Below are 72,089 nucleotides of genomic sequence, written 5' to 3'. Positions count from 1 at the left end.
TAGCATAGTAATTGGCACATTGTAGACACTTAATAAATGTTTCTTAACTATTGATGTTTTATCTTAGAGAAGAGGAGATGCGGTGGAGATGGGAGATTGAGAGTTATTATCGATTATTTGAATGACTTTCAGGGGAAAGGGAATTAAGACTTCTTCTGCTTGGGCCATATCAATGAATGTGAGTTGCAAAGGCACAGATTCCAGCTTATTGTTAGTATTAATTTAAAACAACAACAACAACAACTTTCCTATTAGTTAGAGTCATTCCAAAATGGAATGGGTTGTTTCAGGAGGTGGTAAGAGCAAGCTCTCTTTTAGTGGAGGTCTTCAAATGAAGGCTGGATGGCCACCTTTTGAGCCTATTGTAGAGGTGGTGGGGGAGGTCCTTGGTCCTTCATGCAAGGAATAGAGTAGATAAAGTCTTGGATTTCTTCCAATTCTGTCATTCTGTGAATAAGTGATTTAACAAATAATTAAAAAGTAAGATTGTGCCTAACAGAGTATTATCTATGGTAGGGATTCAAGAAGTATTTGCTAAATGAAGCATTGCCTTTTGGGGTTTTGCAAATCAATAGCATTCTTTCTTTAATTTCAGCTTTGGATTTTTAGTTTAGCCCAGCACATGCTCTAACTAGATGATGGCTTGATGCCAACAAAGCATGGCAGAGTCAGTATTGTCATGCTGTAATACTGCCAAAGGTGATGGTGGTGGTGAAAGTTATGGTGTTTATGATGAGAGTGATTATGGTGATAGTATAGGTGATTGATGATAGGACAGTGGTTATGATGGATTAGTCACTGATGGTGATAGTGTTGGCGGTGGGAGGGCAGTTAGTGAGAAAATGGTGATGGTGAGAGGATGCTGATGGGACATTGTTGATGATGGAAGGGTGGTGAAGGTGATATTGTTTGGGATAATGGTAGTTGTCAAAATGATGATAAAGATGATAATAGTGGTGAAGAAAATGATAATAGACATGGTGATCTTTATGAATGTGATACTGTTAGGGATAATAGTGGTGATGAGGATAGATCACATTTCTTAATCATTTTAATGTTTATAAAATATATTCCTTGCAACAACCCAGTAACTGAGGAAATACAAGTATGATCTTCATTTTATAAGAAAGAAAACTGAGGCTCTGAGACATTAATCAAACTGATCTTACAGCTAGCATGTGTCCCACGCAGAATTGGAACTCATGTCTCTTGGCTCCAAGTCCCCTACTTGTGCTACTCTTGAAAAAACATTTCATTGATGTGTTACATTTTTATATTACATGCATCTGTGGATTACTCTCACTTCATTAGAGGTCTCTTATAACAAAGTAAAACAGAGAATAACTTCATCTAAAAGTGCTTGAAACATTTCACTTCTGTAGAAAATGAACAGAAATCTATTTTCTCTCCTTTTTAAGGCTACATCATCTAGGTCTACATGCATATATAGCATATAGACATACAGAACCATATGTATTATATGTACATATATCCAACATACATAAACACATAGATAGCTATTTGTATATATGTGTGTGTATTTTTCTTTCTTTCTGTATGCTAATCCATCACATCTCTGTAATGGATAGCATTGTTCATCATCAGTCCTTTATGAATAGTCAGTCATTGTACTCATAACAGTTCTTACAGCTTTCAAATTTATTTGTTTTCACAATGTTGATATTGTATAAATTGTTCCTTGGTTCTGCTCATTTTACTCTTCGTTGCTTTAGAAAAGCTCTCAAAATTGTTCATTTTTCTAATATTGACATATTCCTTCTGGTTTTGCTTACTTCACTCTGCATCAGTTTGTATAAATCTTTCCAGCTCAACGAAATGATCTATTTCCCTATTTCTTATAGCACATTCTTAATCCATTACATTTGCATACTACAATTTGTTCAGTCATTCCTCTATTGTTTGACATCCTTTTAGTTTTTGTGGTCTTTTTTTTGCCACCACAAAAAGAGCTGCTGTAAGTATTTGTTTTTTATATATAAAGGATGTTCTCCATTTTCTTTGCTCTTCTTTGGGTAGAATCCTATGAGTTGTAGAACTGGGCACATCCTCTTTTGTATGTGTGTGTGTGTGTGTATGGGGGGGGGGGGGAGTGTATAATTTCACATTGCTTTCCAGGATGGTTACACCCATTCACAGGTCCACCAACAGTACATCAGTATGCCTGTTTTCCCACAGCTCCTCCAGCATTTATTATTTTTTCTTTTTCCTTCTTTGCTATCAGCATATGCTACTTTTTCCCTACTACATTTGAGTGAGGATGCTTTTGCTTCTGACATAAAACACACCTCCTATGTGGAGCTCCATCACACTTGTGATGGATCTCTGCATAGAAACACATTGACACCAAGATATCTTTTTGTGAATTTATGTTGGATATTTCTAACACAGTGTAGCTCAGCATGATATATTTGCTAGACCCCTACAATCTGGAATGCAGACAGCCACTTGTCTTTGTAGATACATTTTTTTTTAAAGGATGTTGCTTTATAAAGCAATCCCATTTCCTTTTTCACTTTAGGGTCGCCTCTCCCTGAGAAGTATTGCAGCACAGTGGGAAAATGCTGGATTTGAAAGTAGAGGACCTGGGTTCAAATGCCAGCTTTGCTTCTTGCTATCTGTGACATGTTGGGCAAATCATTTCACCTCTTGCCTCATTTTCCCCATCTGTAAAACTGATGATGTCAGACTGGTTGGCTCCATATTTTTTGTATAGTTCTAAATTTATGATCCTATCAATTTATATGGCTCTCAAAACCTTTTCCAATTCATCTAATATTTATTATATAACTATATAGTATATCACAAGTGAGGTGGTGCCGTGGATAGAGTGCAGGGCATAAAGTAAGGGAGGCTCATTGGTCAGAGTTCAAATCTGGCTTCAGATACTTACTAGCTGTGTGACCCTGGACAAGTCACTTTACTCTGTTTGCCTGTTTCCTTATCTGTAAAATGAACCGGAGAAGTGGAATGACAAACCACTTATCTTTGCCAAGAAAACCCAAAATAGGTTCAAATGTGACATACTAAAATAACTGAACAACAACAACAAATATAGTATAAGCAAAACATTGGGGATGCAAAGACAGAAATATGTCTCTGTCCTTGAGGATCTTACGTTATTCTGAAGAAAACCACATTTAAAGTAAATGCCAATTGCATGTAAAGTAAATAAGAAGTAATTTCAAAAGGAAAAGCCTAGTCATATCTGGGAGAATTGGTATAGAAAGTGGAATCTGAGGGCTATTTTGTAGGAGGATGCCAAGATCAGGAGTTTTTATCATGGCTAGACTAGGCAGTTATTAACATAATGTGATTTGAAAGATATGGGATTTTATTGACCTTAATACCTCCTTTCCCCCATCTTAACTTGCTGAAGTATCTAACTTTCTTGCCATTGGTTGGATTTTGCTGTCTAAGTGTCTGGTTATTGCTGTGTTTTGTTTTCTGCAGTATTCTCTTTTATTAAAATTCTCATTAATTAAAATATTACTATATAGTTGATTTCATCAATGTATCTACTTATTTACTCATTAATACGCCAAAAACTTAAGATTTCAGAATTAGAAGGGACCTTGGAGCTCATCTAGGTTAACCCTTCCATTTTATATAGAAAAGGAAACAGAGGCCCACAAGAGGGTAGTGATTTCTTCTCATTACTATAGTAATTTTCCACCTGATGGTAGGTTTCAGAGGGGTTTACAGACCATAAAAATATAGATTTATAGCTGGAAGGGACCTTAGAAGTCATTTGGTTTAATTATCTCATTTTACAATTGAAGAAACTGAGTACCCAAAAGATGAAGTGACTTGCCCAAGGTCACACAGGTAGAACCAGCATTTGAACTCAGGTCTTATGACTACAAATCATGGACTCTTTCTTCTGCTTTTATGGGGGTATAGAAGGAAGGAAGAAAGGTTCAGAATCTCAGTCCATATTTGTGAAAGTTCTCAGCTGATGCAGTGAGTTAGGGCTCTACAAAGCCTGGGATATCGAAGAAGTTGTCATGACTAATAAAAATAAGCATTTACTAAGTGACCATTATATGCCAGGCACTGATCTTGGTGCTGAGAGCAAAGATAAATAAAATGACCTGTGCCTTCAAGGAGTTTACACCTTTTTTTGGGTTTGGATGGATGTAGCTAGTATCCTTTGCATCTGCCAAGCTGCTACATCCCCAGAGTTGTGTTTGAGGGAAAGCAGACCCCCTTTCTTCAGTGGGACAGTAGAAAAAACACTGATGCTCCAAGGCTTATAATCTTTGTGACCTTTGGTGTTTCAGTTACTTATATATTCACTCGATATTTCTAAGACCTGCTCTTGGAGGATCCTGGGCAAGACAAGCTACAGCATCTTCTTTTTTAGAACTAGGCAGTTTTCAGAAAATATAAGCGTTAAATCACAAAGATAACAATGACAATAACCAAAATAACTACTTTGAGTGGTTTTTTTTCCCAGGGATGTTAAGCACAGAATGAGGAGAACTTGGTAAAATCAGCTAGGAATTGGCATGCATCATGACACATTATCTAGTTTTCTTGTCATTCCTGGTCCCTTGCATCTCCCATTGATCATTCCCTTCCTGACAAGGTACAAGCCCAAGCAAAAATAACATGCATGAGTGCTGTTTTGTATGATGACATGTTACCTTTCTCAGAAACACAAGTCCTATTGATTTGTACAATGTAAAAAAAGGTCTCCAAAAATCAATATGATTCCCCCCACCAAAGTGCTATTTCTTCGTCTTTGAAACCAAAAATTCACTGGAGGGCTTGCCAGAGAAAAGCCTCCTTCCCCTTCTCTCATCTTCAACAAGCCTAAGAAAATGAATTGCCCCTTGGAGCTTGGAATTACTTGTGTATTTCAAGTGTCCTGCAGTAACATCTGACAGCTGAAAAACTGTTTATCTTATGCCTGAGCTGGTCATGAGGAGAGAGGTCTGGGGGAAACTGATTTCAACAGAAGGTTCAGTGAAAAGAGCCCTGACAATGCCTTTAGAATCAGAGGACTTGACTTCTAATTCTGCTTTTCACTTCTTAACTGTGTAATCTTGGGTAAGTCATTTAATGCCACTTGGATTTAGCTGTTAAATGAAAAGAATGGACTAAGTGATCTCGATACCTTTTTTTCTCAAGCATCTTTGAGTTCTACAAGACACTTTTGACCTCTCAGTTCCCCTTCACTCCCAATCCCTCCAAAATATGAGTGTTGTGTCAAACACTTTCTCTTTGGTCTTCCAATTGTAGGTGACACAGACCAAGTCCTTGTCATCATTAGGGCCACCAAAAATGTCCTCAACATCTCAGTAAAATTCACTAGTACTAAAAATTCCTTGGCTTATTTTGAGGAGACTGAGACCCACTTGGAGAATCACTGTGGACTATTGAGGAAAGTGAATTAGTCATTCACAGCAATAGGGAACAATTCAATTAGAAATAGTGGCATTTCAGGGGTAGTTTTGGAAGGGACCTCTGAGGTCATCTAATCCAACTCCCTTTATTTTACAGAAAAGATACAGAAAAGCATGAGGTCCAGAAATCAAAAAACAAACAAACAAACAAACAAAAAACCCCCAAACAAAACTGAAGTCCAGAAAAGAGAAGAGAAAGGGAGAATTTGAACTCAGGTCCCATGACTGTACATTCAGTTCTCCTTTCCACTGTGCAGTAGTATATCATTTCTTTTACAATCTAAATGTTTTCAAAATAAAGAGAAAATGAAATGAAAGCTTTGGGGAAAACAAGGTTAAAATTGAGAGGAAGGCTGGAATAGGGGGATAAAGTGAAAGCTTCAGTATGAGAAAGTCAAGGGTTCAAGCTTTGCCTCTGATATCGAGGATGTCTCAAAAGTCTTAGTGCAGTTTTAAGCAACAACAACAAATGACAATGGGGTGGAGTCAAGATAGGAGAGCTCTCCAGGACTCAGCTGAACTCTTGAAATATGCCCCTCCAAAAAACTTTTAAAAATACCTCAAATCAAATTTTGGAGTGATAGAGCCAACAAAAGGTCAGAGGGAGACTTTTTTCCAGCATAGGACAATTTAGAAGGTCTGAAGGAGAGGTCTGTAACACTGGGGTGGGTGCAAGTCCAGGAGGAACACCAATGCTGGTCCTTGGAGATGACCAGAGAAGCAAGACTAGCAGCTTCAAGAGTTCTTAGCCCAGAAATGGTAAGGGGGTTAAACAGCTGGTCAAAAAGAGATTACAAGGGTAGCCCTGGATACATACAGAGCTAACTGGAACTTCTATTGTCCATATGCAGTTTTGGGTCATAGTTCCAAGGGTAGAGAAGAGGACTTGTGATTTATCTTAAGGAAGCAGGGACTCTGGTCACAGGTCCTGGGCCATGAGAAGCACTATCTTTTGGAGTTTCAGGGGAATAGAGGCCCTTCTTGGGCAAAGACTAGAGTATAGACAAGGAAAACAGTGACCCCATCTCTCCCAGGATCACACCACCATGGAAACACCAAAAACTTGCAGACCCTCAGAGCTAGCTTTGAAAATGGAAGCACAATAAAGCCTGAAGCTTAGGAAAGTGCCTCCCCATTCAACTCAAGGTGAACAAAGCCCAACTTTAATATAAAGCTCAAAGTCAAAGAATAGGCTGGAAAAATGAATGAACAAAACCACCACTAGCAAAAATCTTGACCATAAAAGTTACTATGGTGGCAGGGAAAACCAAAATATAAACTTAGAAGAACATAACAATGTAAATATAGCAACAAACAAAGCCTCAATGAAAAATCCTAATTGAACCCAAGGATGAAGAATTCTTAAAGAATTAAGAAATAGATAAGAATGGTAGAGGAAAAATTGGAAAAAAAAATGAGAACAATGCAAGAAAATTATGAGAAGACAATTCACTGCTTCATAAAAGACATACCCATGCCCACATCCATCTCCCCCAGACCCAGAAGAAAACCACTTTCAAAAACAGAATTAGCCTAATAGTAAGACTTACAAAAAAATCATTGAAGAAAAGAATTCCTTTAATAGCAGAGTAGGCCAAATGGAAAAAAAAGGTACAAAACCTCAATGAAGAAAAGAAATTCTTAAAAATTAGAATTGGGTACCTGGAAGTTAATGACTTCATGGGACTTTGAGAAACAATAGAAGAAAGTCCAAAGAATGAAAAAAAAAATAGAAAAAAACCCTATGAAATATCTCATCAGAAAACAATTGAAATGGAAAATAAATCTAGAAGAGACAACTTGAGAATTGTTGGACTACCTAAAAGCCATGATAAAAAAGAACCTAGACATTATCTTCTAAGAAATTATCAAGGAAAATTACCCCAGTGTCTTAGATTGTGAGAGGGTAAAAAAGAAATTGAAAGAATCCACCAATCACCTCCTGAAAGAGATCCCAAAATGAAAACTCCCAGGAATATTATAGCCAAATTCCAGAACTCCCAAGTCAAGGAGAAAATATTTCAAACAGCCAGAAAGATGGAAGCATAATTAGGATCACACAAACTTAGCAGCTTTCATGTTAAAGGAGCAGAAGACTTGGAATATGGTCTTACAAAAGGCAAAGGAGTGAGGCCAAGAATTACTTACTGAGCAAAACTGAGTATAATCCTTCTGGAGGAAAATGAACATTTAATGAAATAGAAGACTTTTAATCATTCCTGATGAAAGGACCAGAACTGAAAAGAAAATTTAACATTCAAACAGAAGACTCAAGAGAAACATAGAAAGGTCAACATGAAAAAAATAACCTTAAGGGACTCAATGGAGTTGAACTGTTTACATTTCTATATGAGAAGATGATTTCTGTAACTCCTAAGAACTTTATCATTATTAAGACAATGACAGTCTTCATAAACAGACAGCATGGGAGTGACTAGATTACATTGACATGATCTCCAAGAAAAGCATGTATGAGTGAGAGAGAGGGATGCACTAAGAGAATGGGGAAGGGAAACATGAAATAGGGAAAATTATCTCACATAAAGGAAGCATGCAAGGAAGAGCTTTTATAGTGGAGAGGAAAATGGGAGAGTGGTGGGCAATGCTTGAATCTCACTCTGATTGGAATTGGTTCAAAGAGGGAAGAACACACACACTCACCCATACACACACATACACCATATACACTCAGTTGACTATAGACACAAATTTTACCCAACAGGGAAACAGTAAGGGAAGAGAATAAGAGATATGGGACAGGAATAGTAAAGAAGAGGGCAGATTGGGGAGGCAGTGGTCAGAAACAAGGTAGAATTTTGAGAAGGGAGAGGATAAAAACAGGAAAATGTGATGGAGACAAATGCACAGTGAGTGATCATAACTGAATGTAAATGGGATGAGCTAACCCATAGAAGAGAAGTTGATAGCAGAATGGATTGGAGATGAGAATCCAAAAAAATGATGTGTTAGAGAGACACATTTGGAACAGGAAGACTTATACAGAATTGAAATGAAGGGTTGGGGCAGAGACTATTATGCTTCAGCTAAAGTGAAGAGGGCAGGGGTAGCAATCATGACCTCAGACAAAGCAAAAGCAAAAATAGACCTAATTGAAAGAGATAATCAGAGTAACTATATTTTGTTAAAAAGATTCCCTAGAGAATGAAATAGCATCAAAAATTTTATAGCAAATTTGTCTGATAAAGGCTTCATTTCTCAAAAATATACTTCGTATTGAACTGAGTCAAATTTATAAAAATAGAGCCATTATCCAGCTGATAAATGGTCAAAGGATAGAAAAAAGCAGTTTTTAGAAGAAAGTATCAAAGCTATTTAGTTATATAAAAATGCTCTAAATCACTTTTGATAAAAAAATGCGAATTAAAACAACTCTGAGGTGCCATGTCACAGCTATTAGAAATGACAAATGCTGGAGGGGATGTAAGAAAATAGGTACATTAATGAATTATTTGTGGAGTAATGCACTGGTTCAATCATTCTGGAGAACAACCTAAAACTATGCCCAAAAGTTTATAAAACTATTCATACCCTTTGATCCAGCAATGCCATTGCTGTATCCCAAAGAGATCAAAGAAAAAGGACCTATATGTACAAAGATATTTATAGCAATTCTGCATCAAAGAATTAGAAATCGAGGAGATGCTCATCAGTTAGGGAATGGCTGAACAATCTAGGGCATGCGATTGTGATGGCATACTATTGTACTATAAGAAATGACATTTTGTTGCTTAAAGAAAAAAATGTGTGACAAGACCTATATAAACTGAAGCAAAGTGAAGTGAAAAGAACCAGCAGGACAGTGTTTTAAGTAACAGCAATATTGTAAGGGTGAAAGATAGTGAAAGACTTGACTACTCTGATCAGTTCAACGATCCAAGACAGTTCCAAAGGTCTTATGATAAAAATATGCTCTTCACTTCCAGAGAGAGAAGTGATGAACTGACACAAATTGAAGTATAATTTTCTTACTTTTTTTTTTGCTCTTTTTTTGCAATATGGTTAATATGGAAATATGCTTTACATGATTTCAAATATGTAATCAACATATTGTTTACCTTCTTGGTAAGTAGAGGAGGGCTGGGAGAGAAGAAGAGAATCTGCATCTCAAAATTTAAAAAGAAAAGGATGTTAACAATATATTTAAAAAAACCCTAAAACTAAAGGGCATGCTGTCAAGACTGGACAGTATTAATATGTACGGGTGTTGTTATGTAGACTCCTTGATTTGCTTGTGGAGAAAGAGAACATCACATTTACAATGCATATTGCATCTTGGGGGAGGGAAGCTTTGAACATTAGCATTGCAATTAAAATTGGACTTTGAAGCCCTGCATCTCTGGGCTCAGCTACAGAATTTTGGAACACAAGAGTTTATCAGACTATCTAGATCTGATGAAGTGAGACTTTCCCTTGGAAAACACTAGTGTGGGGTTAGGCCCTCTTCCCACAGCTTGAGTGAATTTCTGTAGACGCTTAGAAGGCTATTCACTCAAAAAGATGATTCATGGTTTCCATTTTTTCTTTACATTCTCAATGCCTTGCAATAATGATGATTATAACTCACATTTATATAGCACTTCAAGGTTTACAAAGCACTTGAAATGTTTTAATTCATGTGTCCCTCACAACAGTTCTGTGAGATGCTATTGTTATATTTTATAGATAAGGAAACTGAGACAGACATTAAGTTTGACTTGCCCAGGGTCATACAGTTCGTAAGAACTCATTTACCTGACTCCAAGTCCTGTACTCTATCCATTTACAGCCTTTATAAAGCACATAGTAGGTACTTTGTAAATTCTAACTCGATTGAATTCTTTGTGTATGCCATCTTCTACAGAATGTAAGAATTGGAAAGAAGAGAAATTGTAGTTGTTTATTAGAGACTGGGCTCTGCCTGGGTGGGGATAACTTGTCCAGGGTTCCACAGCTAGAAAATATCTGAAGTTGGATTTGGACTCCAGTTTTTCTTACTTAAAGACCAGCACTCTAAACACTGCACCAACTGGGTACCTATAGAATAAGACAGAAAATGTAAGAAAAGACTGATCTCTCTTGAGATAATCATTTTATACATCCCTAATTGATTCACTGTCCCACTCACCAAAGTGCCTTTTCATTCCACCTCAAGTCTCCCATGACTCTCCTATCTCCATCTGCTCATCTGAGAACCTTGCCTCATATTTCACCAAAAAATTTGAGGTCATTCATGGATATCCTTCTTTTCTTTCCTCATCTCAGATGCTTTCTACCACTATCTCCTCCTTCACTTTGTTTCACATTAAGAAGTGATCCTTCTCCCTGACAAAGTTAAACTATCCACAGGTTCCATCCTATCTTCTCTAGAAGACTCACCACTTCATCACCCCTACTCTCTCACTAATCTTCAAATCCTCCTTACCTACTTTCTTCTTCCCTACTACCCCAAAATATGCCTATGTCTCCTCCATTAAAAAAAAAAATCTTACTTGATCCATCCATCCCCGCTAACTATAACCCCACACCTCACTTCCTTTTGGAGGCTAAAGTTTCCTTCCTTACAAAATGTACCTCCATTTCCTTCTCTGTCCATTTCCTCTTAACTCTCTGGCTTCCAGCTTCATCATTCAACTGAAAATGTTGTGTCCAAAGTTACCACTGATCTCTTAATTGCCAAATCTAATGGTTATTTGGAATCCTATTTCTTCTTGACCTATGCAGACTTTGATACTGTCAATCACTCTCTTTTCCTGGACACTCTCTTCTCTTTAGGTTTTGGTGACATGACTATCCTGAATCTCCTCTTAACTATCTTACTACTCCTTAGTCTCCTTTACTAGATTTTCATACAAGTCATGCACACTAATAATTCATGTACCCTAAAGTTCTGTCCTGGGTCCTTTTCTCCCTCTATTTCACTTGGTGAGTTTATAAGCTCATCATCATTTTTATGCTGATGATTCTCAGATCTACTTACCTAACCCTAATCTGCATCCTAACCTCCAATCTTACATCTCCAGCTGCCTATTGGACATCTTGAAATGAATATCTTAAAATCAACATATTCAAACCTGAACGCATCTTTCCCCCCAAGTCTTCCTTACTTCCTATTTTTTCTATTACTATTAAGAGCACCTAGTCACCTAGGCTTAAAATCTAGGTGTTGTCCTTGACACCTTACACTTTCTTTTATCTGCCCTCTCTATATTTAATCTGTAGGCAAGGCATGTCAATTTGTCTTTTTTGTAACATCTCTCACATATACTTCCTGCTCTCCTTTGTCACTCTCACTATTCTGGTATATGTCCTTATTACCTCTTATCTGGACTATTGCAATAGCCTTTTGGTTGGTTTTCCTGAATCATGTCTCTCTCTACTCTAGTCCACCTTCCATTCAGTAGTCAAATCGATTTTCCCAAAATGAAGATCTGACCATGTCACTTACTCCCCCCACTCACATTCAATATACCTCAGCAGCTCTCCATCATTTCTGTTTGGCACTCAAAGCCTCTCGCAACCAAGCCCCCTCTGACTTCACAGTATACTTACACTTTACTCTTCCTTTTCCCTACATTTCCTCCCTTTCCCCTGTGTCCTCATCCCTGGCCCCCTTGCTATTATTCTCACAAGACACTCCATCTTCTGAAACTGGGAATTTTCATTCACTTATTTCCCATATCTGCAATGCTCTTTCTCTGCATTTCATTCTCCTACCCATTCTGGTTTCCTTCAGGTCCCAGCTAAAATCTTACCTTCTACAAGAAGCCTTTCCTTATTCCCCTTAGTGTCAGTACTTTCCCTCTTTTGATTATCTCTAATTTATTCTGTCTATAGTATGCTTGTACCCAGTTATTTCCATCTTGTTTCCTCCATTGGACTATGAGCTGTCTTGAGAAAAGGCACTGTGACTTTGTCTTTTTTTGTATCCCCAGAGTTTAGCATAGGGTCTGGCATATAGCTTGTGTTTAATGGTCTTTGATTGATTAATTTTGAGGCTGACTCCTCCAGTACCAAATTTTGCCTATTTATTTTCATTCCAGAGTCCTTCTTCTGGGAAGACAGCCTTCTGGGTAACAGGTGACAATGGTATTTTTTTTTTTTAGATTCCTCATTTGAGAAAAAAAAGGAAGAAATCAAACAGGCAAATGCCTGTAGAATTATGGGAGGCCTGAAAAGCAACCTAGAACAAAAGCATTTCTTTTTACTTGTTTGTTGTCTTTTTAATCCATTTGGTTCTAATTTATTAAAGGTTAAAGGGTTGGGTGATTATTTTATCCCTTCTTTTGTGGCAGATTTATTTGTTTTTGTGGACAAGTTTTGAAGTTGATAAGGGGAAGCTTTGTATAGTAAATGGAGACATACTTTCAAGTCAAGAAGACCTCTTTTACCAAAGCTCAGTGTCTCCCGTTTACTTCTCTGGATACATGGATTTCCTATGTGCCTTTCTTCTCCCATCAATGAACTCAGAATCTAGGTCTAAGTGTGCCTATATGTGCCTGGAAACATTTTCCTTATTGTTTATCTTATCATTCTGTTTTCATTTTTTGAAAATAAGCTCTGGGTTCTAATCCATCATCTGACACTGGATATTTGGCCAAGGGCAGCTCAACTCTTGTAAGCCTTTAGGCATTGGCAGAGTGCTGGATATGAGGTCAGAAGTTATTTTTGCTTGGTCAACCATATCTGACTCTTAATGATCTCATTTGGCATTTTCTTGACAAAGATACTAGAGTTGTTTTCCATTTCCTTTTCCAGCTGATTTTATAGATGAGGAAACTGAGGCAAATAGGATTAAGTGACTTGCCCAGGGTTACACAACTAGGAAGTGTCCAAGGTCATATTTGAACTCAGATTCTCCTGCCACCAGGGTAAGCACCTAGCTGATTCCTATACTGGAATGGTCTGCCATTTTCTTCTCCAGCTCATTTTACAGAGAAGAAAATTGAGGTAAACAGGATAAAGTGACTTTTCCTGGGTCACACAGCTAGTAAGTATCTGAGGTCAGATTTGAACTCAGGAAGATGAGTCTTTCTGACTATAGGTTCCACCCTCTATCCACTGTGTCACCCAGCTGTCCTGTAGTCAGATGATCCAGGTTCCAATATCTGATACTTGTATTATCTTTCATCAAATCCAACCCTCTTTCTAATCTATTCCACTCTCTTCTGTAGTGAATCTCTGATCCTTGGGATGGTGTGGTCCAAGATGTCTAAAGCATCCTTTTGTTTAAGGTTCTGAACTTATCTGGGGATTGCATTTTCACTAACAAATCCTGAACAGGGGCTGGAGAGGGGTCCTGGCAATGATTGAAGAACCTTGCATTTGAACTATTGTAGCTACAGAAAGTTGTGGATTTGAGTAATGTAAGTAGTCACCATGGAATGCTATTTTAGGGTAACAAGAAGTTTTTTAGTCTCCTCCAAGGAGGGAGAAAAACAACAACACATCTACTACTTACTTGCTGACCTGAAATTCTACTCCATGGCTATCCTTTCAACCTTAACGTAGAAGCTTCCATCTGCTTCTTTAGCATTGAGTTAGGCAATTCAGAGAGGAGGCCTCAGAGTAATTCTTTAAGAAGGACTTTGGTCCTGTCCAGAGAAAGTCATAGAAAATCATAAACTTTTTCTTTCACCCTGAGCAGCCAGTTGGCAAAGAAGGGAGAGCATGAGGCCTAGAGTCAGGAAGCTGAGTTCAAATTTAACCTCAGATATGTGTTACCTGGGCAAGTCACTTGACCTCTCTACCTCAGTTTCCTGAACTGTCAGCAACTTGCCTAAGAACATAGGGCAAGTTGAGATAATAATAGTATTTACTTTAAATGAGAAAATATTTATAAGGGAAAAGGAAGAAACATTTATTAAATATCTATTTTGTGCCAGTCACTGTGCTAAGCTTTATAGATATTCTTACAATGTCCCTGTGAGGTATGTACCAACGCCTGGCACATGGTAGGCACTTAATAAATGCTTATTTTCTTTCTTCTTGGGCCCTATGTGGCACTTAGCCAAATTACCAATTTATTACAAAGTAAACATTTCTGATCAGAAAATGACCAATTACAGGAATGTTAGTCTTTCCCATAAATTTGCTTAAATGTTTCAATGGATTTGTAGACTCATCAATAAGCAAACTCATGGTGGGAATTCCCACTATGTCTTCTCCTTTTGTGTATTTCTTGGCCCTATCTTTCCCTAAAAACTCCATAGTGACCAATCAATGAGTACGGAATGATGACCATAATATTTTGTAATTCCCACTAGAATGTATGCCACTTAGAGGTAGGGTTCATTTTATCTTTATATTTGCATCCCCAATGTTTAGTATAGTGCTTGGCATGTGTGCAATAAGCTTAATAAAAGTTTTTTGAATTTTATTGTATTTGGGGATTCTACAGCAAAACCAAGGTTATCCATTTGTCATACCTTGCTCTCACTACACAATTGAGCCATCTCCTAGTCTGACCCTACGTACCCTTAATGATGTCTCCTTTACCCTTCTTTTGTGTAAGCCCTCATTGGTAAGACACAGCAACTTATCTTCACTCATTCTGGGTCCTTCCATTGTTTTAGAATCTACCTGAAATCTTGACTCTTTAGAAATGGTGGGGGCCTGTGGTTCACAAAATACTGGTGTTAAAATGAATTCAACACCAATTCCCATAAATGTGTTGGGAAAATATGCCAAGTTGATGAATACATTTTGTGCTTGCTGGAGAGAATCTAGGAATGAATATGAGGAGCTAAAAATATTTCTCATTAGTTTGGGGTGATGGCTCAAACGTAACCCTTTCCAAGTGAACTTGCTGCAGAAAATAGATAACACCAAGTAAACTGATATAAAAATCAGCTGTCAGAGGATTCTGGGGCTCCTCTTGGAGCAGGTAAGAGGACAGATTCTTTGTTGCCAACTGCCCTGGGTTCATTTTCATTGGGGTTGCAAATGTTTTATGCTGAAAAAGAAACCCTTTGGCATGTGGAGATCCGTTATGTAAGTTTGATGGTAATGCAAACAGATGTGCAAAGCTTGGGTTTGTAGCCAAAGTTGGCAGGTGTATTGTGCCTTTATCTTCTGTAGCAGTGGGTAGATAGGTGAAGGGGAGGTCAGCAGTTGGGGGTAACCTCCCACTCATCTTCCTTTCAGAAATAACTGTGAGGAGTAAATTAATCAACCAACAAAAATTTATTAAGAGTCCACTATATCCCAGGAACTAGGTTAGGCTAGTGATCCTCCTGAATCACTACCTTTCTTCCTGAATCACTGAGTAGAGAGGCTTGTGTATCTCAATGAAACTATGAGCTGTACTGTACAGAGCTACCCAAGATGGACAGGTCATATTGGAGAGTTCAGACAAAATGTGATCCACTGGAGAAGAAAATGGCCAAGCAGTATCTTTGCCAAGAATGTCTATCCCCATGGAAAGTATTAAAATGATAAAAGATAAGAGAGATGAGCCCCTTAGGTCAGAAGGTGTCCCACAAGTTACTGGAGTAGAACAGAGGACAATTACAAGTAGCTCTACAAAGAATGATGTGGCTGGTCCAAAACTGAAAAAAGGTCAGCTGCAATATATCTGGTGATGAAAGGAAATTCCACTACTGCATAGGAATCTGGAATGTATGCTATATGAACCAAGGTAAGCGGGATGTGGTCAATCAGAAGATGGAAAGTTTGCATATCAATATCTTGGGTGTCACTGAGCTTAAATGGATGGGGATTTGAATCATGTGATCACTACATACATTACTGTGAGTAAGAATCCCTGTGAAAAAATGGAGTAGCCCTCACAGTCAATAAAAGGATGAGAAAAGCAGTATTGAGGTACAATCTTAAAAATGACTGAATGGTACCTGTTTGAATCCAAGTCAAACCTGTTCAACATCACACAATATCACAGCAACACAAGTTTGTGCTCCACCCATGATTCTGAAGAGGCCAAAGTTGTTGAATTTTTTGAAGACCTACAACATTGTCTAGAGAAAACACCAAAAAAAAGGGCATCACATTCATCATAGGTGATTCAAATGGTAAGGTAGGTAATCAAAAGATAATTGGAATAATAGGTGAATTTGGCCTGGGAGTACAAAATAAAGCAGAGTAGAGACAAATAAGAGTTTTGTCAATTTAACTCATTTTCCCACAACCCCAAAAAATGACTCTACACATGGACATCACCAAATGGTCAATATAGAAATCAGATTGATTCTATACTTTACAGCCAAAAGCAGAGAAGTCCTAGCCTGGAGCTGACTGGTAGAGAAGCCCTAGACAATCAGTTAAAACTAGACCTGGTAGGGGAAACCATCAGACTCTATAAGTATGATCTAAATAACATCCTTTATAAATATGAAGTGGAAGTTATGAATAGACTTAAGGGATTAGATCTGGTAGAACTATGGACAGAGGTTCACAATATTGTACAGCAGACAGCATCTAAAAAGCATTCTAAAGAGAAAGAAAAGCAAGAAAACACAATGGCTGTCTGATGAGGTTTTACAAATCAATAATGAAAGGAAAGACAAAGGAGTAGTGAAAAGATATACCCAACTGGATGTAGAATTCCAAAGAATTACAAGGAGAGAAAGCTTTCTTAGGTGAGCAATGAAACAGAAACAGAAACAGAAAACAATAGAATGGGAAAGACAAGAGAACTCAAGAAAATTAGATATTTTTTAATACATTCAAGGGAATGTTTTATGCAAAAAATTGTCATGATAAATGACAAAATGGTAGGGACTTAATAGAAGCAGAAGAGATTAAGAAGAGGAGGCAAGAATGTACAGAACTGTACATGAAAGATCTTAACATCAGTGATGACTGCAATGGTGTAATTACTAAGAGTCATACATCCTGGAGAATAAAGTCAAGTAGACCTTAAGAAGCATTGCTAATAAGAAGGTTAGTGGAGGTGATGGAATTCCAGCTGAGCTATTTAAAAACCTAAAAAATGGTACTGTACTCAATATGCCATCAAAGTTGGAAAACTCAACTGTAGCCAATGTTTTGGAGAAGAAAAGTATATGTCTCAGTCCTAAAGAAGGATAATGCTAAAAATTATTCAAATAATTACTTAACAGTTGTATTCATTTCACATGTCTGCTAGGTTATGCTTAAGATTCTGCAAGCTAGGTTTCAGAAATATATGAACCCAGAATTACCAGAAGAGCATACTGGTTTTTGAAGAGGTAAAGGAACTAGAGACCAAATTGCCAACATTTGATGGATTATGGAGAAATCAAGGGATTTCCAGAAACATCCCCCTAAAAAAACAATCAAGGAAAACCCCATTTACTGCTTCATTTATTACACTAAAGCCACTGACTGTGTGACCACAGCTGTATGTGTCAAATCCTCAAGAAGATGGAAGTAGCAGATCATCTTATTTGTCTCTTGAGGAGCCTATACATGAGTGAAGAAGCAATAGAAAGAAACGAACATGTGCAACTAGTTGACTTAAGATTGGAAAAGGACTATGATAAGGCTGTATATTGTTACCTTACTTATTTGACTTATATGTAGAGTACATTATGTGAAATATCATCCTGACTGAATCAAAAGCTGGAAGTAAGGTTGCTCAGAGAAATACCAACAATCTCAGCTATGTAGACAATAACCTTCTGATGGCAAAAAGTGAAGAAGAATTGAGACGCCTCTTGATGATGAAAGAGAAGATAGCAAAAACTGTCTTGAAGCTTAACATTAAAAAAAAGAAAAGATAATGCAACTGGTCCCATCACTTCCTGGCAAATAGAAGGAAAAGAAATGGAAGCAGATTTTATATTCTTGGGCTCAAAAGTCACTGTAGATGGTGACTGCAGCTATGAAATTTAAAGATGCTTGCCCTTTGGAAGGAAAGCAATGGCAAAATTGGACAATATACTAAAAAGCAGAGACATCATCTTGCTGATAAAGATCTCTCTCATCCTTTTGGTTTTTCCAGTAGTAATGTATGGGATATGAGAGTTGGATTGCAAAGAAAGTTGAACATGATAAAATTGATGCTTTTGAATTGCAGAGCGAGAGAAGACTTTTGAGAGTTTTTGGGGGAGATAGCAAAGAGACCAAATCAGTCAATACTTACAGAAATTAATTCAGGCTATTAATCAGAAGGGAAAATATTGAAGCTTAAATACTTAGGTCACCTAATGAGAAGATGAGATTCGCTAGAAAAGACTGATGTTGGGTAAGACTACAGGCTAAAAAGGAGAAGGAGACATGAGAAGAAGAGATAGGTAGTGTCACAGAAACAACAAACATGACCTTGGATAGACTTTGGGAGATAATGGAAGACAGAAAGGCTTGATATGCTATGGTCCATGGGGTCACATCAAATTGCTCATGATTGAATGACTGAAAAACAAAAGCAAGGTTTGTCTGTAGAAAAATGGAAAAAAAAACTGTAGGATCAGTTGTTAGGAGAGAAGGGTCTGCTCTGACATGGTTACTCTTCTTTCACTGTATAGTCTTGGGCAAACCCTGTGGTCTTATTTTATTTATCTGTACATGCAGATGATGAGACTTTCCTTCCTTTCCACAGTACTAAGGATCATAGGATCATGGATTTAGAGTTCAAAGGGACTTCAAAGGTCATCTACTCCAATTTTATATGTGATGCCTCATTTTATATGTGATAATAGTTGGCCTCCAAGAAGTTAAGGGACTTGTTCAGGAGCACTCAATAAATACCGAGAAGAAGGATTTGAAGCTAGATCCCCAACTTCAAATCCACCATCTCTAATCCCTTTTTTTTCTACCACCAAAATACCCAGCTGATAATGAATTCAACTCCTTTCAGAAGGATATGCATTTGAGGAGGGCACTTCTGAAACAAACAAAAAATACTTATGGACATCAAAAATACATTTAGAGCTGTAGGGATTCCAGAAGTCATCTAGCCCTCAGGAAACTGAGACCCCAAAATGTCCAGGGACTTGCTTAAGTCAGGAGGCAGGATTCAAACACAGGTCAATCTGGTTGTAAACTCAGTATCATACCTGAAAAGGAATAAATGAAGCCCTAACAATGAAATTTCAGGTGGTGACAGATAAACTAAGGGACAGATTTGGGGGCACACTTCTGATCATACCATGGTTGGTGGCCACCTACTCTCTGCTGTCTAATTTTGTTCTCAAGATCAAACTTATAATTGTTATTGCAGCTGAGCATTTAGCATTGGAGAAGGATTTAATCAACAAGTCTAGAGATTTTATATTCAGATATTATGTACAAGGAAGGAAACGAACATTTGTTAAGCATGTGTGCATGACACTATGCTTTATAAGCACTTTACAAATATTTCCTTTTATCCTCATAATAACTCTAGGAGGTAGGTGCTATTATTATTTCTATGTTATTGTTGAGGAAACTGAGGCAGACAAGGGTTCCAAGGTAACAGCTAACGTATGAAGTTAGATTTGATTTTAGTTTCTAACTCTGGGTCCGATACTCTGTCTACTGCACTATCAAGCTGTTTGTACTAACTATTGGGGAGACAAACAAAAACAAAACAGGTTTCTCTCATCCAGGAGTTCACATTCTAACAGGGAAGAAGATTTGCAAACAATTAACTATATCTAAAACATTTACAGGCTAAATTAAATATAAGCTCTGGAGGAAGATGCTTGGGGTTGGAAAGTGTTGGGAGAATCAGGAGAAGGAATGCCAAGTTTGGTTGTCATCTCCTTTTGGGATCCTTCTCAGCAGACGATACTTCTATCTAGATCAAGGGGTTGAGGTAGACCTGAGGTATGGCTCTTGATCTTAAAAAAAGTAATAATTTTTTTTCAGTGTAGTTGTTTTCCTTTGTAGCTTACATATTATTTTATTTTATGTATCTAAAAATATTATTCTGAGAAAGGGTCCATAGACTTCAACAGCCTGTCCTAGGGGTGCAGGATACAAAAAGAGTCAAGAACCCCTGAGATGTATCACTCTGTTTGGCAGCAAGGTGATGCAGTGGATAGAATGCTAGCCTTGGTATCAGGAAGACCTGAGTTCAAACCCTGTTATTACCTCTATAACCATGGACAAGTTATTTAACTCCTCATCATTTCTTAAAGTGAGGGTTTACTCAATGGATTCCAAGATGCCTTTCAGCTCTAAATCTATGGTTTTATGGAATCGTCCAAATTTGAGTACAAACCTTTCATTCAGGGCCTTTCTATTCCTCCTAGGAGGGTGCCAGGTTAGCTAGAAACAGCTGCCTAAGCTCTAATGGGGTTAGTACTGGTTAAAGATTTTGAGAGTCATGCAGAGCAGAGTAGGGCAGGTGTACCCGGCTTCACACTGATGGTTCTCCTGCATGCAGATTGAATTATCTGGCTCTCTCCAAGGTATTGAGAGGTTAAAGGGGTGAAGAACTGGGAGTTTTCATTCAGATCATTATGTACTTAGAAGTGTGTGAGGAATATGGGAATTGAAGGCCAGTGGGAGGAATGTCTAGCAAGAGTGGGAAGGGAAGGGAGCCAGCAAAGTGGGCAAGCTGCCTGCTGATGCGAATGGCTGCCTGGGTGTCCAGTAAATTGTGGTTCAATGTTTCTCTCTTCTTGAATGGTTCTGAAATGTCAATGTGGTGATTCAGTAAAGCCCATCTTGGGACAGCAGGTGTCTCCCCCTCCTCAGACAGAGCAGCAGGGCTAAACATTGTTGAGAAGTGTCTGTGGGCTTTGGAGTCCAGGCTTTGGTCCAGTGTGCATCTGGCTGATTGAGTACTGTGAAGAGGGAAATGGGAGGCAGGAGATGGAAGGGGTAGGACTCTTGTTTGGTATTCAGGAACATTTAATTCTCCTTGCATTGTCCAAGTCACATTCACACACCCTGTGAGTGTAACTTAGGCAGTAGTGGCTAATTTTCCACATTAACTGATTTTTATGAAAATGGCAAACTCAACATCTGTGAGGAGAGACTTGGGCCAAGCCAGGGATTAGAGAAAAGAAATTGACAATATTCAGCATCAACCTTTCATCCAGGCTTGAGAATGAATTGTCAGAGCCTGAGCCTTTGATAATTACTACCCAAATGACCTTAGGCAAATCACTACATTTCCTTGGACCTGTTTTCATCCGTAAAATGAGGAAGTTGGGGTGGATGGCTCCAGAGGTCCTTTCTAGCTCCAGATCTGTGACCCTATGAGCTACATGTACCTCCTTTTTTCACTTGAAGGAGTCCACACATAGACACTGAAGGTTCCCAGGATCAATGGGAATTAATGAGATGAAGTCACCAAAAAGACTAGGGAGCCAGTGGCTTAATGAAAAGTTAGCCACATCTCCAGGTATGATTTGTAAGATATGTGAATGAATTCAACCTAAAAAGACAAAGATGGAAACAGAGCCAGACTCTAGGCAGACAAGCACACCGATACTTCATGGTCTGTCTACAGAGGCGATGGACTCTGTTTCTTTGGAGGTATTCAAAGAAAGGTTGACTGAATGACTACTTAGATATATTAGAGTAGGAATTCCTTTTACAGGTTGGAATAATGACCATTGAGGTATTATTTCAACTCTTATATTCTGTGATTCATCAAACTATATTGTGTTTGATTATTTGTTTAAATGACACCTGCCTCTTTTCCTCCCCTAGAACATGACATTCCATCTCTGACTTCAGGGTATTTTCACTGAGTGTCCCCCCCTATCTGTAATTTCTCTTTCCTAATCCATGCCTCCTGGCTTCCTTTAAGTCTCAATTAAAATCACACCTAGAATCATTCCCAACCCCCTTTAATTCTAATGCCTTCCCTCTGTGTTTGCCTCCAATTCATCTTGTATCCACCTTTTTTGTACATAGTTATTTGCACAATACCAAATATGCATATTAATTTGTATATATTTATTTTCATGTTGTCTCTCCCACTAGATTATGAACTCCTTAAAAGCAGAAACTTTTTCCTTTTCCTTTTTCTCTAATTTAATTATAAACTTAAGAAGTAAAACAAATATTTTTGTAACATAGTAGAAGACAAAAAATAATAGTACATGTAATTGTAAAAATATTATGTACATCTTGCTATTCTTAAAAATATATAATAAAGTTATCATGTAACTTTCCTTGTTTTAATTTTTTTCTTTCCTCCTTTCTTTCCTCCCTTTAGAGATGTGTCCATCATTAGACACAAATATGTATGCATATGTATATGTATACACACACACATATATATACACATAGACATATATGTATGTGTATATACATTATATGTTTTACATATATATATGCAAAACCATTTTAAACATACTTCTATTCATCAGTTCTTTTTGTAGATGCAGATAGTGTCTTCCTTCATAGCTCCTTTGTAGTTGTTAGGTATTTATAACAGTCAAAATGACTTAGTTGCTCAAAGTTCTTGAAACAATATGGCTGTTACTTTATGCAACTTTCTCTTGCTTCTGCTCATTATTTTGTGCAAGTCTCTATGTTTTCTAAAATCATCAAGCTTATCATTTCATACAGCACAGTAATATTCCATCATGATCATAAACCACAACTTGTTCAGTCATTCCCCAGGTGATTCCCTGCAATTTCAAGTTCTTCTTTTGTATCCCCAGTGTTTAACTCTGTGCCTGACTAATAAAAGCATGTTGACTTAACATTTACTTAACATTAACTGGAAACTCCTGTTTCCAATAAAACATTAGCTTTTTGAAGTCAAGGATCACTTTTGGTTTTATCTTTGGATTACCAGCATTTAGCACAATGTATTGTATGTAAGAGTTGTCTTACGAATGCTTGTTGAATCAAAGTGAATTGAATGTGAATTCTAGGATCCTAGACCTTCAAGGACCCTTTGTATATCATCTGGACCATTCCCCTGACCTTATTCAGGTCTGTTTTCCAATTAGGGTCTCATTTCCCTGGGTCTTGTAGGAAACTTTCCCTTATTTTATTTTTCCTGGAAAGAGATAGAGCAGAGATTGCTTGGGGGTAAATCTGGACATGCCACCTTGATCAATAAGGGATTAGTTTTGGTGGTGCCATTGCCAGTCATCTTCACCTTTGTCTTGCCACTGGACTTCAGAGAGTGAGGCTGACTTTTGAGCAGCTCTGTCCCACTCATATTTAATTCATGCATAAGTCAAGACATCACCCTTCTGATGTCATTGCTCCTCCTCCAGAATGAAAGACAAACAACAACAACTTTTAGTATCTTTCATTTTGACTGGCAATGGTCCCACCCAAAATAATCCCTTATTGATCAAGGTGGTATTTCCAGATTCACTCCCATGCAATCTCTCCTCCATCCCTTCCCAGGGAAAAATGAAAACAAAAACAAACAAACAAAAAAAACAAGGGCAAACTGCCTTCAAGACCTAGGGAAATGAAACTGTAATTGGGAAACAGACCTGACTAAGATCAGGGGAGTGGTCCAATTATCTACTAAGGGATTGGGATGTAGTTCTTGCGATGGAATGGACTTTCTCAAGAAATAGGCAGTTAATGATATAGGGGCTAAGAGGGCTGGATCTGGAGTCAGGAAAACCTGAGTTCAGAATCTCTCTCAGATAGTTCCTAGTGGTGTGATTCTGGGTAAATAATTTTTACCTCTCTTGGACTTAATTTCCTCATCAGTAAGATGAAGTCAATAATAACTAGCATTTATTCAGCATCTACTATGTTCCAAGCACTGTACAAGGCACTTTACAAATCTGGTCTCATTTGATCCTTACAACAACCATGGGAGGTAAGTACTGTCATTAAAGCCAATAATTTTACATTTGAGGGAACTGAGTTTAAGTAACATGCCTAAAATTATCTCTCACATAAAAGAGGCAAAAAGAAAAGCTTTTTCAATGTAAGGGAAGAGGGGAGAAGTGAGAGGGAAAAAGTGAACCTTACTCTCATCACATTTGGTTTAAGGAGAGAATAACATGCACACTCAATTTGGTATGAAAATCTGTCTTACGCTACAGGAAAGTAGGGGAGAAGGGGATAAGCGAGATGAGGGGGGATAATAGAAGGGAGGGCAAATGGGAGGAGGGAGTATTTAGAAGTAAACAATTTTGAACAGGGATAGGGTCAAAAGAGAGATTAGAATAAATGGGGACCAGGATAGGAGGGAGGAAAATATAGTTAGTCTTTCACAATATGACTGTTATGGAAGTGTTTTGCACACATGTATACACATGTATAACCTATATTGAATTGCTTGCCTTATCAATGGGTATAGGTGAGGAGAGAGAGAAAGGAAGAGAAGTTGGAGCTCAAAGTTTTAAAAATGAATGTTAAAAATTGTTTTTACATGCAACTGGGAAATAAGATATGTAAGTAATGGAGTATAGAAATCTATCTTGCCCTACAAGAAAATAGAGGAGATGGGGATAAGGGAAGGGCAGACTGGGGAAGAAATCAGAATGCATGCTGCCTTGGGGTGGATGCGGGAGAGAGATGGGGAGAAAATTTGGAGCTCAAAATCTTGTGGAAATGAGTATTGAAAACTAAAAATAAATAAATAAATATTTTAAAAATGACATGCTCAAATATAAGTGGGATTTGAACTAAAGTTGCCCTGACTTCATTCCCAGGGCTCTATACACTATGTTACGTAACTGCTTGGTTAATGATAGCTCCCACATCTTGGTTGTGAGGGTCAGGAGAAATACTTGCAAACCACTTTGGAATAGTTAAAGCACTATAGTGGCTATTGTCCTTGATCTCATCCTCATTATTATTCAACTTCATTAGAAGTCTCTAAGCAGATGCTAAATAATCACTTGCTAGGGATTAAGGATGGGGGTGAGCAGAGGAAGTTTCCTATGTAGGATACCTGTTGAACCACGCAGCCTCTGGGTTTCCTTCAACTCTGAGGTCATAGGATGAACATAGTATGATAGGTCTGGGGCTAACAACGTCATTCAGTCCAACCCTGTTATTTTATCTAAGAAAAAACTGAGGTTCAGGGAAATGAAGTAATTTATCCACGGTCACACATGTATATGAACAGGAATTTGAGCCCAGACCTCACAAATTCCAAATCAGGGTTTTGCCTACACTGTATACCACATAGATGCCTCTATTCAGACTAGAGCTAGAAAGCCTTGTGCTTTGGGTCCTAAAGAGAGGCAAATTCAAACCAGGGAAATCTGGTAGATGCCCAGAAGGGACTGTAAATTTTTGGGTGAAATATGAATTCAGGAGGTGCCACAATTGAAAGAAAGTTGGGGCAGGGGGATGTAAGTGAGCCTTCTCTAGGTTTCAGTGTGCTGAATCAGCCCTGTTGGGAGAGTTTGACAGATGTTTCCTTTCCCCCATAGCTCCATCACCACAAGCTGCTTTCTCCTTTCCTACAGCGTAAGGGAGGCAGGTGGGACCAAGGATGCTCTGGGATGGAGCAAATCATTCCTCCAGCTGTGTGTGACTTGAGGCCTCTACTGCAAGCAGGATCCCTAACAGTTTCGATGAGGATTCATTTGTCAAAGGAAGTGAACAGCCTGTCTCACAGCCAGGATGATCATTGGAAGGCAGGGGGTGAGAAATTGTTTCTCTATGGCATCAAGTAGACCTTGGTCAGTGACCATAAACTTCATCTCTTGGTTTCAAGTCAGCTCAGTAAATGCTCTAATCATCTGCCTTTCAAGCCAAACTGTGGTGTTGGTACAAAAAAGTATATGACACAATCCCTGTGTTCAAGGAGATTTGATTGGGGATATGCATAGGAGGTAATTAAGAAAATACAATAAAAAAGTGAATAATAGTCAGAGTCTGCATATGGAATGGCAATGTGACAGTGCATAGAAAGGTTCTGAGTCTGAATAACTTGGGTTCAAACCCCACCTCTTTCTAGTGACATCTTTGTGACTGTCCAAGGTACTTACCCTTTTAGTAACCCAGATGACTCTCTAAATGACAGACCATTGGCAGACCTGTAACAGTGGAGGGAGTTGCTATACCTGGAGTTTCCCATATGGATGAAATCAGAAAACTGGATAATCTTCCCTCCCTGGTAATCTCCTGCCTCAATCCCACCTACCCCTCCCCTCCAAAGAAACAATTTGAACAACAAACATATCATAAGGAAAACCACATGTAAACAAGACTCCCCATACCATTTTTTTAAAAGTTATGACAAATTTTCATACCAATCATAAGGTGATAGATCTAGAGGGTAGCTAGGTAGTGCAGTGGATAGAGCACTGGGCTTGGAGTCAGGAAGATATGGGTTAAGATCCAACCTCAGGTATTTACTTTGTGACCCTAGGCAAGTCATATAAGTATTGACTGCCTCACTTTCCTCATCTGTGAATTAGGGATAATAACATCTCCCAATGTTCTTGTGAGGATTAAATGAGATAAAATTTGTAAGGGGCTTTGCAATCTGTAAAGCACTCTGTACATACTTCTTATTTTCATTACATTTGGAAGGACTTTTTGAGGCCATCTGTCTTTCCTGTCACAGATTTAGAGACCCAGAGAGGAAGGAATCTATTTGGAGTTAATGTTTGAGAAATAACATGGTTAGTAGAGAAAGGACTGGATTTGGAACCAGAACAACCTGACTTTTCATCCTGCCTCAGATACTTTGCTAAAGACTATGAGAAAGTCATTCTCAGATCCAATTTACTCAATTGTAAAAATAAGAATAGCAACAGTGCTTGCATCAGAGGAAATTTTCAAGGGGTGGATAGATCTTGTTGTTCAGCCTTCATATTTGAAGAGGATCAAAGACATCCTGATGTGATGGGTGATGTCTGGACTTCTTTGTGAATTGGATTTAAATGAGACAGAGGTGTGCTGAGTTGTGTGTCTCACTCTTTCATCCAGAGCTGTCAAAGTCTGTAACAGGAGAAAAGTCAAGATGACTGGTGATGGTCCAGGATGCAGTGAGTGACCTTGGCATTTTTTATGTCTGACCAAACTTCGAGCTTGCTTCAGCTACCTTTGTGACCATTGGAACAAACTGTTCTCATCCTCTCATTACACCCAGGAAAGTCTTTGTATGTTTGGGATAGACATTTTCCTAACTCACTAATAGGTTTGAGGGTTGGTTACTCTCAACCTGACTTAGCCTCTCTGCTGAGATGGTTTACTGGGATATAGCCACCACAAATGCTACAGCTTCTTGGAGCCACAGGTGAGAGTAGACACCAAAGGCAGATGAGCAGCCCTGAACGGGTTCAGTAAGCCCTCACACCGGAGGTGTTAGTCTTCCCTGAGCATCTGTGGGGATTCCTCTTTCGATCAACCAATCAATCAACAAAAACACTTACTAAGCACCTACTATGTACCAGGTACTGTGCTAAGTAACAGAGATACAAAGAAAGAACAGAAAAGGTCCCTATCCTTAAAGTGCTTACATTCTAATGGAGGAAGATGATATGCACATAATTTGTAATATACAAGACATGTACAAAGTAAATACAAACAAACCTTAGAGGAGAAAGCACTAGTAGCTGGAGGGGCCAGGAAAGACCTCTTTTAGCAGATAATATTTGAGTTGAATCTTCATGGGAGCTAGAGATGAGGAGAGGTAGGGTGGTGCAGAGACAGCCAATGCCAAGGCATGGAGATGAGTAGAACCTGAGAGAAATAGCAAGGAAGCTCACCAGTCTGCCTCACTCCACGTAGGGAGGGAGGACTCTGTTAGAAGACTAAAAGGAGAGGAAAAGTCTGCCTAGTTTGAGTCAGCTGCCCCAGCTGGAATAGGGCTCCATTTAGTTAATTACTTAGAGAAGCCACAGGGCAGAGTGGAGGAGGGCAGGTGTATTCATTGCTAATGCTGATGGGTTTCCTGGCTCTGAAGAGTTTTAAATGACAGAGAGATTGGGATTCAATTAGATGACTTTTGATATCCCTTCTAACTTAGAGATTCTATGAAATCACATCATCAAAGGATCCTAAGATCACATATTTGGAGTTGTACACAACCTTAACAATCATCTGAGGTCTCCATTACGGTGCTCATGCTCCAGTCATCATCTTTATCTTCTTTCTCCCACAATCTTGGACTCTGCCCTTAGGTCCATTTAGCTATAACTTTAGCCTTACTAGGTCTCTAGACCATGCTAGTTCCTCTAGCTCCTAACTTTCCATTTCCTTTTTGCATGCTTGTTGGAATGAACGTTCATTGAGGGTTTGTCTTATTTGCTCGTATTTACATTTTTCAATCCTTAAAATCACACACAAGGCAAGATAATTGCCCTGTGATGTCATTGGTCCTCTTTGGAAATGAAAGACAAACAATTCCATGCCCCCAAAATAATAATCACTTAATAATTTATCCATCCATCCATCCATCCATCTGTCCATCCATCCATCGATCCATCCATCCATCGATCCATCCATCCATCCATCCATCGATCCATCCATCCATCGATCGATCGATCGATCGATCGATCCATCCATCCATCCATCCATCCATCTATCTACATACTTACCTATCTATCTATCTATCTATCTATCTATCTATCTATCTATCTATCTATCTATCTACTTACCTATCTTTTTATCTGTCTATCTATTCAATGTATATCTTCTATCCATCCATCTATATATCTCTTCAATCTCTCTATCTATTCTTCAAGTTTCACTTAGGATCCATAATGGCTGGGTGACCTTAAACTGATGATTTGCCTATAGCCTGGTTTCCTCTAGATAAGAGACAGATATAGCTGTGTGTATTTCTATTGGTTGATCCTATTCAAATTTCCCTGAATAGAAGGAACCCTATTTCAGTTTCTGCATGCAGTGGAGAATAACCTCAAATATTTGTATGAATGGCATTATTAAGCACCCTTCTACATCCCATTTTCTTTTCCCCCCACCACTAGCCTTTACTTCTCCAGATCAAATAATCCCAATTCTGAAAGCATTAGATAAGAGACTCAAAGGATCACAGCATCTTCACCAGGTAATCATCTATCTCTACACTTCTTCTTAGAGATGTGGAAAGTGAAATGAACAGACATTCCAGGGTCCCATAAATATTCAGCCAATTGACTAACAGGTACACTAATTAAACACCTACTATGTGCCACTGTGCTAAGTGTTGAGGATGCAAAGAGAGGCAAAAGACAATCCTTTCTTTCAAGGAACTTATAATCTAATGAAGGACACACAATGCAGACAATTACCTACACAAATAAGATTTATACAGGATCAGTTGGAGGTAGTTTAAGAGGGAAGGCATAAGATTTAGGAGAACTGGGAAAATATAGTTTTAGAGATTGGCATGGGGAACTGAAAGCTTAAGTAGTCTCCCCAGTGTCACATAGACCATGTAGATTAGAATCAGGATTTTAACTCAGGTCTTCCTAATTCTAAGATCAGCCCTCTGTCCACCTTGTCATGTTATTTTTATCAAGGAGATTGATTTATAAAATGCTAAATGGAGCAAGGGGGCAGCTAGGTACTGCAGTAGATAGGCCACTAGGCTTGGAGTCAGGATGACATGAGTTCAAATATGGCCTCCAGACACTTCTTAGCTATGTGACCCTGGGCAAGTCACTTCACCCTGTTGCCTTAGTTTTATGTTCTGTAAAACAATCTTGAAAAGGAAATGGCAAACCACTCCAGTATCTTTGCCAAGAAAACTTCAAATGGGAGCTGTCAGACACAACTGAGAAACAGCTGAACAAAACTGAAGCAATCATTTCTACTTTTTTTTTCTAGTTAGTTTTTTCTTCTATTTCAGCTTCTTTCCTCAGATTTCCAAGTGTAGAGACTGAGACTGTGTCTCTAGAGGATAGAATGGGTCTCTAAGGCACAGGCTCTCTCCCTTGTCTACTTTTCCACCATCCCATTCCCTCATTCTAGAGTTTCTGTGAAGTGAAAGAGGAGATCTGAGTGGTCTAGTCTGGGCCTTTGATTACAACTTTGGTCATAATGAAAGTATCTGCTGAGTGTCCACTAAGGTGGTAGATATAGAGTTAGATAGAATGGTAAAGGGCACCTAGTCCAATCCCCATTTTACATGGAAAGGAGGGGAACCAACATTTATATAATGCCTGCTATGTGCCAGGTACCATGCTAAACACTTTTTACAAGTTGAGAAGTAAGTACTATGATTATCCCCATTTTATAGTTGAGGAAACTGAGGTAAATAAAAGTTAAGTTTCTTGCCCAGGTTCATATAGCTAGTAAGTATCTGAGTTCATATTGAGAACTCAGGTCTTCCTGATTCCAGGTCTGATGCTCTATCTATCTGTTTTGCCACCAACCATCTTACAGATGAAAAAAAAATGAGGTTAAGTGATTTGCCCAAGGTTATACTTGTAGAACATATCAGAGTCAAGATTAGAACACATGTCATTTAGCTCCAGACTCAGTGCTCTTTTCATTGTACCACCCTACCTCCCATTGTACTTCCCATTGCTGGCATGGATCATATTAGCTTATGGCAGGTAGAGCAGGGAAGGGAAAGTGAGACTTACATCATCAGGCCTAGGGACCTGCTCCAGTGAGCTTGATGGAAAGGCAGGAAAGAGGTCATAAAACTAGCTAGTATCTAGAGGAACTGGAAGAGGAAGAGGGAAGGGAAGAGCTTTCTTCCAGATAATTTATGCATCTCTATGTTGCAATCCATCCTTATGAATATGAATACTAGTGAATGTTGTATGTCTTAGATAATTGCTTGCAATGTTGTCTTTTTTTTTAAATGAAAATTAAGTGCTTTAGTTGCACTAAGTAGGGGCTTTGCTGACATATTTAATTGCAGCAATGGGGAGCTGATAACCTCCTTAAAAAGAATCAAATCCTGGGAGGCTTAAACGTGGTTCCATTTAAAAGTAAAGTCTTTCTTAGCCAGAAGGAAGAAAATATTTCCCTCTGTCATCTGATTCTTAGCTCCCTTTCTTTTTCCTCAAAGAGTTTTGATGAATTAATTAGCATGCATGTTTGTATATTAATTCAGGGTTCCATGTGATGAATCACTTTGGGCCAGTGTCTACCTTCCTGAGCTCCCCCATGGACCTTGCTAAAAGTTTACCCTTGTATTAGGAAGAAAAAGTTTGCTGAGTACACCCCTAAAATGAGGAGCAAAAGGTGTTTTTAACCTGTTTTGAGAAAACAAACCACACCCAAGAACATCCTCCATTTGTATTAAAATGGAGGTGATCCCAATTATAAATTATCCTCCTTCATTCCTTAAAGCTGGTCTCTCCAAACTTTTTATTGTTGGAAGCTAATTATCAGAGTATTCTCTTGAAGAGAAGTCAAAAGCATAAATTAAGCAACTACTGTATACCAGGGATGCTGTTAGGTTCTGAGATGAGAGAGACAAAAGTAAAACAAGCTTTCCTCTTAAGGAGTATATTCTATCAAATTATTACACGGGCCTGAATATGTCACTTTCTTCTGATTTTTTTCCAACTGCTCCCTCTTGTTTCTTGGATCAAATGCAAACTGATCAACTTGGCATTAAATAACTCCAGCCTATCTTTTCAATATGTTTCACATCACTCCCCTTTTCTAGATGTACCATCTTCTTTCTCAATTTGGCTTTGCACAGGTTTTTGACTATTCCCACACTTCTCTTCCTCTTCATTTCTGCCTCTTAAGTTCCTAGCTTCCTTCAAGGCTCAACTAACTATGGGAAACTATTATATCATTGTGTTCCTAGGGAGTGGTCTTTCCCTTCAAAAATTATCTGCTCCATTTATCTGAGTTGTATTGTTTGTATGAAGCAAGTTACCTTGCAGGGACTGCATTCTTTTGGAGGCACAGTGCCTTGAACATAGAAGGTACTTTTAAAAAATTATTGAATAAGAAGTAACGTAAAAGATTTCTCCTAGCAGCTAGGTTGCCTAGTGGTTAGACTGCCAGATCTGGAGTTAGGAAGAAACCTTTCTGAGTCCAAATCTACCCTCAGACTAACTGTGTGATCCTGGGCAAGTCACTTAACCCTGTCTGCCTTAGTTTCCTCAGTTGTGCAATGAACTAGAGCAGGAAAAAGCAAACTACTCCAATATCTTTGCCAAGAAAACCCCAATGGAGTCATAAAGAGTTGAAAAAGACTGAACAGTAACAAAAATATTTTCCAGTTCAGAATCTATACTAGTATAGATGGCTTCTACGATAAAGAATAATGTTTATGTTTAACATCAGGGGTCTGAGGCTAATGTCATAGGTCTAGTGGTAGAAAGGATTTAAGAGACTGTCTAGTCCAATCATTTTACAGATGAGTAAGCTGAGGTCCAGGTAGATAAAGTGGTTTGCCTATTGAAACACAGATAGTAAGAGTAGAGGGCTTGATTTGAACTCAGGGCTTCATATCAGTTTATTATGTATCATACCCTCTGAAACACTCCCCCAAATCATTCATTGTCACTCTTGTAGATTGTGTCCTCCCAAAGGACACACTCTTAGGTTTAAAGGATAGCCCTATTCTGGAAGCACTAAATGTATCTAAAAGAATTCCAAAATTCACATTACCTGAAAATATACACTACAATTTTTTTGTACATCAGGTGTAGACCAAAAAAGGAAGAGAAATGGGGAGGAGCATAGGAAGAAAATTATGAGTGACCCAGTATCTTTTAAGTCAAATCACGTGGGAAAATCGTCAAGCTGGGGAATCCTTTGTGAAGTTCAATTTTATCATCAGGAAGAAAGAATACAAAAGGACCAAAACCAACCAACCAACCCAACAAACAAAAACAGAAAAAGTTTGAGTTAATTTCAATCAACTGACTTTTGATCAGAAATGTGAGCTCAAGAGCTTGATGGCTGGAAGAGTTAATGTTATACCCAATCTAAGATATTTGTGATGGGATCACAAGAAGATGATGAGATGACTTCAGGATGTATCCTTTTCCAGTCCTCATTCAATGGAGGGCTATTCTATGAGGTTGGGGGTGGGGTGGAGGGAGGTAGAGGAAGGTGACTCTCAGATACAAGTTCTACTCTGTCCCTCCCTTGGGTCTATCTCTGACTTGGGCCAGAGTGTATATGGGAGAATAGAATAAGAAATCCCTTAAATGGGAGGATGGACAAATAGGCATATCTGGTTCAGTATTTTTTCAACAGACAGGAGAGAGTTGTGAGGGAATGAAATGCAATTTCTCCATGGGTTTCAGTGCCTTCTTGGCTAGCCACCAAGGAAGATAGAAGGGGAGGACCTTTAATTCTGATATTGAAAGGAAGCAAAAACAGGCCTGTCATAGAAAGCTTTAGTGCAGAACTAATTAGGAGAGTTAAGGAGGCTAATTGGCCACCTTCTCTGATTAGGGCAAGCAGTTAGTTAAAGGTTATTCCTCTGAGACCTTTTTATAGCAGAGTTATGCCAAGTTCCAAAGCACGATTGAAGTGGCACTCCCAAGAATGTCTTTGTCTCTAGGAAGGCCATCAGAGTGGATTTTACTTAGGCCTTGGGAATGACCCCTTGGTTAGGGTGAGTAGTGATTGAAGTGTAGGGTATGAGAAGGTATCTCCCTTAGACCTAAGTATTTCCATTTCTTTTTATCTTGTTTTGGTTTGTATGGAACTTCCTTGTGTGTGTAGTCCTTTAAAGATCTGTGCTTTTTTCAGGGTGATTATTCTCAGACCATCCATTTTGGTTTAAAATATTCTTCTCCAGGGTAGGCCTCTTCTGATGATTGGAGGTGACCTTGAATCCTTGAAAGAGTGGCATGCAAGCTCTGATGGGTTCTATTGAGCTGAAAAGGCACTGAACACAGGGCTGGCGACAGACTGTCACTGATGTATTTGAGTATCAATGTAGCCAAGTATGGAGTGGCTCATCCCTAGAAGTATGGACATGAGGTGATGCCCATGCCAATGGAAACTGATTACAACCTCAACATGCCTCAGTGGAGATGCTTCTAGAATTGATGTGTCTAAGTAATTGTTGCCATCATTTTCAGTGACTTCCAACAATTTATCATTCCCGTTTTATATATGAGGAAACTGAGACTGAGAAAGGTTAAATGATGACCAGGGTCCCCCAGCTAGCAAGTACTAGAGGTAGGATATTTGAGGTGGGACTACAGTTCTAGGGCTCCAGCTCAAACTATTGTATCATTGAACTATACACACACACACACACACACACACACACACACATATACACACACAGAAATACATATATGTATATATATAGATATATATGTGTATGTTGTTGCTTGGTTATTTCAGTTATGTCTGACTACACCACCCCATTTGGGGTTTTCTTGGCAAAGATACTGGAGGGGTTTTCCATTTCCTTCTCAAGTTCAATTTACAGATGAGGAAACAGAGGTAAACAGGATGAAGTGACTTGCTCAGGATCACACAGTGGTAAGAGCCTGAGACTAGATTTGAGCTCAGGAAGATGAGCCTTCCTGACTCCAGGCTCAGCACTCTCTGCATTGTGCTAACCAGTTGTCCATATACATATATACACACGATATACACCTATATTAATGCACATGTGTACCCATGCACTATAGTAACCTGTATGTGTACCTGTATGTAGATATGTACATATATATGCTCATGTATGTATAGATATGCATGTATAAACAGATATATGTCATAAATATGCATATATTTATCATATCTCACCTGATATTCTGGTGATAAATGATTGGATTTAGCTAGAGATTGTCCCTGGGCATGTCTGTCTTCCTTACTCCAACTCCCACGCTGCTTCCACACTGCCTTACTGTCTGTTGAGTATAACTGTTGTCTATAGCCTCCCATAAATACTCCACAGAGGTATCTCCCCCAACATGAACCTCCACGTCTCTTGGGATTGCATAGATGTTGATGTAGTTTACGCAGACCCCCCTATCAACTTATCTTTGCTTGCACCATCTACCTGGCACGTGTTCTATGCAAATATTTCTTTGATGACATCTTTTATTTCACTACTACTATGCAATTCTGTGCAAGCTTAATGACCTCGAAATAATGAATATTGCTTTTTTAAATAAAAAAGTGAAATTTAGGTGGCTTTCTTCTTTCTTTGAGTGCAGAAGTAGTGTGTGTGTCTGCGTGTGTGTGTGTGTGTGTGCGTGCATGTGTGTGCGTGTGTCCTCTTTGTAAAAGTTATATTCCTAAAGCACAGGTCTGACTGAGTCTCATCTCTGTTCTAAAAGTTTCCGTAGCTTCCTAATGCCTTTTGGATCAAATACAACCTCCTCTGTCTGACATTTAATGCCCATCAAAAACCAATTCCAACATACCCTTGTTATGTGCTTTGTGCTTACTATATGTGACTATTTATATAACAACAATTCTTTCCACTCTGCACAGTTGAGTCAGGCTGGTCTGCTTGTTGTTTCTTATACATGACACACTATCTCCTGTTCCTCTGCCTTTATATGGGTTGTCTACCATGTCTGCAACCCATTCTTTTTTCACCTTCACCTCTGTGAATTCTTTTTTTTTTTCTTAAGGCTCCTATATGAGGTTATCTGAATCCTCTAGTTTCTATTTCTCTCCCCCTAAATTACCATGTATTCATCTTGTAGGTATTATGGATATACATGGTCTCCCTTCACCCCCATAGTATGTAATCTTCTTGATGGCAGAAAATGTTTCCCTCCCTTCTTCCTTCCTCCCTTCTTCCTGTCTTTCCTTTCTCCCTCCTTCTTCCTTTCTTTCCTCTCTTCCTCCCTCCCTTCCTTCATTTTACACATGATGAAATATCTGCTCAGAGAGCTAAGTAACTTAATCAGGATCACCCAACTAAGACATGTCTAAGGCAAGGCTTGAGGTCTTGATTCTGGGGCTGGCTTTCTTTCTATTACCCTATAGCTGGCATGTAAAAACAAAGTCATATAGCTTCAATGATGGGAAAGGGAAGAAATAAAGTAGTGACGACCCAAATGTTTATGGGAAGCAGCTCCCTTGGGATAAAAAGGGGAGAGTCAAGTGAGAGAGACATCAGTACCAATTTTTGTGAAATGACAAGATTTTTGTGGAGCATGAGGTAAGGCTTAGGAAGACTATAGCCATATTATGTGAGATACATATTGTGGTGCAACCTCTTTAACTAAGCTTAGCTCATGCTTCAATGGTTTCCCAACCTCCCTGGAACATTCTATCAAATTTTCATATTTGTAGTCCAAACTTTACCCTTTTTCAAGACCCAGTCCCATCCCCCCACCCTATTAACAAATGGCTGCCTGATGACTCCAGCCCAAATTGACCTCTCCCCTATCTAAACTCCCACAGGAATTATTTTGTGTAGCACATAATTCAGATCTGATTATAGGATATCTTGTGATGGTTGGTAGTTGTTAAACATATGGAAGAACTAGTCTCTTCATATAGGCTATAAGCCCCTCAAGTCCAGGGAATATAATCTTCTATAGAGGCATTGAAACATATTAGATAATGTGCTGGTCTTGGAATAAAGATCTGGGTTCAAAACCTGCCTCTTACAGTTATTAGCTATGTGGTATGTCATTTATCCACTCAGTCTCAGTCTCCTATTCTTCTAGAAATTGAGGATAATTCCACTGGGGTGTTTGACTGGACAGTTGTTTTGTGGCTCCAGTGGGATGAAATGCACAAAGTACCGTGAAAACTTTCAAATGCTTTGTGAATAAAGATCCTTATGGATGAAGGGCTTTGGGGGCTAATGCAGAATGACATGAAGCCTAATATAATCATAGAGAAAGAGGAAAAGTCTTCCATCTCCTGCATACTGCACACAAATACTCAACAAAACTGTGTTACCTTGGCTTGGTATCTTCCCAGGTAGAAGAAAGACTTTTATTCTACCCCTCCTACCTGCAAAATGAGAGGAGGATAAATGAGATGGTACTTTATAAGGCTGGAATAATAATCCTATGATCTGTGATTTTTAGGATCCACAAGAGAAGGTCTCTCTGTAATGAGTCCACTGCATTGGAAATGTGGATGCTGCAAGAGCAGATGTGGGCCAAATATACAACCCATATAAGATTTGCCAGAGATAACACAGCTGTTCTTGGATCTGATACAGTCCATGTTTTGGACACACTGACAGATCCAGGGTGAAAGACATGACTACTTTTATATCTTCCCGTTGGAAGAGGTTTCCTTTGTCCTTTCCAGAGCGTTACCAGAGCCAGATCCGATTAGCAATGGATTACTGGTCTAAAATAATAAAATGACCATCAGGAAAGGACTTTGCCAATGAACATGCTGTTTCTCACTCCCTCATGTGCCCTGCAGTCAGCCAGATGTTTGAAGTGATCCTCACCAGCCAGGCTTCCTCAGGATTAGTGTAATTAGAAAGAATTGGGAACAAAGGTAGGAGAGGCTGAGGTAGCAGCTGAGTCAGGACCCTTTCTTTGCCATGATTACCTGTTCTCTTGCCTTCTATGGCCTTTCCTTGATATCTGTTGGCCCACTGATTTTCCTCAGTTTACCTGACCATTTTTCTGGTCTGCTCCTCACCTCCCACAGATGCCTCCTGAACTCCAGTTCTAACTGCTAATCTTTGTATAACCCACTTTGTTCTCCCGTCTTGGTTTTTCACTACTCCTTTGGTCTCTGGGTCATTGTTGCCTGGATTGTTGCCTAGTGGTCTTGATACCAACATTTCAGCCAAGCCCCTTGGGCTTCTGTGCTACAAACTAGCAACTACAATTGATGCAATGGAGACCACAGTAGTCACTGAGGCAGAAAAAGAATTTCCAATATATACAGGGTGTGCAAAACCTTATTGGCTATCCTTTTTCTTGACGAAGCCTTGTCTGGTAAGCCTGCTGTGATGGTGGTCCCACAGAGACAATAGTAAGACAGATGCCTAAGCAGAAACAAAAAGCAAAAAACCAAAACAACAAAAATCCCAACAAACCATTCTTCTTGAACTCCTCTTTCCTTATGATTACATTTAGACTTCATGCCATCGCTGAATCATCCGTCTGCACTATCCTCCAAAGCCCCTCATTCATAGGGTCATATCACAATACAGAGGCAATACCCCTTTACCACAATGCATTAGGCTTCAAAGTTACTGCAGTATATATGATTTTGTGGTCATCCTCCTTCCCTGCCCTTATCCCACTTTCAATTTCCTTTTTATCTCCCTTCAGCAATGATAAGATCCCCACCTCGATTTTTATTGATTTGGGGAACTCCTGGTGAGGAAAGTCTTTCTAATTATGCAGTTCTGTCTTTTTTGTCCCAAACAGTTTTCTGGGGCATCAGATAGAGTTAAGTGACTTGCCCAAAAAAATAAGTGAGTTTTCTTGGCAAAGATACTGAAGTGGTTTCCATTTTCCTTCTCCAGCTCCTTTTACAGATGAAGAAACTGAGGTAAACAGGGTGAAGTGACTTGCCCAGGGTCACACAACTAGGAAGTATCTAAGGCTGGATTTGAACTCAGAAAGATGAGTCTTCCTGATGCTTCCAGTGCTCTATCTATTGCACTACTTAGCCATCCCCTTTAGACAGATAGCCCAGTGACTACCTGTTCCTGTTTTCAATATATTGATGACTTAGTGCAGATACATAATTATCTCAGATTATCAGTGGACACGTACTACAGCACAGAACTCCCACATTCAAGTGATCCCCCACACTCGGCCTGTCTGGTAGCAGGAGTTACTGGCATGTGCCACTACACCTGACCAAAACATACAACATTTTGAAGGACTGGTGATTAGGCATTTTTATATTTCACCTTACTTCTGTCCTGTCCATGTTTTCAAGTCAGGACTGGGAAATCTTCTTATGTTAACTGTATCCTATCCAATGAAGAAATACCCCCCACACACCCATACCCACACACACCCCAGTAGTTATCTCTGACCCATGGACCTAGACTACCTGGATCTCTTGAACTTACAAGAATGCCTCCAAGGCTAGGCTCAAATGCTGCAAGATCAATATTTGCTCACCTATGCTCAGGAAAATTAGACAAAGTAGAAGAGGAAGCCTGGGGCATCTAGGTGGTACAGTGGTATAGCATTGGGACTCCCCTTCCTGAGGTCTAATCTGACCTCAGCCACTTATTAAGTGCTTGACCCTAGGCAAGTCACTTCATCCTGTTTGCCTCAGCTTCCTCATCTATAAAATGAGCTGGAGAAGGAAGTGGCCAACCACTTTCCAGCATCTTCGCCAGGAAACTCACGAAGAATTGGACCTGACTGAAAAATGACTGAACAACACAGAAAGAGGCAGAGAGAAGCCCAGACAGAAGCTTGCCTACTTGAGTTCCTTTGTTCCAGCTGCCATGGGAAAGTAATCGATGTATTATGGGGTGCGGAGAATGGTAACACCTCTTTTGACCCTTCCGAGGAGACTTACTTTGTACACATTCTGAAGGACTGGAAAAAAGAATTTGAAGTTCTCTCTTCTTAAAATAAAATAATGATTCAGTCCCTTCTTTGCTATTGTCATAGTGCTAAGGGACCAATGAAGGGGTTGCTTTCTTATTCTCAAAGAACCTGAGATCTTCAGTGCTGCTTGGAATCAGTCGGGGCGATTCTGAACATGCTGCCCCAGGCTTTTTAAATAAAACACTTCCTAGCAATCACAACTGTCCAGCAATTCTCCTTCCCTGGAAATCTTTAAGCAAAGATTGGGTGACCACTTGCTAGGCATATTATTGGGGGAGGGGTTCATGTATGGGGGTAGACTAGATGGTCGTTGATGTCCCTTCCAACTGTGACATTCTATGCCTCTGTGATAGGATTCAGACTATGGATTTTGATGGGTCATTGGAAATTTTGGAGTTTGTAGTCACTATCCAAGATGCTTTTCTCTGTTCAAATAATTTCTATTTAGGAATCACTGGCTCTGGGGATTTGCCAACCAAGACAAAACAATGGGAAATGGGTTTATTCAGTGATTGTAAATCACTTGGCAGATATGAGTTAGTAAATAAATGCTAATTCATGGTAGCAGCACATATTCCCTTCCCACTGCTGCTTTTCTAGCTAAGAGCTCTTGTATTGCATTACAGACACTTACACAGTCACATCTTCTCACAGTCTAAGGCCAAAGCAATTTGCAAAAAGGAATAAGGCTCTTAGAACAGAAAGTCAGTATAGGCAATGACCCTTGTTTAATTAATCCAAGAATGGCTGTGCCCTTCCAAGAATTAGTGACCTTCACTGGCTATGCAAAGCAACAAGAGACAGAGATAAGAACAAAGGGTTTACAGATTTAGTTCTGTTCAAAAACAATTATTAGGTACCTACTATGTGCTAGGTGATACAGTGTATAGAACACTAGATTTGGAGTTAGGAAGATCTAAGTTCAAATCCCAGCTCAGACTCTTACTATAAATTTCTGTCACCCTAGACTTAGTCACTTAACCTCTACGTACCTTAGTTTGATCATCTGTAAAGTGGGGATAATAATATCAACTCCTCCCAGGGTTGTTCTGAGAGGAAAAAATGAGTTAATTGTAAAATGCTTAATTTTAGCTATTGTTATTATTATCATTTGTCTAGATCTCAAGATGCTTTCTACTGTCCTATGCTGTCTAGTTCTAGATATGAGTTAATCCTAGAACAGGAACAAAACCTGACATTACTGTTCTTATTTTTTAAAGACTGCTAGCAGACCTTAAGAAAATCATTCTGATTTTTCTCTCTTACCTATTTTAAAAAATCTCTTACTGCCATCATTCTAATATTTAAAGATCTAGAGATGTGATGGTTTTTGAAAAACATGCCACTATTTCCCCCAAATACCTTTTGGAGATCTGGAGATAGATCTCCTGTCTCTGTCTCTCACATAATCTTTGGTGTCAGCTGGTCTCTGTTCATGCTTCTCACATGGCATCTTCTCTTCTGCATTGTTTTTTCCACATTGAAGGAGAAAAATGCCTCAGTCTGCACTCAGGGGGAATGCCAGACTTTGGTACTTAGACACATATCAGTTGGATTCAGGGCACCTTGCTCCTTCCTGTACCTGTGAGTGTGGGTATTTTAAACTGCAGTCCACTCACATCATTAATGCCTCCTTTGTGGCCCATCAGCTCAGTGTTTCGGCTGCATCTTAACTCTCTCCCCCGTTTACCTGAGAGATTCAATTATGGCAGGGACTCTAGCTGAAGCAGATTTATGGTACTTCACTAGAGGACTTCAATTCTAAATACAGGCCTCATCAAGAAACAAAAGCAAAGTAGATCCTTGGCAGAGAGCCAGACCAGGAATGACAAGCATGGAGGGCAGATTCTCTCTCTGCTTTTTCTTCCAGATCCCATCACCTGGCCCACTCTGTCTTAATTGTAAAGTTGCTTTATGATTTAATAGGAAAGCTGAAATTGGTACAATGCTTTCATTCTGCAAACATTTATTAAGTGCAGTAAGCATTTAGAGGCAGTATGGTATAATGGATTCAGAGCCAGTTCCAGAGTCAGGAAAACCTTGGTTCAAATCCTGCCTCCTACTGGGTGATTTTAGGCAAGTCATTTAATATTATAGTACCCCATACCACTCCAAGACTTTCTCTAAACTGCAGAAATGATGCTGCTTTCCAGTGGTACAGGAAATTTCCTCCTTAGGAGTTTCATGAACTAATGAAATCCCAAGTCTAGAGAAAATGGACAAGTTATGCTAGGTTCTAGGGATACAACTACTGTATAAGAAAAAAAAGAGTCCATAGCCTCAAGGAACTTCTATTTTATTGGGATGGGAACATATATAAGTACCCAGAAAATTAAATATAAAATATATACATAGTCGATGTAAAGTAATTTCTAAGAGGAGGGCACTAGGGACTGGAGGAATCAGGATAGGTTTTCTGGTTCTGTTTTAATTCACTGTATCAGTTCATATGAGTCTTCCTAAGCTTCTTTGTATTAGTATATTCATCATTTTTATAGTGTGATAAAATTCCATTAGATTCATGTATCCTTCAAACTAGGTTGGAGAACCCCCCACCCCGCCACCAAACAGATTTTGATGGGACTCTATGAGATCCCACTAAACTAATTTGCTATGAGGAGGCATATCTGGCTAGAAGATTCAGGGATACAAAATTGTCTCTGGAAAGCCCAGAGACCTCCATATCTGGGTAGTGGGTATTTCTGGTTCCTGTCTTCTCCAGAAGAGATAAGGTAAGGGAATGAGCTCTAAATCTACAGGACTTGGATTTGAATCCCAGTCTTGCTAATTATTAGCCACTTGGCATTCAGCAAGTCACTTAACTTCTTCAGGGCTCAGTTTTCTTATCTGTAAAGTGAAGAGTCTGGACCAGTGGATATTTCCAATTCATTCAAGCTCTAGATCTTTAATATCCAAAATCATAGCAAGTACTCAGCAATACTGAGATAGGAAATCAGGTTCTCTAACTCCTGCCTAAGGGATCTTTCCATTAGACAACCTATATGAGAAAGCTTAAGGATAGTAAATAAAGCCCTTTTTTTAAAACAAAGATTCTATACTATGGCTAGGTGAGATTTATGTCAGAAAAGTAGGGCTAATTCAACATTAGGGAACTATCAGCATAATTGACCACATCAATAACAAAAATACCAAAACATTATATGATTATTTTTTTTAAAAAAGAATTAATTTATTTTTGGTTTTCAATATTATCTTCCATAAGAATTTGAGTTCCAAATTTTCTCCCTATCTCTCCCCTCTTCCCCACCCTGAAATGGCATGCATTCTGATTACCCCTTTCCCCAGTCTGCTCTCCCTTTTGTCATGCCCCCCTCTTATTCCCTTCCCCTTCACTTCCTTGAAGGGCAAGGTAGATTTCGATATCCTGCTGTCTGCATGTCTTATTTCCCAGTTGCAAATAAAAATAATTTTTAACATTTGTTTTTAAAACTTTGAGTTCCAAATTCTTTCCCTTCTTCTTTCCCCACCCATTTTCAATGAGAAGGCAAGCAGTTCAATATAGGTTATACATGTGCAGTTATGTGAAACACTTCCATAATATTCATGTCATGAAAGACTAACTATATTTCCTTCCATCCTATCCTGCCCCCAATTATTCTATCTTCTCCTTTGATCTTGTCCCTTTTCAAAAGTGTTTGCTTCTGACTACCCCCTCATCCAATCTGCCTCCCTTCTATCACACCCCCCCATCCCTTTCCCCTATTTTCCTGTAGGGTAAAATACCCAATTGAGCGTGTAAGTTATTCCCTCCTTAAGCCAAATCCAATGAAAGCAAGGTTCACCCATTCCTTCTCATCCCCCACCTCTTCCCTTCCATTATGAAACCTTTTTCTTGTCTCTTTTATGTGAGATAATTTACCCCCTTCTATCTCTCCCTTTCTCCTTCTCTCAATATATTCCTGTCTCATTCCTTAATTTTATTTTTAGATAGCAACCCTACATATTCAACTCACTCTCTGCCCTTTATCTCTCTCTCTCTCTCTCTCTCTCTCTCTCTCTCTCTCTCTCTCTCTCTCTCTCTCTCTCTCCTCCAACCATCCTAATACTGAGAAAGATCTCATGACTTACAAATATCATTTTTTCATGTAGGAATATAAACAGTTCAACTTAAATAGGTCTGTTATGATTTCTCTTTCTTGTTTACCTTTTCATGCTTTTCTTGATTTTTGTATTTGAAAGTTAAATTTTCTATTCAGTTCTGATCTTTGCAAGAATTCTTGAAAGTCCTGTATTCCATTGAATATTCATTTTCCCCCCCAAAAGATTATACTCAATTTTTATGCATAGGTGATTCTTGGTTTTAATCCTACCTCTTCTGATCCCCAGAATATCATATTCCAATCCCTTTGATCCCTTAGTGTAGAAGCTGCTAGATCTTGTGTTACCCTAATTGTATTTAAACAATAATCAAATTGTTTCTTTCTGGCTGCTTGCCATATTTTCTCCCTGACCTAGGAACTCTAGAATTTGGCTACAACATTCCTAGGAGTTTTCCTTTTAGGATCTATTTCTTGAGGTGATTGGTAGATTCTTTCAATTTTTATTTTACCCTTTGGTTCTAGAATATCAGAGCAGTTTTCCTTGGTAATTTCCTGAAAAATCATTTCTAGTCTCTTTTTTTTTAGATCATGGATTTCAGTTTGTTTAATAATTTTTAAATTATCTCCCCTCAATCTATTTTCCAGGTCAATTATTTTTCTAATGAGATATTTCATATTGTCTTCTATTTTTTCATTCATTTGGTTCTTTTTTATAATTTCTTGACTTTTCATGAAGTCCTTAGCTTCCATTTGCTCCATTCTGATTTTGAAGGAATTATTTTCTTCAGTGAGTTTTTGGACCTCCATTTTTATTTGGCCAGTTCTGCTTTTTAAGGCATTCTTCTCCTCATTAGCTTTATGGATTTATTTTGCCATTTGGATTAATCTACTTTTAAAGGTGTTATTTTCTTCAATATTTTTTGGGGAGTCTCCTTTAGCAAGCTGTTGGCTTGATTTTCATGATTTTTTTGCATTACCCTCATTTCTCTTCCCATTTATTCCTCCACTTCTCTCACTTGATTTTCAAAATCCTTTTTAGCTCTTCCATGGCCTGAGACCATTTCACATTTGTCTTGGACGCTTTGGATGTAGGAGCTTTGACTTTGTTGTCAGTTTCTGTTTGTATGTTGATCTTCTTTGTCACCAAAGTAAGATTTTATAGAGTTCTTTTATGATGTACAAATACTTAGATTTCTAACTCTTTGTCAAGGTAGGACTTTTCTTCCCAAGGGGTGGAGGATAGGGGTGAGTGTACTGTCCCAAATTTCAGAGATTTTGTATCAGTCACCTGATCACCTATTGTTTGTGGGCCCAGACCTCCAGAAACAGCCTCTTCTACTGCTGCTGCCACCATCACTGACCACCAACTCCACCGTCCTGGGGCTGGGTCCAGACCCAGCCAGACTGTGAACTCCTCTTTCATCCAGGTCCCAGAGAGTTTTCTTACTGACCTTTTAGGTGTTTGTGAGCTGAGAAGTCTGGAAACTGCCACAGCAGCCAATGATTCAATGCCCTAAGACCTGCTCCTGTGCCAGTGTGGCCCATGCTGGATTCTACTCCCTGCCTGATATGATAGACCCTTCCTGTTGACTTTCTGGGTGGTCTTGGGCTGAGGCTTTGTTTCACTCTGTCATTTTGTGGGTTCTGTAGCTCTAGAATTTTAGAGTCATTTTTTTACAGGTATTTGGAGGGCTTGAGGCAAGCTCAGAGAAGTCCCTGCTTTCAGTCTGTCATCTTGGCTCCGCCCCTCCTTCCATATGGTTATCTTGATGCATAAAAAGCTTTTGATAAAATGCAATTCTTGTTCCTACTAAAAACCCTAGAACAAACGGAGCCTTTCTTAAAATGACAATATATTTCTAAAATCAAGAGCATGCAATATCTGTACTGGGGATAAACTGGAAATCTTCCCAATATGAATAGGAATGAAGCAAGGATGTTCATTATGGCTACTGTTATTCAACATTGTACTAGAAAAGCTAGCTATAACAGTAAGACAAGAGAAAAGAAATTGTAAGAATGAAAATAGGCAAAGAGGAACTAAAAGTATCACGCATTGCATATGAAACGATGGTAGAGAGCATCCTAAAAAATCACCTAAAGAACTAGTTGAAACATTAACAACTTCAGCAAAGCTACATGATATTAAATAAAACCAGATAAATCATTAGCATTTCTATATAAAGAAGAAAGAGAAATTCCATTTAAAATAACTGCAGACAACATAAAATACCTGAGAGTCTATCCTCCAAGACAAACACAGGGACTCTATAAACACAATTACAAAATACTTTTCATAGAGATTCAGATCTAAACAATTAAACAAATGTTAATTGTTCATGGATAGGCCAAACTAATATAATAAAAAAATGGCAATTCTACCTTAGTTAATTTACTTATTCAGTACCATATCAGTCAAACTACTAAAGAATTATTTTATAGAACTAGAAAAACATAATGAAATACATTGGGAAGAACAAGATTATCAAGTCTTTCAATAAAAAAAAAAAAAAAAGATGTGAAGGGAGATGGCCTAGCAGTATCTGATTTTAAACTACATTGTGTAGCAGTAATCACTAAAACAATGTGTCTCTAGCTAAATGCAAGGGTGGTAGATCAGTGGAATAGATTAGATGCATAATACACACCAGTAAGTGTTCATAGTAATGTAGTGTTTGATAAACCCAAAGATCCAAGCACTTCAGCAAAGATCTCACCATTCCATAGAAATTGCTTGGAAAACTTGAAAGCAACCAGGTATAGACCAACATCTCACACCATTTAGCAAGATAAAGTCAAAATGGATAAAGGCATTTGACATAAATGGTGATATCATAAGTAAATTAGGGGATCATAGAAAATTGTACCTCTCAAATCTATAAATAAAGGAAGATTTTTATGACCAAGCAAGAGACAATGAGGATCACAGGAAGCAAAAATGGAAAATTTTGATTGGAGTAACAAAATTAACGCAACCAAAGTTAGAAGGAAACATTTTTACAACTTTCTCTGATAAAGGTCTTGCGTCTCAAGAGACAAATTTATATAAAAAAATATGAGCCATTTTCCAACTGATAAATAGTCAGAGGATCTGAATAGACACTTTTCAGAAGAAGAAATCAAAGCTATCAATAATCATATGAAAAAATGCTCTAAATAATTATTGATTAGAGAAATTCCTTTTAAAAGATCTCTGAATCATCATGTCATACCTACAGATGGGCTGGCATGATAGAAAAGGAAAATGACAAATACAGGAGGGGATATGGAAAAATGGGGACACTAATGCCTTGCTGGTGGAATAGTGAACTGGTGTAACCATTCTAGACTACAGTTTGCAACTATGTCCAAAGGGCTATAAAACGATGCATATCCTTTGACCCAGCAATATCACTACTAGATATGCATCCCAAAGAAATCACAGAAAAAGGAAAAGGACCTATTTGTGCAAATGTCTGTATGCACACACACACACACACACACACACATATATGTGTGTATGTATTTGTGTTGTAACAAATGACAAGGTGGATGGTTTCATTAAAAAACCTGGAAAGACTTATATGAACTGATGCAAATTGAAGCAAGCAGAACCAGGAGAACTTTATACATAGTAATAGCAATATTGTAGGGATGATGAACTACGAAAGATTAGCTATTCTGATAAAGATAATGATCCAAAGGACCCATGATAAAAAGTGCTGTTCCCCTCCAGAGAGAAAACTGATGAATGCTGGATACAGAATGAAGCATGTATTTTTAAACTTTCCTTATTTTTCATTTTTTAAATTTATTTTCTTTTGCAACATGACTAATATGGAAACATGTTTTGCATGACTTCACATGTAGAATTGCCATCATATTGCCTGCTTTCTCATGGAGTGGGGGAGGGAGAGAATTTGGAACTCAAAATTTAAAAAGAATGTTAATTTTTTTACATGTAATTGGGAAATATGTAACCAAATAAATAAAAATATATCTTAAAAATGATACAGCCATTTTGTATGATCAATCATAGGATTCAGAACTAGAAGAAACTTTAGATATCCCCTATTTCAGCCCACTAATTTTACTGATGATGCATTTATTATTGTGGAGAAGAAATATAGTGTAGTTAATAGAAGGAAAGCTTTGGAGTCAGGAGGATCTGGGTTCAATCCTGTCTTTGATAGTACTAGCTGTATGACCATGATCAAGTAATTTATTCTCTCATTAGCTCAGGCAGTAAATCAACAAGCATTTATTAATCACCTACTATGTGCCAGGCACTGACTTTTACTGGAGATACAAAGACAAAAGACAGTTTCAATTCCCAAAGAGCTTACAGTCTAATGGGAGAGACAACATGCAAATAGTTACTCACAAATAACAATAAATTGGAAATAATCAGCAGAGGGAACACACTACTACCATTTTGTATTACCAATCATTGGAAGGATTTTCCATACTGTGAGTGTCTTCTGTGAATCAAAAGACTGAATAGATTGTAACTTCCTTGAGGGCAGGACTGTCTTTAGTTCTTTTTAAATGCTCAGCACTTAGCACAGTGCCTAACACATAGTAGGTGCTTAATAAATTCTGATTGATTGGTTGGATGGATCACTCTCAATCTGTTGTTACAATGGCTACAGTAGCAAAAAGGAAAGCAGAATAACATTATGGAGAAAAATCTCGACCAGAAGTCAGAAGACCTAGATTCAAGACCTGGAAGACCTAGTTCTGCTCCTTACTTCCTGTTACCTTGGCCAAACAAGACTTTTTCTTGGCCTCAGTTTTCCCATCGACTAAAACCGAACATTGGACTATGATTGCTGATTTTCTTTCCATCTAATGCAGGCTTCCTTCCTGGGTACTGACTATGTGGAGTCATGTATCCTTCTGTCCCTTGCATTTGAGGAAAGATACAAGCAACGGAATGAGAAGATGGAGGGTCTGAGTTGGTTCACAATCTCAGCTTGCAGAGGACATCTCTTCCCCAATACCCTAGAAGTTCTCAGTTGGTGTGTTGTCAATTTCCCTTTGACTGATACTGTCAAAGGACTTAGGAGCTTAGCAGAGTTGAGAATCACTGATCGAAGGAATCTGAGAAGTTTTGCTCTCAATTCTGTGACTAACTTGTTTGTGTTGCTCTGAATAAGTCTTTTCTCCTTTCAGGCTCAGTTTCCATATTAGGAAAATGTAAAGATTGGGCCAAGTGGTCTCTAATGTTCCTTCCAACTCTGATTGCCTCAAGGTTTTAGAGGCCAGGAATAATGTGATAAAAGTATTTACATCAAAGTGTTGGTCAATATCAGAGTTGGTAGGGTCCTAAACTGCTTAAGAGATCCCCTATTTCAACCCCCTAATTTTACTGATGATGCACTTATTATTGTGGAGAAGAAACATAGTGTAGTTAATACAAGGAAAGCTTTGGAGTCAGGAGGATTTGGGTTCAATCCTGTCTTTGATAGTACTAGCTGTATGACTGTGATCAACGAATTTATTCTCTCATTAGCTCAGGCAACTCTTTAAGAGGCAGTGAGTCAACAAGTATTTATTAATCACCTACTATGTGTCATATTCTTAGGTAGGAATCCTCTCTTATAATGCCGTTAATAGTAGAGTGACTACCCTACCTACAGATATATGAATTTGAGGCTCCTACCTGTTGTAGTGGATAAATGCACTGGGCCTGCAGTCAGGAACATTTGAATTCATATCTGCTTTGACACTTACTAACTGCATGACCTTGATTAAGTAACTTAACTTCTATCTGCCTCAGCTTTTTTAACTGTAAAATTGGGACAATCATTTTACCTGTCTCTCAAAGTTATTGTGGGGATCCAAATGAAATATTTGTAGTGCTTTTCAAATTTTAAAGTTTTATGTAATGCTAGATATAATTATTAAGTATAATTTTTAGAGGACTCCTAGAGGCCCTAGTGCCTTACTCCAAAAGAATCAACCTCTAGATTTTAAAGGCATTGGAGGAGGATGAGGTTCAAGGGTTATTTGGGAGACTAGAAGACTGAGTATATTTGGCAGTGCCTCAAAAATCCCAGTCCAAAGATATCTTTTAAATCACAAGACCAGCTGTAGAAGGCTAAACTTCTCTCCTCTTATTATAGGTAGTGTGGACTAAGTTTTCTGAAGGTCATGGCTTTGTAAGTAGGAGGAGATTCTGCACGGTGCAGACACTGGCCACTTCTCTGCCCAGCTACCAGACAGGGTCTCCTAGTCCATGCTTTAAATTGCTTTCCCTTTGAGTTCCCCAGAGCACAGGGCTTACCAGAAGGGTTCACATGTTTTCAAGCTGAATACCTCCAGCTTCCTCTCCATACCTTGGAGAAATAGTGTTTCCTGGGGTGTTTGCTAACGAGACTCTGGCTTCTTTCTGCTCATTCAAGCAAAAATGGATTTTGTTGGCATTCCTGGTGCCATCTAGTGGGCATCTCTGTCCATGCATGTCTTAATTCAAGATTTCTTTCTCCCTAGTTAGTCATCACTTCTTCCCAGGGCCCGCCATGTTGAAGCTGACATTCTTACAGGACAAATAGCAGAGCTGAGCACTTGAATAAACTCAATAAACTATTCCTCTTTTCTTCAAGAAAAAAATCTAGGCATTACTCACTCAATAGGGAATCAGTGGCTAACACTTTTAACATCATAAGAGCATAAATTTAGAACTGGGAGAAAAAAAAAACCTCAAAGGCTCTATTGTCCAACTCTCTAATTTTATAGATCAAAGAAGCCTACTTCTAGAGTTGGAAGGGACATTAAAAATCATCTAGTTCGATGTCATTATTTTACAGATGGAGAAACTGAGGCTCAGAGAAAGAATTCCCAAGGCTATAAATGCATAAAAGCAGGGTAGAGATTCAAACCCAGGTCTTCTGACTCCAAATCTAGTCCTTTCCCCACTTTACCACACTGTCTTGTAACAGAGAGGAAGCAGTTAACTAAATAAACGTATGCATCAACCACGTCTAACAGAGTAGTCCCATTTCAAATCCAATGTCCATTGCCTTTTCATGGAAAAGAGAGTAAGGCATGTCATCATCAGTCTTCTGAAATCCAGTTTGATTGTTGTCATCTAATTAAATTAGAATCTACTATAATGCATTTCCATTAAACTTTTCATAAAATGAAATTGTTTCATGGAGTATTACATTTATTTCCAAGGTGGATTTAAATTGATTGGGGCAGCTAGGTGGCACAGTTGATAGCACTCCAGACCTGGAGTCAGGAAGACTCATTTTCCTGAGTTCAAATTTGGCCTCAGACACTTTCTAGCTATGTGACCCTGGGCAAGTCATTTAACCCTGTTTACCTCAGTTTCCTCATCTGTAAAATGAGCTGGAGAAGGAAACTGCAAACCATGCTAGTATCTTTGTCAAGAAAACCCCAAATGAAATCACAAACACTTGGACATAACTGAAACAACAACAAATTAATAGGTTGGAGTTTATAGGATGAGAGGTCTAGAATTGACAGGGACTGTAGTGGCCAGCTTATTTCTCTCTCTCTCTCTCTCTCTCTCACACACACACACACACACACACACACACACACACACACACACACACACAAACACAAACACACACACAGACACGCATGCCAGTATTTATAAATGGGAAAACTAAAGGAACTAAAGGACCAGGGATATTAAATGACTTGTTGCACATATTAAGTCCTAGAGATGGGATTTGAACCTAGTTCTCTGACTCCAGAGTCAGGGTTCTTTCCATTTTTATCAAAGTGATGTCTCTCACTGGTTTTCATTATTGCTAGTATTAGGTGAATTTTTCTCCTGGGAGAACAAATAGCAACATCTACCTTTCCCACCTCTGAAAGCAAACAAAGAAAACCAAAATTCTATGCCAACAATTCCCCCTCTCCAAACAAAACCAAACAACTGAAACAAAAGACAAAGCCTTAGTCATTTTCTAGGGAGGCAGAATGGTTAAGTAGAAGGAACAAGGTAGTTAGGTGTTGTAGAAGCTAGAATTCTGGACTTGGAATCAGGAAGGCCTGAGTTAAAATCCTGCTTCAGACACTTGCCATCTCTGTGACCCCTAGCAAGTAGATTACCATCTCTCAGCCTCCAGGTTTCCACCTTTGTGAAGATGGAGATGATAATAACAGTAATTTCTTTACAAAGGTTTTTATGGGGATCAAGTGAAATAGCATATAGATAGTGCTTAGCAAACCTTAAAGCTCTATGCAAATATTAGCTGTCTCTGGAGTCAGTAGTCCAGGGTTCAGTACTGGTTTTTGGTGCTTAGTATTTCTATGACCTCAATTTCCTTGGGCTTCAGTTTTGTCATTAGCAAAATGATTAGACTAATTGTTTTCAGAGGTCTCCTTTGATCATTCTCTGCTTGGTTTCAGAGCTGTTTACTCGTCTCAGAGCTTGCTTTTTTGGAAGCATTCTAATCAGCAGTCAACCAGCCTCCTCTTGGGGAAGAGGTGGAAGAAGAAGTATCCCATGGCATGCCCTCTGACAGACTGCCTTGGGGTAGTGGTGGAGGGCACAGGAACACTACTCCCTGTTCACTGCCTGGGAACCTGCTTCCTTTTGCATGCAATTCTGAGCTTGCCCTCCAGGAGGCAGCACACAGATACACTGAGCACAGGCTTGTCCCAGATTTCTTTTCATTATCAGAAATATCCAGAAGCACATGTGTTATCTAACAGCTAGGGAAGAGAAATATCTGTTGAATTGCTCCTTTTCCTGCTTTATTTTTCATCTTGCTACTGATTTTTTTTGTTTTTCAATAATATTCCTCAAGATACACACACACACACACACACACACACACACACACACACACACACACACACACACACACACTCACACTCTTTCCTTCTCCAGAAACTAGGGAAACTATCTGGAATTTTGAACTTCTTTGCTTTCTTCAAATTCACTCACTGTAAGTCCTATCTGGGGACTGGCACAGGGCTGTCATGCCTTCTTATGTGTGCTCTTTGGCTACATACTGGGTGTGTCAAACTAGGGTGGCGGGAATTGGGGTCCCTGCTCTAATACAAGATTTCCTTATTCCAGCCAGAAGACCTCTTCTTCTCTCGGTACTGTAACATTCCAAGAATCATCTATTTAAACTGAAGAAGAAATCTAGTCCAATCTCTTTCTTTAAAAAATAAGGACCTTCAGATCTCAAGAGGTTAAGGAACTCAGTCAATATTGCATAGTGTGGCAAGTCAAAATAATTTTAAGAGACACAGTTTTGGGTAAATTATAATCAGTTTTATCAACCACTGCCAGGAAGTGGTTAACAAAAAGGTTTATGGTTCTCTCAATAACCAAAGAGGCCACTTCTTGAAGTTTATATGTCCTTGAGCTAGAGGTATTCCAGGAGATGACAATCAACTCTGATTGGTTAACAATTAGTAAGAGGTGGACTTTACAAAAATAAAGCAGTAGTGTATCCCCATTTAGAGATTGGGTGATCATGTGTCAAGAATATTGTTAAAGGTAGTCCTATGTAGTCAGTCTTGATATATCATTGATATATTAATAGACATTTTTCAAGCATAATATGTAGCATATAGAAGATAATGCAAAGTCATTTCTATTGGAACAGATAATAATTCCTGGGGGCAATAGAACTAGGAAAAGCCTTGTGCAGGCAGTGGCACCTTAGCTAGACTCAGAAGGATGTTTAGAGTATCTATGAAGCTGAGATGAGGAAGTCTACCTCAGGAGATGGTCTCCAAAGACTTCTGGGAAGCCCATTTATTAAGAGCCAGCCATTATATCCTAAGCAATAAAGATGCAAAGAGAAGCCAAAATACTGCCCCTTCCCTCAAGGAGCTCATAGTCTAATGGAGGATGAAGACAACATGCACACAGCTCTGTATATACAAGATGAATATATTGTTCATGGGAGGTGATCTCAAAAGGAGGGCACCAGTATGGGGGAAAGTCTGAGAAAGGTCTTCTCCAAAAGGTTTGAGCTGAATCATGTAGGAAACCAAGGAAAACCAGGAAGTGGAGAGAGAAGAGGGACAGCATTCCACGCATAGAGAGAAGTCAGTGCAAAGACATCAAGTTAGGTGATGGAAGGTCATGTGCAAGGAATGACAAGTAGGTCAGGGTAGGTAAATTGCATGGTGTTGGTCTAGGAGGAAGCTTTAGAGGGCTGGAAATGTGGAAAGTGGCCATGCTGTGAAGACCTTCAAATGCCCAACAAAGGATTTTATATTTAATCTTGGAAGTAATAGGGAACCACTAGAGTTTATTGAGGGAAGGGGTCATGTAGTCATATGTGTATTTTAGGAAAATCATTTTGGCAGATGCATGGAGGATGGATGAAACAGGGAGACCAATTAGAAGGAAATTGCAACAGTCTAGGTGAGAGGTGATAAGGGCTTCTACTAGGTTGGTGGCTGTAGAAGTGGAGAGAATGGGTATCTATGAGTGATAGTATAAAGGTTGAAATGACAAGATTTGATGACAGATTGATTATGTGGGGTGGTGGCTTCTAAGGGACTTTCTAACTTTGAGATTTCCTGATTGTGTGATTAGGAAAATTAAGAAAAGTCAGTGTCAGGTTGTGCTGTTGTGTTTGTCCTTTGTTCTCAGAGGATCATGACATCAAGATGATGACATGACTTTGATCTGAGTGAGGGAGGGCTGTGCAAGATCACTTCACTTTCTTCTCCTGAGCCATCTGGGTAATCATCAAGTGACCTGCTAATCATCAAGATGACTGGAGATGGCCCAGGATGGGATGTCACATATGAATGAATGCTCAGTGAAAATAAGATGACTTTGAAGTTAGAAGGCCTACTTAGGTTCTTGAATCATGTCCACTAACTTATTAACTTCCAATATGACTTAGGGCAGTCTTATTTAATCACTTAAACTCATAACCCTCAGTTTTCCCATCTATAAAATGGAGATATCTCAGTTCTACCTATTTTATGGGGCTGGTGTGATAATGATAAGATATAACATAGGTAAAACACTTGTAACCACAAAACTATATGCACACAGGGAATTATTAGTGCTTCAATACTTAAGGACCTGTGATTTCACAAATGAGAATACTCCTACCACCAATGCAGTTAGTATGCCTTGCAGACAATTTGATGAGTTGCTGTGGTTGACTTTTGATAGGTGATCCTCTCTGAAGTTACATGGGTTGATTCTCAGACAACAGATGCATTTGAGTATAGTATACTCCAATCCTTTATTAATAATAATGATAATAATAACAGCTAATATTCATATACTACTCAAGCTTAGGGACTAAGCACTAAGTGCTAAAGTCAAGGTAAAGTCAAAGCCAGAAAGAAAAGAAGAATTCAGGGTATATGTTAATACCTGAGATCAGGGTGGGTGTACACATTATTAATCAGGCAGGGAGGATAGACAGGGACCAGATGTTCACACATATCAAAATATAAGTTCACATGTGAGTGGTTGCTTAAATGCAGGAGTAGATATTCAGAGATGAGGTGACCTACAGGAAATCAAAGCAAATCATATATATGGATAAGAGTATTGGCTCTTGAACAAAGAACCTGTATTCAGATCCTGCCCCTGATATTGATTACTTGTGTGACCTTTGGTTTTTCCCTTCCCCTTTGTATCCTTTCACTTTCCCATTTCTAAAACGGTGTTGCATGAAGTATTCTCTAAGGTCCCTTCCACCTCTCAGTCTATGATGCTATGAGGGCAGTTGAGTTAGACAGTCACCAACTGCTTGAATGTTGAGCATTATGCTAAGTGCTGGTGTTGGGGTTTTGGGATGCTTGGGACGCCAAAATATCAATACACTGAATGAATGAATATCAACAACTGCCTGAATGAATTAGACTCAAGCCTTCTTTCAGCCAAAGAAAAGCAAAGTTTATTAAAGATCCACCACATTGGCCAAACTCTTAAATCTCACCATTGGCTAGACTCTTAAGGAATCTGAATATTTGTATCGCTAATGCTGGTCAGCGGGAATGAATCTGAGCTAGATTGAATCTGAGCATTTTCATGGAGGCAAGATGGATCTTATATGCAGAAAGATTGTGGAAGGGATCTAAGGTTGACCAAGTAGTCTTGGGTAACCAGAGGAGGGTTTAGCGAGGGTTTTGATGGGAGTGACCAGTAACTGAGGTGACTAGAGGCCAGATACCAGGAACCAAGAAGATGGAATTTTGATGGGATCAAGGGTGGGAAGTAGCCAGAGGCAATCTGGAGGTAACAGACAATTAAGGATTAGGATACATTAAGAGTAACAGATTTGGCCATGAAAAGCTAAATCAAGTGGGTAGATTCAAGGGAAGTTCAAGTTGGGGTTTTCCAGGGTCTATGGACAAATGGAACTCAAATTCTTTTGGGGGGAAGGGGTGAAGGTCTCAGCTTCGATTCATCACTCCATCATGAGCAGTTCAAAGAATGGCAAAAACACAGTCCCTAATCTGAAGGAGTTCATATTTTAATGGGGCAGACAATGAAGGTCTATACAGAGTATATGAAGCATAATTTGAGAGGGGAAGACATTAGAATATGTAGCAGGGAGGGAATGAGAAAGCCCTTTGCAGAAGGTGGGGCTGAGTCTTGAAAGAAGTCTGGGATTCTAAGAGGATTTGAGGAGAAAGAATATTCCAGGGATGGAGTCCAGTCAGCCAGTGCAAAGACATGGAGAGAAGAGGTATAGTCTTGTGTATGAAGAATGACTGAATTATTCAGCATAGACAGGGGAGTTAAGTAGAACATTGGAAATTTTGAAAGGAGGAAGGTGGTAAAATGCTTTAAATACTAACCAGAAGATTTTGTATTTGATGCTAGAGGCAATTGGATGCCTCTGGAGTTTAGTGAATGTGGGGAAGCAGAGAGAGGGACTTGGCAAGCCTGCTCTTTAGGAAGACCACACTGGCAGCTGAGATGAGAGCCTCAAGTCAGGAATATCAATTAGGAGGCTAGTTACATATCTGGCCAAATTCAAAGTGAGGAGGAGGTGGGATATAGAACAGCTGGGAGAATCAGAAAAGGTCTTTAGTTGGAGATGAAATTACTGAACCTTGAAGAAAGTCAATTGTTTCAAGAGGCAGAGATGAAGACAGAACATTTGAGGCAGGGGAAACAGCAATGTGCAAAGGCACAGAGGTGGGAGATGGGCTATTTATACAAGAAACAGAAACTAGTCTAGTTAGGGCTAGGGTGAAGTACAGTAATGTGTAATGCCTCCCATGGTAGGATAGAGCTAGATTGTCAAAGACGTATATCAAAGAGGCCTTTGGAAGTGACTGACTCTTTTTGATTTCCTAGACTTGGGCTTTATGAATATCAGTTTACTAAAGTATGAATGAAAAGAATGAGAAAAATTAGAAAGATGTTGGTTATACATGTTCCTCAGTGCCCTCATTCTCACGGATCATTTAAAACACAAGTGAAAAGCTATCTCTTCAATGAAACCTATTCTGATACAAAGTTCCTATCCATCAAATTTTATATAACATTTCATCTACACCCCTCTGGGCCTCAGTTTCTCCATTTGTAAAATGAGGTGGTTGGACTAACTTGTCTTTCAAATCCCTTCTAGCTCTATATCTACAGAGCTATGTTTTCTCAAACTTTATATAACAATCATTTGTTTAGGTCATAATCTTTACTAGAAAATAAGCTATATAAAAAGAGGGACCATGAATTTATTATTTCCCCAAGCCTCTAATGCAAGGCTCTTGTCACATAGTGGGTCCTCCTGAAGTCATCTTTGGAGACTGGAAAGGATAGGCAATAGCTAATGTGTCCCAAGGCTTTTGGGTGAGAATGTCAGGGACCTGATGCTGTTGGAGTAGAGCTCCCTAGGACAACTCCTTCCCCACTTCCAGGTAATTCTAAATAATGGCGAAGTCACAGCTCTCTACATAATCACATTACTGAGGCCAGAATGCAACTGACAGTCCCAGGTGAACCTTCTTCCATGGAAATGTGATCCTTAGGCAAAGTGGAGCATAAATTATTTAGTGGCCAATCTCCCCATTAGTTAAAAAGAGCAAGTGCTTCCAAAAGGACGTAGATGAATGGTCTTATGGCAGAATGTTCCTTCCTCAATAAGCGTAAATATTACAAATAAGCACGTTGTGTAATTCATACATCAAGGCCAGTAAATTAACCTCCGCGATGGAGCATTTCCTCATAAAAGCTCTTTGTGGCAGCACCCTCCTTGCCCATGGTCTCTTTTCCTCCTTCCCTCCTCCCTCTCCTATCTCTCTCCTTCTCTCTGGGCCTGCATAAGAAATGTGGAAACTTTAATGGGAGCTCAAAGCATCAATTTGAAAGAGTGTTATCTTAATGAAGGCAGAAGGTGAGTTAATGACTCTCACCCCCAAACACAATAATACATCTTTGGTGACAGGAACAAGGAGGAAAGTACCATTGTTAGTCCTCTCTGCCTCTTAAATTTGGACCTCAGGGACACCATTCTTATTAGAAAATGGCTGCGGTTTTAGTTCTCTTTCTTTTTTTAAGGTCTGAAGATGTATAGACAAAGATAGCAAATGGGAAACCCCAGGGCTGCTCTGCTATAAAATATTCAAAGAACTGCATGAGGTGGTGGGGCAGAGGAGAGAGAGAGAGCTGACCTTAGAATCAGGAAGACCTGTTTTTAATTCTTGCCTCTGATATACATTGGTTGTGTATCAACAATCATTTAAGTTTCCAGTGCCCCAAGTAACTAAGACCATGTCTGTATGGCTACCCACATTGTAAGAGAGAATTTCCTCTCAGAAAGTTTCTATTATCAATGAAATCATAAGTCTAGTTCAAAATTATTAGTAGTGATGATGATGATGATGATGATGGTAATGAAGATGATGATGATGATACAAAGAATCGGAAAAAAAGGTTTCCAGTACACTGGGTCAATAGTCTATGGAAAGTTTGCACAGAGACTTATGAAAGTTTTATACAGGATGAGAGCATGTGGAAGGCATGTGTCTTAGATGGGACACTAGTAAGACTATGCATGCTTTAAAGTACAGAAGTAGTAAGCTTCAAGAGCACTTTGTTGAATAGTAAGAGAGATGTGGGATGTGGCAAGCTTGCCTAAGGTTTTCTAAAGGACATTAACTCGGGCAGATATCATAGATAGGAGAACTTGACATCATTCCTTGACCTTTACTGACAAAAGAAAATGCTAATAACAAAAATACTTCACATTGGCATAGCACAGGGCTCTGAATCCTATCAAAGCCAATCTGCTGCCCCCTATTCTACCATTTCCAGGGTTGGAAGCAATGCTGTACTGGTGATATCCCACTGGTATCAATACCAATGGTCAGTAAGCTTTCATTAAGTCATTACTATGTACCAGGAAGAATAGTTAAGTGGTACAGATAGAGCACTGATCCTAGAGTCAGGAAGACTCATCTTCCTGAGTTCAAATCTGGCCTCAGGTACTAACTAACTATGTGACCAGGGACAAGTCACTTAACCCTGTCTGCCTCAGTTTCCTCATCTGTAAAATGAGCCGGAGAAGGAAATGGCAAACCAATTCGGTATCTTTGACAAGAAAACCCCATAAGAAGTCATCAAGAGTCAGGGACAACTCAGCCACAGCAACCACAACAATAACCAAGATGGATGTGAAGTAGCTGATGTAAGCAATGTGCCCAAGTATTTAGCATCCAAATGAGTGATCTTTCTTATGGACCTTATTGCCTCTGATCTCCTAGCTATCAGAAATTGGTTTTTAAAAAATCCCCACGATTAAGTTTGGTTAATTTAATTCTATTGGCTCTGGTGAGTGCCCTGTAACACCCCCAAAGTGTACAAGACAAACTGCAAATGATAATTGGGTTAACATCATAACATTTTATATAGTAATTAATTAGTGCTTATTTAGTAGTAGCCTGTAAGACTGGAAACTACTTGCTTCCTTAATATATGATAAAATATCTCTGTATGTATACATACACCCTTGGAAAATATATTAAAAATTAATTACAGTGAAATCGATATGATTAGAAGTCCTTTATGTGAAGCCAGCAAATGTGTTTAAGATCTTAGAGAAGGGGAAAACAGAGCTTCCTGATTAAAGAGCTAGGGAATGCTTATGGAAAACTTTTAATAACCATTTTTCCTCAGGCAATTTTGATGACAGATATTTAGAATTCGATTTGCTTCCCCCAATTCAGGCACATGAAAATGATCTGCTGTCATTTATATTTTCCTCATGAGCTTCAGTGGCTTTGTTTCTCCCTTTTCAGCATCCAATGTCCACACTCTAGAACATCATCAGGACAGCTTTGGATGTACAGTCAAAGGACCTGGATTCCAAACGTCACTTTGTTACTGCATATATCAATGTGACTTTGCACATATCACTTGATTTCCTTTGATTTCAATTTTCTCTTCTACGAAAGAACAGTGTGTGGGGGAGGAGCCAAGATGGCAGAGTAGAAAGATACATGTATGCTAGTTCTGAACCCACAGCCCATAAAATACCTGTAAAGAAGAACTCCCAACAAATTCTGGATCAGCAGAAGCCACAGAACAACAGAGTGGAAGAGATTTCTGTTCCAGAGAGACCTGGCAAACTGATGCGAAAGGGGTGAGAGAGAAATATATTGGGAGGAGAAAGGGAGAAACGGAATGGGGCAAATTATCTCTCATAAAAGAGGCAGGTGAAAGACTTTTTAGTGGAGGGAAAAAGAGGGGAGGTGAGAGAAAAACATGAAGTTTACTCTCATCACATTTGACTCAAGGAATGAATAAAATGCATACTCATTTTGGTATGAAAATCTATATTACAATATAGGAAAGTGGGGGAGAAGGGGATAAGCAGGGTGGGGGGGAGGATGGAAGGGAGGGTAATGGGAGGAGGGAGCAATTTGAGGTTGACACTCACGGGGAGGGACAGGATCAAAAGAGAGAACAGAAGCAAAGGGGGGCAGGATAAGATGGAGGGGAATGTAGTTAGTCTTATACAACATGACTAATATGGAAGTCATTTGCAAAACTACACGGATACGGCCTATATTGAATTGCTTGCCTTCCCAAAGGGAATGGGTGGGGAGGGAGGGATGAAGAGAAGTTGGAACTCACAGTTATAGGAACAACTGTCAAGTACTGTTCTTGCTACTAGGAAATAAGAAATACAGGTAAGGGGGTATAGAAAGTGATCTGGCCCTACAGGACAAAAGAGAAGATGGGGACAAGGGAAGGGAGGGATGATAGAAGAGAGGGCAGATTGGTGCTAGGGGCAATCAGAATGCTCAGTGTTTCCGGGTGGCGGAGGGGACAAATGGGGAGAAAATTTGGAACCCAAAATTTTGTGAAAATGAATGTTAAAAGTTAAATAAATAAATTTAAAAAAAAAAAAAAAGAAAGAACAGTGTGGGACTAGCTTGGGAATTCTTCACTTCTGCTGCATTCTGGAGTACTTAGGCAGTGTAGAACATTCTGTGGAACACTTTTCAGAATCATATTTTTTGAAGTATAAAAAAATCTATAGAGGAGTATGAAGGAAACAATTAAATTGAAATATACTTGTCAAAATGTTATGGACCCCAAGTTAAGAATCCCTAAACTAGATAATTTCCATGGTCCTTTCTGGTTTCAAACCTAGAATTCTCTGATCTTGGTTCTAGAGAAGGCTGACTTTGAATCATGTGAAACATCTGAAGGGAAATAGGACTAACTTCCCCCAAAACAATAAGAAACCATAATACCATCAACAGAGACAGAAGGAAAAATTCCAAACCACTGAAGTTCAGGTAAGTCACTGAAATATTTGAAATCTCCTCTACATTAACCTGCAACTTTTGCAAAGGACAGATTGGTCTGACTACGGCACGCCACTACTGAAGGCTTTCCAAAATTCGTATAAATACCTGCTTTTCCCCAAATTAAGTGTTGATGGAACCCCCTGAAGTTCATCTTCTGTGTTTAGCACCAGCTGGATCCTTTGACCTTTGACCATCATTAAGCCAGGAGAGTTAAGCCAAATGGGGAAGGGAGGGTAGAAATTGAGATAAACAGGAAGAAAAATCTCTACCTCTGAATTCTAATCATATAGCCTCAAGGCAATTTAAAGACTGCTTTTAATCTGGTGAATGGAACTGTTCTTGAAAGTTAACCCTAGAATTGGTAGATATACAATGAAACTGAAGACAATCTATAACGCCATCCCCCTCCCCACATCACCACCACCTTCCCCCTCCTTCTTAAAAGAATTTGAATTAAGTATCCAATGGCTGTTTCCAATCTGGAGCCCAAGCAAGATAAGAGGACATTGCTGGCTAAAGCATCCCCAAAGATAAGAGAACTTATTTCATTGAATTATTGAGTTGATAAGGCAACGGCATCCAGCCTTCTGTCCTTATTCCATTTGGGATACTGCTGCACAGGGGAAATAAGCCATAAATATTTGACAAGCTAATCACTTGCAGTGGGTTGCTCCTCTTAAAATGGGACATGGCAACAGCTGTGGAATTTATGCCCAGCTCTCCCTCTGCCTGCCTCCTGAGCCATTTTTTGCAGTCCAGCTGATGGAGAACAGAATACTGGGAAGGTAGATGGTAGAATTTAGAGGTGGATAAGCCCTGAGCCACCCTCTAGTCCAAATCTCTTGTTTTACAGAAGATAGGATCATATATTTCCAGCTGGAGGGGGGATCTGAGGCAATCTGCTTCAAGCACCTCATTCTATAGTTGAGGGAATTGCAGCTCTGAGAAGACAACCTGCCTCACATTAATCAGACACTAAATGTCAGGGCAGGATTTGAAACTAGGCCTCTTGGCTACAAATTCAATGGTCTTTCCATGAGAAAAGGAGAAGAATGATCAACTGCTGCTGTTTATGAAGGACTCTGATATAATTCTTAGACTTGGAACTTCACCTTCAGAAGCAAGTACTGTTATTTCTCTTGGCACAGCATAAGATAATCATCAAAGCTCTGTCCCTTGCTTTAAAAAGATCAGGATACATCTATAGGCCTTTGAAATTGCTCATCTGATGATTAAGACCTATGTGCCTAAGGTTAGTTATATTGGTAAGGGGTATTAAACAGTGCTGACAGTAGACTTCTCTAGATAGCCTTATAAGAACAGAGATTTAGGGCTGTAAGGGACCAGAGATGATTTAATGCTAGGTGACACAGTGGATAGAATCCTTGTCCTTGAGTCAGGAAGACCTGAGTTCAAATTCAGCCTCAAACTCTTAGTAGCTGTGTGACTCCGGGCAAGTCACTTTACCCTGTTTGCCTGAGTTTCCTCATCTGTAAAATGAGTTGGAGAAGGAAATGGCAAACCACTCCAGTATTTTTTTCAAAGAAAACCCTAAATGGTATCATGGAGAGTTGGATTCAACTGAAACAACTAAACAACAACCAAAAATTAATTAGTTGTTCATGGGATGATAATCAAGAATTGACAGAGACTTTAGAGGCCAATTTATCCCACCCCTCCAACCCCTGCTTTCTCACCCTACCCTGGACATTTAAAATGAGGAAACTAAGGGTCCAGGGACATTAAGTGACTTGCTCCAGGTAGTAAGTGCTAGAGATGGAATTTGAACATAAATCTCTTACCTAGAGACACTTACTAGCTGTGTGACCCAGGGCAAGTGACTCCACCCTGTTTGCCTCAGTTTCCTCATCTGTCAAATGAGTTGGAGAAGGAAACAGCAAACTACTGCAGTATCTTTGCCAAGAAAACCTCAAATGGGGTTTTCACAAAGAGTCAGACAGGACCAAAGTGACTGAACAGTAACAACAAATCATGTTGGTGCTGTTTTTTATTTGGTCTTTTCCTGAAAACTAGTCAAAATCTATGTCTATGATTCATAACAGGGCAAATACCTGTACTCCACTTAATGTGAGGTCTGATATCTCTGGCTAAAAAAGGATTTTAGGAACAAATACAAGCAAAATGTGTGTGTGTGTGTGTGTGTGTGTGTGTGTGTGTGTGCGTGTGTGCGCATGAGAGAGTCAGAGATAGAGACAGAGAATCAAAGACAGAGAGATGGAGAAAGACAGACAAAGAGCCCCAAATGGCCACAGTTAATCACATTCTCTTGTATTTAGGCCTCAAACTGAGACTGATTTGCAATCTTTTGGTCCAACTTAGAATTTGCCTATTATCCTTTGTATTTATGTGGTTCATAACTTTTACATGACTTTCAAAATGTCTCCAATAAATAGTCCACATTTGGGATGCCATTGGTATGTCCATAATGCTGATTTTTATACTTTAAACATGGCTGAAATGAGGAGGACTGACTTGGCTATTTGTTTCCTTTACTGTCTGTGACAGGGACCCTTACCCTGAGATTTCTGGGGTCCATGAACTTGGGATGGGAAAAAAAATAAACCCTGATTGTCACTAACCATTTTATTTCCTTGATAATCTTATGCATTTTGTTTAAGAAGTTTAAAAACATTCTTCTGAGAAGGGGACCATAACCTTTACAAAATTGCTGAAGAGATCCATGAAACATAAAAGAAGTTAAGAATCCCTGAACTATAGTATTAGTAAATACATATATATGTATACACACATGTATATATGTGTGTATACACACATAGACATATGCATAAATACACATATACACATATATAATATGCATATAAAACACTGTATGTGTATATGAATGTTCTATATACATATGTGCTATTTACCATATCTGTGATTTCCTCAGTCTAAGGAGGCTCTGGTAGAAATTCTTCTATGAGAAAGCCATCTACAATCAACATTTCCACTTTCTTTTTTCTCACTGTCTTCTTAAGTCTCTACAGTCTGGCTTTTAACTGTATCATGAAATTAAAACCATTCTCTTCAAAGTTACTAGTCATTTTTTAATTGTCAAATGTAATGACTATTTTCTCAATCATCATTCTTCTTGACCTCCCTACTACCCTCAGTAGTGTCAAGCTCTTTCTTTCCCTTGATACTCTCTCTTCTCTTCTTTCTATGACACTGCTCTATCCTGGCTCTTCTCCTACCTGTCTGACCACTCTATTACAGTCCATTTTGTGGAATCTTTGTCAAGATCATGACCACTAATGGTAGACTTTGTCCTGGGTCCACCTCTCTCTCTATAATATTTCAGCTGGTGATTTCATTAACTCCCATGTATTCAATCATCTTTATGCTGATGATGCTCAAAACTACCTATTAAGCCCTTACTTCTTTCATGACTTCTAGTCTCATATCTACAATTGTCTATTGTTTATTTCAAACTGAGTGACATCTTAAACTTCAAAGGTGAACTCATCATCTTTTCCTTCAAGACCTCCCCTCTTTCTATTTTTCCAGGTAACTGGTGAGGACACCACCATCTTCCCAATAACATAGGCTCAAACTTAATGTATCATCTTCACCTTCTCATATACAATCTATTGCCAACACCTGTCAATTTTGCTTTCATACTATATCTTGAATATGTCTCCTTCTCTTCTCTGACATGGATCAGCCCTGTGCAAGCCTGCATCTTTTCAGTCTTGGACTATCACAGCGACCTGTTGATTGGTCTTCTTACATAAGCCTTCCCCCACTTCAAACCATCCTCCAATCAACAAGCAAATTGATTTTCCTGAAATGTGGGTTTGAACTTCTCACCCCTTCATACACACTTGAGTAAACTCCATTGTTGTGACCGAGTAAGGAATAAGGACTGCCAAGCATTCAAACTATGCTTCAGAGAGAGCAACTCTGATGGGCTGTTTACATTGTTCAAATGCAAAATATACACTTGCCAAAAAGACTATTTTATGGAGAACTCACACAGGGCAAGCCATCACATGGTGGTCAGAAGAAACAATACAAGCATTTTCTCAAGGTCTCTCTGAAGAACTTTGGATTTGATTGTGTGACATGGGAGACACTGGCACAGGACTGCTAAGCATGGTGTGCCCACATCACAGAAGGTGCTGTGTTTTATCAGCAAAGCAGAATTGAAACAGCTGAAAGGAAACATAGGATACACAAATTTAGAGTAGCCACCTCAAATGTTTACGTAGACTATTTGTGTCTGATCTATGGTATAGCATTCTGAAGTTGTGTTGGTCTGATCAGCCACAGCTGGACATATTGAAACTTGACTTTATCATAGTCATGTCATTTTGGTCTTCTGCGAGAACAAAGGTCAATAACTAAACTCCAATGGTTTCCTATAACCCCAAGGATCAGATCAGATATAAAATTCTGTTTGGTGTTCAAAATTTCCATTGGCCTCTTTGCTATTTCTTCCAGAAGATACTCCATTTCTTAGCTCTGAGCATTTCATTGGCTTTCCTCCATTCCTGGAATTCATTCTTTCCTCATCTTTCCATTTAGACTCTGGTTTCTTTAAAGCCCAGCTAAAATCCGACCTTATGCCTTTCTCCATCCTCTTTAATTCTAGTGTCTTCCCTCTGTTGATTCTCTCCAGTTTATCAGATATGTACAATATTTATTTTGTTAGATATATTTCATATATAATATTATATTTTGCACATATCAATTCCATACATGGATTGTATATACACATTCATATGCATTATATATGTATATGTGTACACACAGGTATTTTATTGTGTATACAGTACATACATGTATTATATGTACATATAAAACTGCATATGTGTAAATATATAAAATATAAGTATCATGTGGGTATATATATTCAATACATATACATATATAATGTTATTATATATATGAAGTATTATATGTACTGCCATAAACTATAATAAATATTAACACAATATTTATTATAACTATATGTATATTTATAACTATATATACATGTATAGGTATACACACATGCATACAGGCATGCATATACATATGCATGTACACACACAAACACATAAAACACATATACATATATACACATATACATACACACATACAATATACATATACATACATGTGTATATGTATACACGCATATACATGCATATGTGTATAAATGTGTGTGTATATATGTATAAGCATTTATACATATATATGTATGTGTATGCATGTATATGTGTGTGTATATATGTGTATATGAGGTACATCATACTGTGAACTTCTTGTGAGCAGGGGCTGTTTTTCTTTCTTTTCTTGTATTTCTAGCACTTAGCCCAATCCCTGACACATAGTAGGTACTTAATAAAAGCTTGTTAACTCCCTGTCTATGCACAACATAGTGCCTAGTTGGCAATCTCTAGTCTTTTTTAAAAAATTAATTTATTTTTAGTTTTCAACATTCATGTCCACAAAATTTTGAGCTCCAAACTTTCTCCCTATCTCTCTCCTACCCGAAAATACTTTGCATTCTGATTACCCCTTCCCTCAATTTGCCCTCCCTTCTATCACATGCCTCCCTTCCCTTATCCCCTTCTTTTCTCTTTTCTTGTAGGGCAAGATAGATTCCTATACCCCATTACCTGTATTTCTTATTTCCCAGTTGTATGCAAAAACAATTCTCAACATTCATTCCTAATACTTTGGATTCTCACTTCTCTCCCTTCCTCCCTCCCCATCGATCCCCACAGAGAAGGCAAGCAATTCAATATAGACTGTATAGATGTAGTCTTGCAAAAGACTTCCATAGTAGTCATGTTGTGTAAGACTAACTATATTTCCCTCCATCCTCTCCTGCCCCCCATTTATTCTATTCTCTCTTTTGACCTTGTCCCTCCACAAAAGTGTTTACTTCTGATTACTCCCTTCTCCCATTTGCCTTCCCTTCTATCATCCCCATTACTCCACTTTTCCCCTTCTCCCCTACCCTTCTTTAATGCAAGATATACTTTTGTACCAAACTGAGTGAGCATGTCATTCCCTCCTTAATCTGAATGAAGAGAGTAAGCTTCCTTTTTTCCTTCTCACCTCCTCACTTTTCTTCTTCACGGAAAAACTTTCTGTGATAATTTGCCCCATTTCATTTCTCCCTTTCTCCTCCCAATTTATTCCTCTCTCACAACTCAGTTTTATATTTTTAGGTATCATCCCTTCTTGTTCAATTCAACCTGTGCTCTCTGTATATGTGTGTGTGTGTGTGTGTGTGTGTGTGTGTGTATAATCCCTCCAACTTCCCAGATACTGAGAAAAGTTTCAAGAGTTAAAAATATTATCTTTCCATGTAGAAATGTAAACAGTTCAACTTTAGAAAGTCCTTTATGATTTCTCTTTCCTGTTTACCTTTTCATGCTTCTCTTGATTTTTGTATTTGAAAGTCATATCTTCTATTCAGTTCTGGTCTTTTCATCAAGAATGCTTGAAAGCCCTCTATTTCATTGAATGACCATTTTTCCTCCTGAAGTATTATACTCAGTTTTGCTGGGTAGGTGATTCTTGGTTTTAATCCTAGTTCCTTTGACTTTTGAATATCATATTCCAAACCCTTTCATCCCTTAATGTAGAAGCTGCCAGATCCTGTGTTATCCTGATTGTATTTCCACAATACTCACATTGTTTCTTTCTAGCTGCTTTGAATATTTTCTCCTTTTTTCTGGAATTTGGTTACAATATTCCTAAGAGTTTCTCTTTTTGGATCTCTTTCAGGAGGAGATCTGTGGATTCTTTCAATATTTGTTTTGCCCTTTGGTTCTAAAATATCAGGGCAGTTTTCATTGATGATTTCATGAAAGATGATGTCTAGGCTCTTTTTCTGATAGTGGCTTTCAGGTAGTCCCATAATTTTTAAATTGTCTCTCCTGGATTTATTTTCCAGGTCAGTTGTTTTTCCAATAAGATATTTCACATTATTTTCTATTTCTTCATTCTTTTGATTTTGTTTTGTAATGTCTTGGTGTCTCACAAAGTTATTAGCTTCTATCTGCTCCATTCTCATTTTTAAAGATTATTTTCTTCACTGAGGTTTTGAACCTCCTTTTCCATTTGGCTAATTCTGCTTTTTAAAGAATTCTTCTCCTCATTGACTTTTCTGGACCTCTTTTGCCAATTAGCCTGTTTTTCAAGGTGCTATTTTCTTCAGCATTTTTTTGGGTCTCCTTTAGCAAGCTGTTGACTAACTTTTCATGATTTTCTTGCATCTCCCTCATTTCTCTTCCCAATTTTCCCTCCACCTCTCTTACTTGATTTCAAAATCCTTTTTGAGCTCTTCCATGGCCTGAGACCATTGATGTATATTTTGGAGGTTTTGGACACACAAGCCTTGACTTTCTGTGATGTTATGCTTTGTTCTTCCTCCTCCGAAAGGATGGGAGAACATACCTGTTCACCAAGAAAGTAACCTTCTATAGTCTTATTTTTTCTCCTTTTTTTGAGCACTTTCCCAGACAGATACTTGATTTTTGAGTCCTTTGTCAAGAGGAGGCTATACTCTGGGGACCTGTAAGGTCTCAGTTCCTCCAAGGTGGCACAATCAAGGCCTGCACACTGGTCTGAGAACAACCAAAAACTTTTCTGGTCAGAATCTGCAATTGGAATTCCCTCACCACAACTGTCTCCAGCTCCACTGCAGTGCTCCTCGTCATATCTGGGTGGAGCTCAGTATTGAGAATCAGATCAGTGGCTCAATTCCCCCAAGGACTTTAGGCAGAGGTCTCTCAGGACTGCCACTCAGGGCTGAGATTCAGATCAGCTGTTCAATTCTCCCAGGCACCCTAGCTGGAGATCTGTAAAAATGGTAGCCACTGCTACAGTGCCTGCCCGCTGAAGGTCCAGATCAGGCTCCCCTCTTCTGGGTGAAGGGGCCCTTCCACTGACCTTTGAAGCTGTCTGTGGCGTTTGTTGGTTGAGCAATCTGGAAACTGTTTCTGGTGGTGCCCTGAAGCCTGTTCCATCTGTGTGCCACATGCTAGGAATCTGTGCACTGCATGCCAGCAATCTCTAGTCTTGACAGTCCTCTGGGATATTGAGAGATTAAATGACTTGCCCTGTGGTCCTCCAGGAAGTACAGGAAGTACTTTATGAGTCCAAAGTCAGTTCCTTGTCCTTATCATGCTGCTTCTCAATGATTATATTAGCTGATGTCTATAAACATATTTAGGTTTGAAGAGGGCTTTAGGTACATTACTTCATTTCAGCATCACATCAATCCTTCAAGGAATTAATTACAATACCCCTTTTAAAGATGAGGAAACTGAGGCTCAGAAAGGTTGTAGGACCATGAGGTCACACAGCAAGTAAGGGGCAGGATTTGAACCTTGGTTTTTTTGAGATCCAAGGTTAGCACTACAGTATATTTCCCTTTGTCACAAGCAGATGACTTATTGATCCCTTTCTGGTCCTGCAGAGACCTTGGATGTCCTAGTCAAGCCATTTGTATTCCACATCTAGTCACAGTGATCACCCCTCACCTAAGAAGACTTGATAGATTCAACTCAGTGACAGGTTGGTTAAGTCCTCGTTCAGAATATAGTGCATGGAATGCCAAACAGACAAAGAAAACAGATTTCTCTCTTCACTTTCAGTCAGAGCAAAGAGCTTAGATAAACTAGCCTTCTGGAGGACACAGCTTCATTCCTGAGAAGGAGTCCTGATAATTTAGTTGGGTAAATAGGTCTGTATTTATTTAAAGAACCAAGGATGAAGACATCAGCCTCTCAGACAGAGCCTGTGAAATGACACCTGCTGAGTGACGGGGATGTGTGGGACGTGGTGCGGTCGGCAGAAGATTGATTACACTCTGAATAATGAAAAACATGGATATTAACAAGGAAAAAAGGAGGAATATGGGAAAGGCAAGAATAGCATTAAAATAGATTGAGGAAGGGAGATGAGAAAACAGGCAGAAATAAATCATTTGAATATGTTTTTGCCTAGATGAAGGGAATCTTTTTTTCTTCTTTATTTGGTCTAAATAGCAAGGATGTATATAGTCTCTGAAAGTGGCGGGTTAGAATCTTGCCTCTCATCATTACAACTTATATGATCCTGGAAAATTCACTCAATGTCCTTCAGTCTCAATTTCTTCATCTATAAAATTAAAGAGAGAGGGATAATTCCATTCGATAAATATTTATTAAGCACCTACTATATGCCAAGCATTGTACTAAGCACTAGGGGGGATGGAAGAAGGCACTGGGAGCACTCAACCCTGAGACATCTTTTCCCATGAAGTTTAGATGAAGCAGAGATATAGATGGAAAGTTAAATACAGAGAGACTGCAAAGATTTTCTAGTTCAGACACTTAGCTGAGTAACTCTGGGCAAATAACTTAACCTCTGTTTGCCTCAGTTTTCTCAACTGAAAAAAGGGGGTAATAACCTCCTACCTCACAATACTGTTATGGGATCAAATGAGATATATTTTTGTGAAGCACCTAGCACAGTGCCTGGTCCATTTTAGGCACTTAATTATTTCTTCCCTTCCCCTTCTCTGACTCATGACCTTCATTTTACAAATAAGGAAATGAGATTTAGGAGAAGTCACACAGAAAGGAAATGGCAAGCACCTTAATCTGGATTCTTTGATTTCCAGTCAAGAATTCCCTGTACCAAATCACCGCTGCCTTTCAATAAGATATACATGTATGAAACAATAGTGTATTGTATTGGGTTAAGGGCCAAAGGAATGATACACAGTCAATAAATGCTACAGAAAATGACATGAAGGAGATTTGACTTTGACATTTGGTGGTCAAGGTTGGCTTTATGGAGGAAGTGAGACATGAGTCTCACTCATGATGAGTGAGATGAGCTAGATGAGAATGGGTAAAATCCAGGTAGGAATTTTTTTTTTTAACATTTTATTTCCCCCCAGTTACATTAAAAAACACAATTTTCACCATTCATTTGTAAAACTTTGAGTTCCAAATTCTCTCTCTTTCTTCCACCACATCTCCCTCATTGAGAGTAAAATCAATTCGATATGGTTTATACATGTGTAGTCATGCAAAATACTTCCATAATAGTCACATTGTGAAAGACTAAGTGTATTTCCCTCTATCCTATTTCCCCTCCTGTTCATTCCATTCTCTCTCTCCTTTTACCCTGTTGCTCTTGAAAAGTCTTTTGTTTCTGATTATCCCTTCCCCCAATCTGTCTTCCTTTCTATCACTCCCCTTTCTCTTATCTCCTTACCCCACTACTTTCTTGTAGGATAAGGAAGATTTCTATACCCAATTGCTTGTGTATCTTATTCCTTCTTTGAGCCAGTTCTGATGAGAATAAAGTGTATTCACTTCCCGTCACATTCACTTTCTTCCCTTCCACTGTAAAAAAAACTTTTTCTTTTATGTGAGTTCATATACTTCATACTATCTCTCCATTTTTTTTCTCCCAGTACACTTCTCTCTCACCCTCTAATTTTATTTTTTTAAATATCCCTTCATGTTCAATTCACACCTGTGCTCTCTGTCTATATATACTCCTTCTAATTGCCCTAATAATGAGAAAGTTCTTTTGAGTTACAAATATCATCTTTCTATGTAGCAATGTAAAAAGTTTAACTTTAATAAATCCCTTATAATTTCCTTTTCCTGTTTACCTTTTCATGTTCTTTTGAGTGCTCTATTTTAAAGTAA

Source organism: Notamacropus eugenii, chromosome 5 (genome assembly GCF_028372415.1).
Source record: "Notamacropus eugenii isolate mMacEug1 chromosome 5, mMacEug1.pri_v2, whole genome shotgun sequence".
Classification (NCBI taxonomy): domain Eukaryota; kingdom Metazoa; phylum Chordata; class Mammalia; order Diprotodontia; family Macropodidae; genus Notamacropus; species Notamacropus eugenii.
Note: the sequence above shows the minus strand (reverse complement) of the source record.